Consider the following 71,604-nt stretch of genomic DNA (forward strand, 5'->3'; position numbering starts at 1 on the left):
GTAGTAATACACAGGGAAAACTATAGGAAATATGAATGCAACTTCAAAAAGGCATCCATGTTTTTGTGCCGTACAGTGTATACAAATTTCCAAAAGAAATAGTTTGATATTCTATTGTAATACAAGTGAAGAATTGATGCAAATGGGAGCTCATTAGCTTAAAAAATAACAAAAACAACACACAGTTCTGAGGACACCGGGGGTACTCAAAGGGTACTGATTTAGGGCAATTTTAGATTGCTGACTTGAAAAAACAACAACCCTTGTTTATTCAATTATTTAAAGCCAAACAGATTTTGTTTTTAACTGAACAATTCTTAAGTTTTAGTTCTTACTTTTCTTGAGTTGGTTCAATGGGTTAAAAAATGTTTGACCAAGCTATCATTGAAATGATTTTGTGAGTTTAATATACAGGGTGTCTCAAAAAAATGTACTCACTTGTAGAATAAAATGTGCTCACTAAAGGTATTCTGGTCATTGTAAAAGTGAGTACATTTTATTCTAAAAGTGAGTACATTTTTTTGAGACACTGTAGTATTTAAAAGACATAGGTATCGGTAATGGCCGACCGATATCACAATGTTGTGGTGGAATCTGTATTGGGAGCCAACAAATGGTATAAATGACACCATTTATTAGCTCCTAATACCGATTTTTCCACAAAAAAATCCCCCCAAATAATTGTTTCTGCCTCTCAAATAGTTTTACATGATAATCTGGATTTTTTTGTTTCGTTTTCTGTTTTTAAAGGGAGAACAGGACTAGTTGTAGCTAGATATACGTGTAAATTCACCATCAAATTTCTCAAATAAATGTCTAAAAAAATTCTTACAATATCTTAATTCTTACTGGCTCAGATGAAGTCCCGCTTTTGGTGCATAGTTGAGATCAGTTGAAGGCTTCCACTCCTTTGGACACTGCAATGCATTGATCTTTTGAAGAATGACCATTCAACAAGAAATGCCAAACTATTCCTTTGAGTAAAAAACACCAACCTGAAGCTCCTTGGGGGTAAAGAGTTACAGTATCCACATCATAAACAAACAACAACAAATATGCATAACATTCAATAAAGCAATCCAGTGTTTCGAAAACATAAACGCTTAAATCACCCGCACCGCAATTGTAAATTAACCGTTGTATCTCTTGCTCGTGATTATCGTAAACTATGCAATCCAGCTTTTCCTCTGAAAATATGGAATACTTATCAGCAGCATCAAGCGCTTTTCTCTTTGATTAGGAAAAAAAAATAAGTTCATCAAAAAACAGTGGTACCCAAAACTATTATTCTGTTCTAATATTTTCTCCAGGACAGTAAAACAGCCCCTAAAACTGGCGACTTGGCATAGAAAAGATCTCAAAGACCCAACGGTCCTGTAAACACATGTCAAATGTGATCCTGCATCGGTTGTTAACTGTGATGTTGTTCCACTACGACTTGATTACGGTATCGTGTCCTTATGGTCTCACCGCTACTTGATGACAGCATCACATCTTTACAGCCTACGCGGCAGGCCCGGTGCTCGGACGTTTGGTCGCCGGTCTTTTGGTCCCTTTTGGTCGCCGGTCAAATGGTGACAGAGTTTACTGTTGAAACCAGCTCTCAAAATTATATTCATGAGAGTTCAATATCCAAGTACTGTTTAATATCTAAGTATGTTTAATATCTAAGTACTGTTTAATATTCAAGTACTGTTTAATATCCAAGTACTGTTTAATATCCAAGTACTGTTTAATATCCAAGTACTGTTTAATATCCAAGTACTGTTTAATATCCAAGTACTGTTTAATATCCAAGTACTGTTTAATATCCAAGTACTGTTTAATATCCAAGTACTGTTTAATATCCAAGTACTGTTGAAACCAGCTCTCAAAGTTATATTCATGCGTTTAATATCTAAATAACTACTGTTTCCAACAGTACTTAAATATTAAACTCTCTCTTAGATATTAAACTCTCTCTCTTAGATATTAAAATCTCTCAAGAATTTAATTTTGAGAACTGGTTTCAAGAGTAAACTCTCTGTCACCATTTGACCGGCGACCAAAAGGGACCAAAAGACCGGTGACCAAAAGACCGGTGACCAAAAGACCGGCGACCAAAAGACCGGCGACCAAAAGACCGGCGACCAAACGTCCGGTCACGGGCGGCCCCTACTGGGGACTGTGCTCGTACGAGGGGAACATGGACCTCCGGGTCTTGGGAGGCGGCGGTGGAGGTTTGCTATCAATTTTCATCGGCAGCGGGGGAATGAACTGCAAAGAAAGAGAGACCTGTTGTATTTTTCCCCGTTATTTGACTGTTTATATGCCATTAAATATGCATTGGCGGGTTGGATTATTAAATTTTTTTCTCGCAGGCGACGACGCTACCTCTGAAGGCATTGCGAGCGTGTCAATCTCGTGCGGGTGCTTCTTTGGAGGCATTGGCGGAGGGATCCCTGGGGTCTCGATGGCGTTGGCATCGTTGTCGCTGAGGAGCGATGAAAAGCCTAGCGCACGGGAGAAGAAGAAGAAAAAAAAATGAAAGCTAACCAGGTGGTGTGTGCATCTGCGAAGATACAATACTGTACGCGGGAGAGCGAATTTTGGAACAGAATACTGTTATATTTGTCAGGAATGATGGAAAATAAAACGACGACAGGTTCCGTAGGGAGGTTGGGGTGGGAGGTTGCCTTGCATACTCGAGCTACGTGGTGTGTGAGGCGTGTGAGGAGAGGCAGGTAGAGGACTGAGTGGATTGGACAGGCTGAGCTGAGATGAGACGCCGTGGAACAAGGAGAGCGTCAGACGTCTGTCGTTCAGTTGTAAACTCTTGGGCCGCTGCTGCCTCGACGTAGTACTCTGGAATTAAAGTGTAATAAAACCCAGAGCGTGAGTGAGCTATTCCCAATTCACATCTGGATGGCAAAATAAGATGGGGATGCTTGTGCTTTGTGGGATTTAAAAATAACAGCTCAGAACATTGGGGTCGTTCCGGAATCGGAGGACAGTTTGACTTTAAAAGCCTGGAGAGGAAAAGAAAAAAAAAACTGTCTTCACTTCGAAGATTTTCTGTTACATACTCATGAATAATGCATCATATTGTCTTAAGGGCTTGGTTTAGCTCATTTTACAGTATAATAGTAACATTTTATTACATAATGTATTTGATATTTACAATATTTGACAAAATTGCTGTCAGTGTGGTGGTATTTTTGAGGAATTGTGTTTTCAAAAGCTAGTTAAGACTAGTTTATCATGAATCTGTTTTCTTTTTCTAACGTGAAAAAAAATGGTTAAGAAATGTTGTGGTTCAAACATTTCTTGAATATTGATGCAAGAGAGAAGAATGAAACAAATATTGCCCCCCAAAAATGAAATATTAATTTTAGGGGTTTGTTCAGACTCATTTTGCTTTGGTATTTTACCATAGAACAAGTAAATTTAGTCAAAAAACATCATTTTTTTATGTGTACTATTCAAAACTGGAGAAGAGTGTTTTAAAATGTCCTCCAATTTTACAACGACATTATTAGAACTCGCCTCATCTGCGTCCGATGGTCTTTCCAGCAGAACCTGAGACTTGCTCACACTCCATTCCTTCCTGTTCTTTCTGGCTATCCTATTGTCTTCCTCCGAGCGGGACAACATGGAGGTCCTACGATCGCTGGGGCGGGACAACAAGGAACTAGTCGGGAAAATTACAAAAGAAGAAGATAAGACCAGTCCAAACGAGTAGGTGAAAACAATAGACACTGACTCTTGGGAGGAAATGCCCGAGGGTCCCTCGGAGGACGCCGATCCACTGGAGAGCGCCGAGGAGGCATTGGAGACGGTTGAGACGGTGGACATGCGACGTAACGTGGAGGACAAGATGTAGGGCATCACCACAGAGCCCACGCGGCTCTTTTTTCTCTCTGTCAGCGAACACGGCTGGGATACACAAATAGGATTGATCAACACAGCCAAATACGTAGGAGACGTACTTAAAAAAAAAATAAAAAATACAAAATTAAAAATTTAAAAAAACATGCTCTCCTTTGAATGTTAACAGCATGGATGGAAAGGAAGGCTAGTACAGTGTTCCCTCGCTACTTCGCGGTTTAGCTACCGCGGACTCAGAGTTTTGCGGATTTTTTTGGGAGAAAAAAATAATAATAATAATACAAATATTACATTGAAACAACATATTTTACAGTTTTTTTTTTTGTTATAACGTGAATTCCACTCTCTCTACCCGTATTCTATAGGATGTACTGTATACAGGGGGTAAAAAAAATAAATGCAAAAAATACAAAATATATATATTTTTTTAAATTTAAAAAAAATTAAAACATTAAAAAAAATTTTTTTTTTCAAATTAAGCATTTTTGAGGGGGAATCCCTAACTTATCGCGGGTGGTCCCGGTCCCCATTAACCGCGATAACTGAGGGAACACTGTAAATGACTTCCTTTAAAATGAAGTTTTCTGACAACACACCAAGGTTATGATGCCGTAATGCTTCTCCACTTTCTCCCGAAGGTCCTGAAAGCAAGTGACCAGGCGGTTGTGTAAGGGTTTCAGCTGCTCTGTTGACTTTTCCCCATGGATACGAATACCATCTGCCAAGACCGGAATCTGGGGAGGGGCAGTTAGATTATTATGCAACACGTTAGACCTGTGTCAGTGGTGAGCAATGCCGGTACGTGGATTTATTTACCTGCAGGGCAATGAGGTGTTTAAGGACTTCAATGCGTTGGTGGTCTTCTGGGTGTTCGTGGATGTAGGTGTCAGTAAAGAAGGCCTAAAAAGGATGAAGTATTTTATAACATCTTAAACATGCACATTTTAAAGCTTGCCCTAAAGTTAAACTACATGTTTCATGGCAGTCACAAATGAGCCCCAGTAGTTCCCTTCTGAACGAAGCCGGCTTGAGGCCAGCTAGAATTCATGGCCGTCATTTTCTTTTGGGGGATAGGGATAAAACATACATTAAAAGTGTATTTACTGAGCAATTCTACAGAGAACAGAAAATGTTGCCTTAAAGGGAACGTTTATTTGATCAATTGGCATATTTTATGCACTGCAAATGACTAATAAGTGCTTTAAGAAGAGAAATATATTGGTGGGTTTTTTTTATAATGACCTGATTACATATTTTTGTACCCGAGTTGCCAACTTTTTAGAAGCTGCCAAATACAGAGTCCTGATCCAATAGGCCAGAAATTATTAAAGATGGTGAAAAGCAAAACTAAAATTTAAATTAAACTTTAAATATATAAATATGTAAAAGTTTATATGTATATACGTGTATATCTATATATGTATATATGTGTATATGTATATATGTATATATGTGTATATGTATATATGTATATATGTATATATGTATATATGTATATATGTATATATATATATATATATATATATATATATATATATATATATATATATATATATATATATATATATATGTATATATGTATATATATATATATATATATATGTATATGTATATGTCTATATATATATATATATATATATATATATATATATATATATATATATATATATATATATATATATGCTATTAATATTTATATATTACTAAGCCAATAATAATAATTTATAATAAACTTTTCATTCATTCATCTTCCATTCCGCCTATCCTCACAAGGAATCCGGGGGTGCTGGTGCCTATCTCAGCCAATCACGGGCAGCATACTAATAATAAACACATTTTGAAAAATAACAATACTTGCAGTAACAACAGAACATTCATCAATTTTACACAGTGCTTAACTAAAACAAAAACAATTGAATGATTTCAAATTTTTCACCCTATTCTAATCCAATAATTCATGTGATCAGACCAGATTCCAACAAGGTTAAAAAATGTGTACATTGGCTCCATAAAAAATAAGTCTAATAGACCACTAACACAACTGCCTTGTACAGACACTACATTTATCCGCCAACTAAATTCAGGCCCCATTTCTTCTCTTGTGTGTCATTTGGCACACGGTAGTAAGCGCCCATACGTTATTTTCAGCCCTTGCACACACAGTTAAAACCAGCAAGCATGTGGCGAACAGAGGGACAGTAAACATTATATCCTGAAAGAGGATTGCCTCCCACCTTCTCATAGTTGGAGAAACCACCCATGACAGCGGGATCAACAATACCGCTGAGCATCATGGACAGTGGGTTGATAGACAATGTGCGATCACAGGCTTGCTGCTGTACCAGGTTGCTCAGCTTCTCATTTGCCATCTCCATAGTCTCTATGGCATTCTCCAATGGACTGATCTCCTCCTGCCCACGATCACAGTGTTTGGAAATAGTTTGGAGGAATGTTAAAAATGTAAAAAGTGGAAAGCAAAATGAGAACACTGCTTACCACAGAGGCGGATTTGACTTCAAACCATTTCAGAATCCCGGGGAAACTGTAGGCAGTGATGTAAGTGGTTCTCTCGATCCACATAGTCTGCAAGGCAGAGAAGTTCAAAGAGTGAGTTTGCTGTGTGTGCAAAGCCAAAAGGAGGGTTTTGGATACATCTGAGGGAATGACATGCGACAGAAAAAGGCATTTCCATCTGTCAAGAACATTAAAAACGTACTCACTGCAAACTCATTGTCTGGATCTTTTTCACCTTTTCTGAAGGGCCGAGAATACTGGAATTGCTCCACTTCGTTGGTTCGGTAATAACTGTGAGAACAGAGAGTTGCGGTTTTCAGTGACGGGACCTTAAAATGACTATTCATCATCATCACTCCGTGAAGTTTAAAAGGAACTATTGATCACTTTAATATCTGCTCTGGAACACCCTTGTCCTTAAACTGATGCGGCACAATGAGCACTGGCTTTACAGTAAAGCACTGGATGTCTGGAAGTTCGGCTGAGGATAAAGTCGAGCTGTACTGTGCAAGAAGCAAAGTCAAATTTTACAGGAGATCAATGTTCTCTCTAATTTTTCGTTGGTCTGGGCAGAAAGACAACCTCCCTGAGCGCACTGAGTACCAGTATGAGTGACATCATCATTGCTCGTTATGGGCACACCAGTATCACACCTGCCATAAGCAGGTGCATGTCAATGTTCCCTCTAATTTTTCATGTAAAACATGCTGTAAAACACAAAAAACATAAGAGTGGACAGAGCTACTGCCACTGGCTACCGCGTAAACGGCGCCATCATGGGGAAAGGGGTAAAAAAATAGTTTAGATTTTATTTACTGCGCGCCATATGATTGCTGCTGCGCAAAGAAGACGAGAATAGTGCTTAGAGGGAACATTGCAGGAGATGTCTTCATTCTTCATTTGAAAAACTAAAGTATGTCATAATAAACACAAAGGTGTTTTACTTCATTGTGTTTTAAAAGAAAAACCTATCAAACAAGGCCATTCAATAGATTAAAAAATTCAAACCAACACTAGAAAGGAATATTTGTGAGCAAGATAATGGACAAAGTATTCTGGGTTTTTTTTCAAAACCAGTTCCATTTTCACCAAAAAAAAGGACATGTTGAACACAACACCTTAACAGTTTTCCAAAATTGAAGGATACACTGTCCAGGTGAGTTACTGATATTATCTCCAGGGGGTGCTGTACTGGTCATGCGGACCGCATTTGGGAACTGAGAGAGCAGCTTCTGACTGAAGTCTTCAAGCCACTCATATTCTTTGCCTCTGTAGATAAAAATCTTGTTCTAGAAAAAAAATAGAAACCATATATTACCTCGCCCAAAAAAAAAAGCAAAACCAACAACCTGTACTACTTCATATCTTGGTGATACAGTCATGCCACCCTTTTAGTAAAGACTAATAAATAAAATAAAAACTTGTGACATTGCTCTTACCTTAAGATCACCAATATAATCACACAAAAAAAGATAAGTGCATGTATATTGAATAAGTAAAGTTGTATGTTTTTTCAAATCCTGGAAATAAGCAATCAATTCCTACCCTGAGGAAAGAAGGGAATCCGAGACCATAATACCCAACAGCAAAGTACTCTGGCTGTGGTCGCATGGCGTGCATAATTTTTTCATAGAACTCTGCCTGTTTTTTCTGTAAGAGATAATGAAAATTTAACATATTGTCTGCAGTCTGTTTGCATTTTCTCAATTCAACAGTTCATAAGGCAAGGCGGTTAATACGGCAAACAACAGCTGACACACGAATTGCTTCTGACTGGTGGTCATACGTGCACTATATTTCAATAGGTAATTCATCAAAATACTTTCAGATTTAAACACCGCATCAGTAGGCAGACGTTGGAAAATCAGGTACACGTATTTATACATCCATCCACATACCCTGCTTGAAATTCTTGAGTGTTTTTTAGTAAGTAATTGCACTCTTGCCTCTGGCAGCCTGACACATTTCCACTATTATTCATCAGAAATAAGCTTCAAGTGAAATTAAAAAGGCCACATCTCTATAGTTGCTATTTTCGGTTTGCACTGTTTTCTTTCTTTTTTAATGCACGTGTAGCTACTTACCAGCAGTTGGCTAAGCTCCATGAAGTCAAACATGTGGCTCTCGTGCATCTTGGCTAACTCTTTGCCCAGCTCGATGGCCTTCTCCCACATCTGTGAAAAGACGTACGTACTTTCAAGTTCAAAGATGCCAATGTGGGTGTACAAATTGAATCTGGTAATACATCTCCCAGCTTCTATGAATAACCATTAATAACCAGCTGTAATATTTATTTCATATGGATTATAAGCCCAGAATATTCCAAAAATTCTAAAATAAGGTTTATTTTAGCTTTTTTATCCATTTTAAGATTTTACAAAATAATTTTTGAACTAAAAAAGAAAAAAATGACTTAAAAAATGACAAATATTGATTTAAAAGGGGGTAAATATGGAAATTTAATCTACATCTATACTTTTAATTTGAATTTGATCCTAAAACAGAAAGTCGGCATTCATGATTTACTTCCCCGGGCCACACAAAATGATGCGGCGGGCCAGATTTGGCCCCCGGGCCGCCACTTTGACACATGTGGGCTAAGTGGTACAAATAATGAATGAATACCTTTGCATGGGTAATAAACTGAAATGATTCTAAGCGCTAACATGCTCATAAATACAGTGACCTCAATACAGTGGCTTAGCTGGAAATCCCTACCTTGCCCTTGTCCAAATAACATATGATCTCCTGGAAGAGTCTTTCCTTCAACTCCTGCTGTGTCCACACATGCTTTCCATCTCGTGGGATTAGATGAGCAGCACAGGCTTTATCAGACCACTGAAACAAAATCAAAGTTGAATGCAACAGCAGCAGTCTTTTTAGGCCAAGAGAAATCATCATCTTGATATGACAGACCTCAAGTAATTCCGCATGTAGCAGCAGAGTGTAGGAGGCTTCCGTGTAATTTTCACAGTCCAGGTGTAAATCGCGCAGCTTGTACAAGTACCTATTTAAAAGAACACATCCCCAAGGGGAGCTTAAAAAATGATACTTTTTAAGGTCAATTACATGATTTTCTTCTAAATACATTGAATCTGTTTAGAAGTCTCATCTCATTTTCTGAAACACTTTATCCTATTTAGGGTCACAGGGGGTGCTGGAGCCAATTCCAGCTGACTCCGAGCAGATTGCCGTCAATATGCAAATTTTATGCACATATCAACACAATGACCTTATTTCCACTACCGTATTTTCACGACTATCTGGCGCATGGCATTTAAAGGCACAGTGTCAGTAACAAGTGCTATTTCTGTATTTAACACACCCTATCGACTGATTTATTTGATTTTATCGTGATAACAATTTTAGAATTGGTCCATATATAAAGCGCAGTGGATTATAAGGCGCCCCGTCTATTTTGGAGAAAATTTAAGGCTTTTAAGTGCGCCTAATAGTCAAGAAAATACGGTACAGAGAAATGAAACGATAAAAAAATACTTTGTTAAGAGCCTATCAAATGGAGACCTTTTTTTTTGCCCAATCCGACAATTTATTCATTTTAATTTGACCCTACAGGACCTATAGTAAAAGAAAATGTAGATATCAACAGTGTTGGCTGACTTACCGAATATAAATGTCCTCCCTCTTTTTCTCCTTGTAAAAATTCTGGAGGAGCAAACAAAGTGTCATGTCAAATAAATGCCTTAGGGCAAGCTCAATGTGTCAGCCTTTTTAGGGGGGAATACGGGAAGGGGGGCCGGCCGGGGGGTTTACCAGCACGTTGACAGTGCAGCTCATGCGATGCTCAGGACTTTCATCATGTGTGATGGTGCGATATGCCAGGAGATTCTCCAGGAGGCTACTCAGCAGAAGCGCCAATTCTTCACCTGGTTGCGAAAGATATCTGTGGCGTCGGCAGTGTTCCAGCAACCTGTAATTTCATGTCATCACTTAACTATTATATTTGACAGATGCAGAAATAAACACTCAACAAACCATATCTTGGTTCAATGACCTTCCCGTGAGAGACAGTTTTCTTAATGCATTCAAGTATGCAAAGGGCAAATATTTGAGTTAAAAATAAAATATATCTGTCCATTTGTTGGCTTCTGGGTAATTGTGGAGACAATTTTAAATAAAAGCCACTATTATGAATAGAAAATATTTTGTTCTGGTGTGTTATTAGACATAGGATGACCTTTATAACATGTTTTCAGCTCCTGTATTTTTAATCAAAGCTGATCTATCTGCCAATTTCTTCAGGGGCTTCAAATGTAAAGTTACAAAATAAATCAATAAGAATATTTTGAACTTGTCATCATTTGCACTAAAAATGTGATAAATGTGTGAAGATGAAATATGTCATATTTTTAATAATTAGGACACAAATATTCTGCACTGAAATTGGGGTGAAAGTAACCCCTGAAGAGAAATGAGTTTGACACCGGCGATCTTGAGTTTCAGACCAAATCTGTGTCTATTCAGTGGGGTGAATCTGCAAGCAAGAAAATTGTGTCTATTGGAATGAGTGTCAAAAGTTACGTTTTTTCCAGCAGGACTTTGTATTGCTCATCTCCTCGACCTCCTTCGACTTCTTGGTCCAGTTTTGTGATCAGTTCATTTTCAAACTGAAAGGATATTCATGGGTAAATGACTCTACATAACAGTTTTGTATATTGTATTTGCACTTAATTTTCCACATATACTTGGTGAAGAGCTAAGTAGCGTAGTTCCTCTCTGTTCCGCACGAAAAATGATGATAAATGCAAGCACTAACATGCACCAACATATTTTGCACTAGCACAAGTGATTCATCAAAAAACTATGACAGTATTAGAAAAAAACACAGACACACATACACAGTGCATAAAAGTGGACATTGTACCGTTTCAAATGTGCGCCCAGGGCTGAAATTATGCTCACACTGCATCATATCGAAGAAGATGGGAATCGTGGCCTTTCTCAAATCAGGCTCCGGCACCAGTGTGACCTCTAAAATAGGTCCGACCATAGCTGGGATGAACTTCATTTTATGGGGGCCTGCCGGGCAGCAAAAGATTACCACTCAGATGAGTACAAACATGATTTGAAGAGGCAATAATATGCATCTTCATCTAACAGTAAATGCAGTGCAATCCAATAATAATGCGCCCCAAAAAAAAACAATACAGTGAAACTGAAGATAAAAAATAATGGCTTGTTTTTCTGCCTGTATTACAAGCAGTGCAACTTCATTATTGTTACCGAAATAGATTTTAAATGGAAACAAATCTGTTTTGCCTATTTGAACTATACCTGACATTCATGTTTTTTTCTTAAAAATTAACGATAAAAAACAACATTTTTTTGGGGTGTTTGAATATCAAAAGGAAACTATTCACAATTTCTCTTATTTATTTAAACATGAAACCATAACCCCAATCCAGATTAGATGGCCATAAATACTCACCAAGATTGTACCACATGTCTCTGATCTTAAAGCCAACTGCCATCCTCATATCACCATATCTATAAAAAAAAATTCAGCCAATCTTCACACAATCCACAAATGTTTCCTTTATGTAAAAGCTATAAACTTTCCCTCTAGTCTCCTATATTCTGTATGTCAAACTCAATTGTATGTACCAAACAAATAAAGGAAATGCCACAGTGTTAAAAGAGTGCACATTTCATCAACATGGCCCAAATAAAATGTGACCTGTATTCTATCATTAAAATTTCAACAGTGCAACTTGAGTTTGACACATTAATTTACCGCATGAATCTAAAAAATCTCACTTGTTTAGTATCTTGTTGCGTTTCTCTTGAGAAAAAGATTCCAGTTGCAGTATCTTATGTGTAAGGAATGCTACAGTCAAATGAAAGTAGCTATTCCAAAGCTGTGAAGGGCAAATAGGTTTAAAATAATAAATCATCATATGATTTTGAATGAATAAAAGGGGAAAAAAACTCAATAAAAATCTCTAAAACTCACCTGGAGTTCAAAATGTGCTTGGTCTAAAAAATACATATTGAGTACATCAGAATACTGATTAATGGCCCTCAGGAAAACTTGCATTTGGACCAGATTCATAACCATCCAATCTGAAGGAAAAACCTTCCCCATTAGGTCCTTGAACATGAGGAACGTCTCCATGAGGAAGTCCTGATGGAAAGAGAAGCTCCATAATAACTGTCCTGAAGACATTTTAGCCCCCACCAACAAAAAAACACTTGCTGAACATTACAAGCCATCTGACATGTCATTTCCACCAATTGTCTGCTACTTTTACAAGTAAAAAAATGTCCATCCTAGTAGGTAGTTTGTTTCAAGGCATGCAGCTAACAAGGGCACCACCAGGACACTTACAGTGATATCCTGCTTTGTCTTGAAGGTGCCAATATAGTGGGCGTAATGCATGTCATCCATCTGCTTCAGTATGGCTGTCATGCAGGACAAATAGTGGCCCTGTCACAAAGAAAGTCATTTCTTCCATTAAATTTGTTGACGATTGCACACACACACTTGTGGTTTATGTTGGCTTTACTCAAGCAAATGTTAACAAACATTACTGTCTTGTTTGTTTGCCCTACTATAAAGAAAGCATTTAGTATTATAAATGCTTGCTTGCACTGCCTGAGGTCATAACTGTAGAAACATGACACTTACAATGAGAGGGGAAGCCCTGTCCATGCCAATGACTGTACGATTAACTCTGCGAAGTAGCCGCTCCATTACCAGTTGAACGTGTTCTCGGGTTGGACCCTGCAAAAATGGGTATTTTAGAATATTAGAAAGAGAAGGCCCACAACAACTTTATCATGTCTATCCCAGGAAAAAGCTCCTTCATTGGTCACTCCAATTAAGTGTTATGGGGTAAAAAAAAAAAGTGAAAATACAATTTGGAAAGTACAGAAAAATCAGCTTTTTGGTGTTATTGAGGGCCATTACCATAGTTATACTGGTTTTTATTCGTTTACAGTCTGTGGATGTTGTTTGTATTAATTTGTAAATCACAAAAATACATAAATACAGAATTTCCAAAAAGTGGGGATGGACATCTTGTCAATACCAATACAATTTTACCAAATCAAATGTGAGTAACCTAAATTAAAGGCTCTTCTTAATTAATACCTGTAATCACATACACCTGTTGTTAAGTCTATGACTGTGTATGTGGAATGTGACATTTGTTTGGGACATTATTTTTGTTTGAAAATTATTTTCTCAATGATGAGAGATGTAAGAAATCTGCAATGGACATTCATATACTTTAAGCAAGTCTTTTGAAAGCCATTTGTGTGTTTTTTATTGCAAAAAACACCCTTCAATGGTAAAGCATATAAAACACACATGTAGGACAACAACATAAATGTACTGTCATCAATCACTATATTGTAGTCCCATGAAATCATTACTCTATTATGAGCAAAATCAGTGTAATTAGCACCATTACCAATGCGCCAGTCATGTTGCATTAACAAAATGATTCCTTCATTTGGACTACTTACCACGTCCTTTCGATCTAGAATGTCCAACACTGTACTAAGCACTTGGACACAAGCCTCATAGTCAGGTTTACTGGAGCGATCATCCAACTGCCCACTCAGCTGGTCGTTGACAAGTGGCAGAAGTACATCCCGACAATCTGCGGAAGCAAATTAAAGAAATTAAGTCGCGCGATGTCGTGCTGATTTTCCCATCCCTGCGGGAAATGCGGTAAAGTTTTATGAGGGCGTAAGGCAGAGGTTTTTGTTTTCATTGGATCTCGTGGGAAATTTCCTGATGTGGCTTCTGGCTTGGAAACACCTACCTGGCTGCATGAAAAGGTCACTTTCCACCATTTTGCACATGCAACCAAGCTTCTGCCGCACAAGTTGAGAGTCGGGAATGCTTTCAATAAACTTTGCAACCAGTACACTGTAAAAAAAAAAAGGAAAGTTCCATTTTTTTAGGCTGTCATTGTTCCAAAGAAAAACAGCTATCGTGATGTGTTGTTGACATCACGGTAGAAAAGTCTTTTGAAATTAATCAGGGTGTAAAAAAATAGATATATCATTAGCAGTTGTGCAGAATCCCTTGAGAATTACCTTAACTCCACAGGATCAAATACAGACTGTATGTCATTGATGATGCTGGGGAGGTATTTCAATATCGCCCCCTGAAAACACAAAGTGTGCTTTTGCTTGCTTAATATATTCTACAAAAAAACCTCCTAGCAGCAACATTTCTTTACCAGACAATACCAGCATGTAGCCGACATCTATTTTCCTTATCATTGATTTGCTAAACTATTCACACTTTGACAAGATGTAAAGTCCCGAAACGAACTGCTTGGTTCACAGAGAGCAGGAAATCAATGCGACGAGAACATAAGCACACGGCTCCAACCTTTATTTTGACTCCTTCGTCAAGTGGTCTATCCATAAGAGTATTGAATGAAAGAAACACAGAGCGAATCGAGTTGGAGAAAGCATCTCCATCTTCACTGTTTCCATAGAACCTGGAATGGCAATCAAATAGTAAAGCTAATCTTCCAGGAGACAAGTACATGTGGGAAAATGAATGGCACCTATATATATATATATATATATTGTATATACCTTAAATAGAGGATCCGAGACTGGACAATAAACCTAAACAAATACTTGAGAGCCTTGAGTGCCGCATAGAGCTTCTCAGTCAGGGCCGGCTCTTCCGCGTGACCCACATAGTGATTGAGCACTTTGGTAAGCTTCCTGGAAATGGAATTTTACCTCTAATTACACACTAAAGGTAGGCGGGGAATAACATAAATGAAGCTTGTCCCATTGCGAGCGGTTTTCAGATGTGAGAAGACTCACATGTAAGCCAACGTGGCGCTGAAGTGCTTGTTGATGTAGGTTTCAAGGACTGGATTAAAGTGCTGGAATTTGATGTCACCGATGAGCGAGATTATAAAAACCTAGAAAAAAAATAAGGAAACTACAGTCAGCAAATGGAGAAAATGCTAGCAGAATATGTGATGAAGGGAACGGATAAATAACTAACGGTGCTCGGACGTTTGGTCACCGGTCTTTTGGTCGCCAGTCAAATGGTGACAAAGAGTTTACTGCTTAAGCCAGCTCTCAAAATTATATTCATGGGAGAAAGTTTAATATCCAAGTACTGTTTAATTTCCAAGTACTGTTTAATATCCAAGTACTGTTTCATATCCAAGTACTGTTTAAAATCCAAGTACTGTTTAATATCCAAGTACTGTTTAATATCCAAGTACTGTTTAATATCCAAGTAATGTTTAATATCCAAGTACTGTTTAATATCCAAGTACTGTTTAATATCCAAGTACTGTTTAATATCCAAGTACTGTTTAATATCCAAGTACTGTTTAATATCCAAGTACTGTTTAATATCCAAATACTGTTTAATATCCAAGTACTTTTGACCGGCGACCAAACGTCCGGTCACGCTAACTAACCAAGGCATCGAAAACCGGTGTGTCATAGGTATCCTTTTCTGAAGTCTCCATCATGATATTGAACAGAGCATCCAGTGTGTCCTGGAGAAACTGGGAATAAAAGAAAACCGTGGCAAAAAAAAAATGTCATTAAGATGCTAAAACTTTGTAAATATGTGGCATTAGGAGGCCAAAGCACTTACTTTGACTATCTCCCCTCCTTCCACCTCCATCAGCCTTTGCAAGATCTGATCAAGATCGTCTGGGTTTGACCTCCAGTTCAACAGTCCGAGTAGATCGACTAAAAATGTATAAACGCATCAATTTGAACCATCTCCACAACATCAATTCATTTTGATGAACATGAAATTGCATGTACACCAAACCAAATGCATTTGCATCAATCAACAAGAATGAATAAAGCATTTAACCAACAACAAAACAAGTTTAAATTTAATTAACATGCCAGAGGAGTAAAACTCCCAGCACCACCCTCCTGGTGAACAAGACATTTGATTATCTATAACGAAAAAAAATGACAGTTGATAAATACCATTTTGTGTTAGTTTAGTGGAGCAAGTAAGCGTGGAAATCTGGAAGCTGTCCTTGGTGACGGGTCCTGAATGATGAAACTGCTTTCCCGTTTGTTTCTCTTTCTCCTCCACTTCAGCCCACGTCCCCGGCAAGGTCAGATAAACTTTCGCATCGTCTGGCCTTTTCATATCAACCTAAGAAATTTATCACATAGTTAATGACAATACACATTCAATTGCTTTCCATCTATACCTAAAATTACTGTGATATTCAACTAATCCCTCAAATATCGCAAACAATGGACCCATAGCCACAATAAGACAAAGAACTTAGACTAAAACTTCCATTTACCAGTTTTATTTGTATTAATTTCAAGCGGAAAAAAACTATTTTCACTGTTAGTACAGCATTTAAAATAGTTAATTTTTAAATAGCTACATTATATTTAGATATTAATACATTCTTCAATATTTTGCTATACTTATAGCTATATTTGATAAATATAAACTATATATACACAATAATTGTACTTGTATTTCTGTATATGCACAAATTATTATTTTAGTGATAACATACTACTTTGCATTTTTTTTTTAATTATCCCGGCCATGTCTGGTCGATATTAACCGTGATATTCGAGGGATTACTGTAGTTGTCTTTAGAAAGATAAAAAAGAAACTACCTTATAGACAATAGGTTCATGCCTTCCATCCCTTAGTGTTGTCCCATCTCCTCTCATTAAGCGGACGAAAGCCATGCCGAAGGGTTTTTCCGATTTGTCCCTAGCTGAAGGATAAAGTAGAAGAGATCAGCTCTATTTACCGTCGTGGGGGGGATTGCACGTGGGTGTTTGTCATACAAATAAGTGACAATATGTCAGGGTGACTCACAGTCCTGGGAGGATCTATGTCGAAACGTCACCCTCAGGTGACAGCGGCACACATCTTCAATGGGAATTGTCACCTTGCAAAGTGGAGACAAAAATCAAAGGAATGACATCGGCAAGATAAAAAGATGGTGTATGCAAATGATCATTAGCAGTACATTCTGACCCCTTTAGAATTATTCCGTTACACTAAGCTGTGCTAAGTCAATTTCACTATCAAATTTGAGCCAATAGGATGTTATGCTCACTGGTGCATGTTAGTAAGCTCACCTTCACTGTTTCATTCCAACAAGGTTGCTTCACTTGGTAGTAAATGACAGACTTGTACTCTGTGATGCCATCGTAACCAGCTCCAGGAAATATTGCCTTCTATGAAATGAAATTTAGATGGAATATTGGAACAAGTTAACATTACATGGGGATTTACACATCAACAAATTGGAGTCTACAGTGTACTACATTGTTTGATGGAAAAGTTGGACAGTCCAAGCAATTTGTCAAGGGTGAATATTTTAAACACACTTTTAAAAATTGCATTACCTACACTGACACCATTGAAAAAAGATCTTCAATTTAATGGACAATCAGAAATAGTAGACGACACCTCCTCCCTTTTAGGTGTTAGGATAGGGGTGGGCAAACTTTTGGGCCCAGGGGCCACATTGACTTTAAAAATTTGACAGATGGGCGGGGTCAGCAGAAGATACGATACATATAAAAAAGTGCATCCGTTAACAGTACATATGAAACATAAACAGATAAAAAGGACTAAAGTATTAACATACTCATAAAAGTAAAAAGTATAAAGTACAAAGTAAAAAGGAATGTATTAAGAAATATTAAAAATTCATTAAAAAAAAAAAAACGGGGTGTAAAACACGAAAAACAAATAAGAGTGGGCCGTATGTGGCCCGCGGGCCGTAGTTTGTTCATGTCTGTGCTAGAGCGACGTTTAACTGTAGGTCACTCCGCGACTGCAATTATGCAGCGGTTTGCCGAATAAATATATCAAATGCCTGAATAGAAGTGATTTGGCTTACAATATACTCGGTGCAAAATAGTCATTGGATATTGTGACATGCCATTACAGTATTGTAAACAATCATATCTTAATTATAATACCTCCATGGCATTGCCTTCGTCATCATGCACACTCAATATGACCTCCACATTCTTAGGTGTCTTCTTTTTACCACGGTCAAACTCTCCCTGCAGCAAGGTGACGTAAATATCGTTCCTCACGTTGCCTAAAGAAAATAGAATAGATGACGGGCTAAACGTGGCGGCAATTTGTGCGGCCTACTTGCAGCTCTGCGGGCCATTAGAATGAACATGACCTAATCATATGTAGAGCAAACAAAGAGCAACAAAGCCACCTGGGAGGATGATTTCTGGAAAGCCCATTTTTCTGACGACGGCTGTGCTTCTGTCCACGAAGTGAGGGTAGTCTTTCCTGACCTGTGCAAGATCCCCTGGGAGTAGCTTCAGGGTCACAAACAAGCCTGCCAGTAGACATGAAAAGAAAGCCAATGAGGCGCACGACAAAAACTGTGGTATTGTAGTCCCCCCTGTGATTTATCCCCTCTAAACAAAAAGGTCAATTTGGCACGACCTCCCAAATCATAGGGGAAAGAACGTTTGGGAGCACTTGATTTTTTTTTTTACCCTGGCCTTTATGATTGACCTCCCTCGTGGCAATGACTTTGTTGAAAACAGCAGTGAGTGGCTCATTCTCGCCGATGACTCGAGACGGGATGAGGGGAGACATGATGAGTTGTCTCTGACGAATGTAGGTCTCCATTGCAATCCTGAGAAAGCGCACAAGGGTAAAAATAAGACAAACGGCGTGTAGAGAACACACGTCGGATAGTTGACAGAAATGGACATCAAATTGTATCAAAGGGGAATGATGTCATGTGACCGTAGCTCTCGGGTATGGTTCTGTCAATGCCATATTGAATAGTGGCACAAGAAGTTGATGACCTGAAAACTTCAACTTGACAGAATGTTTTTCTTTTTTTTCTCATGGCCAATGTCTTCAGACAGTTGTGAGTATTATTTATTCACACAAATATGGTATGATACAGTGTGTGATTAATTCATGAAGTGAAAATATTAAGCATTGTTCTTTTTGATGGTGGGAAATGTAGAAGTTTTAAGATCCTAAAGTTTCTTTCGTTATGGTTGCAAAGTCATTCATACGAAATGGGTAAAGTGCTTTGACCTGTTTTGCCGAATGAGCATACATATCGGAGTAAAGGCTTCTGGGAGCTCGGGTTACTTTAGCTTTTTTTTTTTTTTTTTTTAATATTTTTGTAAGGGTGCGAGTAAAAAAAATGTAAAATAGGAGGGAGAAAAAAATCTGGTGTCTGACTTGGACATTTTTGTGCCTGGAAATTTTCAGATTGTCGATGATTTCAAACACAATTTGCAACAATTTAATAATTATACAGTTTCTGAATTATTGGAAAATAACAATAATTTGTGGAAAAACTAACATAATGCCCCACTACTATGTGTATATTAGTTCAAACCACTTAAATTTGGGTGCACAGTCTAGTTTCATAATTATATAAGAAGTAGCATCTCTTATCATTCTCTTATTTATAAAATAGAATAGATAATAGCAATTTAGTTTCAATAAGTTTATTCCAAGTGTTGGATGTACTGAAATTGATTTGTAGAATTAGTATCCAGCCAGACCTTTAGTTAAAAGCGAGTCCAGAACTTTTCCATCATTAATAAACATGTAACTTTTTAATGCCAAGTTGATTAGATCAATGATGTAATAAAAAGTATGCCAACATCACAAGACTCACTGCTGAAAAGGGATGAAATGCTGTTTGTCCTCATCGTCAGTTTTGCCATGAGCGATATCAGTGATGTCCATCACTGCAACGACATCACATAATCAAAGACTGTTCCGAATGTCTCAAAAAAAAAAAAAAAAAAAAAACACTTTGAAAGCTTCCCATCCTAAAATAATTGCTGTCAACATTCTAACACAGCATAAATCTCTATATTTTATGCTGTAACTGGACAAAGTAAACACTAATTATGACACAGTACATTGTAAAAATGACTTTCTGTGCATTTAGCGCTCTGGTATTTTATATAATACATTGTAGAATTAAAGAGACATTCATCCAAAATCAATAAGGAAAAAAAAGTGTTTTTTGAGTGCAAAACGACATAAAATGGAATGTTATATATAATAAAAAACAACAAATTGTTTGGTCCGTCAATGTTTCCAATAATAACATTTCTTCCTTGTACAATAACAGCTTAAATACTCTATGGAATTCCTTTCCCTCAAAGTATTTAAAATTCTTGTGTATGTTGTATTCATCAAAGTAGACTGATGACTTTTTGTGAACTCCCCTCACATGCTGTTTTGTTTTACCCATCAAAAGACATATTTCACCCTTAGCGTATAATTTTTGCCTCAACATCAAAGAATCTGGGGTCGAGTCAACTCGGCTTTATTTTAAGAGCACTTTAACAAGCGCTGTAAATAACAAGAACTGTATGGATATAAAAATGGACAATGTGGACCACCTGGTTTTCCATCCTTTGGGTGGTCTCCAGGTGTTTAAAGTGATGGTCTGAATCATAGCCCTATGCTAACCTAACCTCACAGAGACATACAGAAGGGATATTGTTGGTTTTTTTTACGTTGATTTTCAGTCAACTACAGCCTGACGCGCCAGGTGTCAAAGTGGCGGCCCGGGGGCCAAATCTGGGCCACCGCATCATTTTGTGTGGCCCGGAAAGTAAAGCGGTAGAGTGCAGAATTTCTGTTTTAGGATTAAATTAAAATGAAGAGTATAGATGTATATTACATTTCCTGATTTTCCCCCTTTTTAAATCAATAATTATACATTTTTAATCAATTTTTTCTGTGTTTTTAGTTCAAAAATAATTTTGTAAAATCTAAAAATATATTTAAAAAAAAGATCAAATAAACATTGTTTTAGATCTATAAAAAACTGAATATTCAGGGCTTTTAATCCAGTTCTTTTAATCCATTTATAAAAAAAGAAAAAAAATCTAAATATTATATTTAAAATGGTCCAGCCCACATGAAATCCAGTTGAAGTTAAAGCGGCCTTGTGAGACACCCTTGACATAAAGCAATATGATGATAGGCAAATACAATTCATAGGAAACTGTGAAGCTAAAAATTAGGTCATAATATTGTGTATGACATCACTCAAATTGGTTTCACCTGATGAAAACGAAAAGTTTCTTAGCATGCATTAGTTCATCCATTGGCAAAAAACTTCAGATTCCTTTCATCGTCATGAAAGAAAATGCTTTATATCAACTGTTGTTCAGTTCTTTTACTTTACCTCTTGAATTACTCTCCATTCTTCATTGGGCCAAAAAAAGCAGGAGTTTTAAATCAAATATTTATTGGGAGATAGAAAGTGCAGAATGTTTTTTTCCCCCGACTTGTGTTCCCAGTGAAATGGAAATATTTCAAAGTGAATATCACACCTGAAGCTAAACACCATCGACATTTTCTTTTCTATTCCAATTTAACAAAGCACCCAAACATCGTACTCACCTTTCCTGATTTTCATCCCCCCCCCCCAAAAAACGGGGTCGCTTCAGAAATGTGTATTTTACCCAACTCATTTCTTAATGTGTTCAATTTTCCTGGCAAAGAAGAAAAATGTGACATCTTCTCTGCCAGACTGCGGTTTCGCTCCATTTACTGAGAAGAAGGCATTTCTTAAACAAATAGGCTAATCGTCTGGCCAAATACAAAAGATGGTCGCTCAACTAGTTTCCACGCGTCATTCTGCATTTTCTACCTCAGGAAACAGGTGTTGCTATTGAATTCCACACCTGGAGCTCTCATCAGTAGCATTTCAAAGGTACTGCAGAACAAAGAAATCTAAGTGTATTTTTCTTTCTGATATAAATGAGAATCTCTCACCAGCCACACCAAAAGGTCTTCTTAGTCCACCTGTTTGTTTCTTCCCTTCTTTTAGCTCCATGCTTCCTACTCTGATGATCTGACACACCAGGAAGAGACGCTGCCTCATCAGGTCACTTCTGCTTAGCTCCTGGATATAAAAATTCAACCAATCAAAATGACAGAGGTAAAAAAAAATATATATATATTTTTTTAAAATAGATCCATCCAAATACCGAATTTTCACGACTATAAGGAACACATAAGTCTTAAATTTTCTCCAAAACAGACAGTGCGCCTTATAATCCAGTGCGCCTTATATATGGACCAATACTAAAATTGTTATCACCAATCAAAATGACTGAGGTAAAAAAATATATATATTTTTTAAAATAGATCCATCCAAATACCGAATTTTCACGACTATTAGGCGCACTTAAAAGTCTTAAATTTTCTCAAAAACAGAGAGTGCGCCTTATAATCCAGTGAGCCTTATATATGGACCAATACTAAAATTGTTATCACGATAAAATAAAATAAATCAGTCGATAGGGTACACTGTCCTCTACAGATCTCACAACTACGTTACTGACACTGCGCCTAAAAATACGATGCGCCGTGTCGTCGTGAAGATACGGTACTTGATATTAGGTGTTGAACTTGAAAATAGAATAAAAACTCTCCATATCTTGGGAAAACTTATGTAAGCAAGTTTTCACAAGAGTAAAAATAATGGCTAAAGTAATACTGTCTATGTTTGCATAGCATTAACAAAAACTGTCAAATTAGACTGTCTGCAATTATATTACAAATGGGAATGATTGTTGGAAGATGGGAAAGGGACAATAATGTATATAATCAGTTACACTTTGGGTAAAAGTGTCTTATTTGTCACAGAATTCAGCATTTTCAAAAGCTAAAGAATTTTTGGCAGCTTGTGATTTGAATTACCGTGAAGAGTGCTGGAAGGTTGTTGAGTTTTTCGATTTCTTTGGGCATTCCCATGCTGTCCCACCGCACCAAGAAGTTCTCACTGCATGAATTTAAATGAGGAGCACTTTAGGAAGAGCATACTTGTATCAAACAAGCCTATGCAAATATTCAACAGTCTGCTTTTACTCTGTTGGAATTTAAATGGATTGCAATGCATCAGTGAAATTTCAAATTGCTACCAAATGAATTGCAGGAATGGTCACTTTCATGTGGTAACAAGACATTGTATTAGGAGTTGTTTTCATTTGTGGGGGTGAAATTATCTTGTCTATCTTATCTGGATCCATAATCCGAGATGGAATGACGGCATTACATGGAAAAAAAGCCATTTAAGCTGAACAAAACTCTGGTTCTAGCCCACAAAGTGGAAAGGATTGTGCTATTCAGAGAAGGATCGTCTTATTTTAGAATATAATTTAAGTCACTTTACGAATGTTCAAAAAATATTCAAGGTTATATTATCGGGAATACAGAGGATGAAGAAGTTTAGAATTTTTAATTATTAAGTATGCCTACTTCATTTTCATTTGAAAGAAATTCTATAATGCAGTCAATCTTCCATTCTGATTCACTCTCAAAATGTCAGTTTTTAATTTTAGCCTATTACAAACCATTTTCACCTACCTCTTGTCATGTACCTACATCATGTTAACAATAAATAAATTATGATAATAACCCTGGCGTTACACGATGCAGTTCGGCCAGAGGTGAAGAGCTCACCTGATAAATTCTGACTGATCTGGGTCATACAAAGACATGAGTAGCTCAGCATCTTCTCCAATGTTGCAGACAAAGTTTTTCAAGTTCATCAGCAGACTATATGTGTGAACAGTATTAAACAGAGCCTGACGTCTCATTTCATGATTTTGTAACCGTGTCTGAAAAAAAAACAAGAAAAAACCTTAAATGACAACATTAAAAACAACAACAACAAAAAACAGTCACCAATAAATGTCCCCCCTACCTTCTCCTCTTGTATCCTATCATCAACACAACGGGATGCAGTCTCATGGGCCCGGAAAAGACTGACCGTACTGGTACAATCCGGATCCAGTGTATTTCCCGCTTCATCTCTCACGACCAGATCCAAGCCCAAAATCCTGTGTACCACAAGTGGTTAAACAAATAACCACGGTGCTATGACTCAAGCGTATAAACTTTACAGTGTTGTCAGAGTCCAAATTATCGTGAGGTAGTACGTCAATATGATTCATACCGGTTTCCGTAGTCTACCTTGGCAGTGACTTTCTTTTTTAGTTCTACAAGGTCATCCTTGGGTAGTGTTCCTGACACTATCTGTGATCGATATTCTATAAGGCTGTAGGCCATCTGCTGAACACTCTGGAACAGGGAGACTTTGTTCGCCTGTCAAACACAGATTTATAAACTTGTAACGTAAGACTTTCAAGGCAACGGAGCGTTCCGGTGTGAAAAGTATTGAAGTATTTATTAGAAGAGTCCACAGATATGAGTGGAAAGAGACCAAGTAAGTATGCTGGACCTACCACAAACAGCTTGTGCCATATCTGCGCCCATTCCCTCAGAGTAGCCCCTAGCTCCTGCACCAGTGGTAAATCTGCTGGAATAATTATTTCCTGCTGGCTACAGGCCACAAAAGCAGAATAATAGGATATTGGAAAAGTGGCTCATTGCTCACAGCACGTATAATATCATTTCAACAGAGACACCAGTATTTATATACATGACGAATACTAGACTAATGTTTCTTTTCATAGCCAAGAAATGTATTTCTGAAACTATAGTTCAAATCATTATAAATGCAAAGTGTATTATTACAAAATGATATGTTTACTGGTATGTGACCTTACCCAATTCCCTCAACTGATGCCTCCTTTAAGTGGATGTAAGAAGATGGGAAAATTCCCTAAAGAAAGAATCAAACACTTTAATGAACCAGTCCAAAAATAATTCAAAAACTAGCCAGCATAATGCTATTTCATATAAACAATGCTAATAGTAGGTGATTATCTTTTAAAGGTTTTTTTTCCTGTTGTTTTGTAAATTTCATCCATGTTTACACTTTGTTGCTTACTTAAATTTGGAATAAGAATGTTAAAACATAGGCCAGTTTTGGAAAATTAGCATAATAATCATGATTAGCCTAAATAGCCTAAATAGCCTATATAGCCTAAATAGCCTAAATAGCCTATATAGCCTAAATAGCCTAAATAGCCTATATAACCTATATAGCCTAAATAGCCTATATAGCCTAAATAGCCTATATAGCCTAAATAGCCTAAATAGCCTAAATTTCATAGTTTGGCTAATAAACAATTTTGTTTCTGGAACTTTCAGATTTAAGTGTTATTTTTTACTGATAATTTATGATTTTATTTTATTTTTCTACATGAAACTGCACACTGACAATTATTCTATTGTTAGCATTAAAATGTCAACATCTTGAGACAAATTGAATTTTTTTTTACATGTTTACTTGGCATAACAATGTCAAAATAAATTGTCAGTCTTGTTGATCATGGATATTATGCTAATTGCATTAATTATAAAAGCTTAATCAAAACATTAATTAGCATTTGAGTGTCTATACTCTAAGGACTAACATATTACATTTCTGAAATTAAATGTTGGTGTAATATTTCTGCTTCCACAGTTGAGCCATCGCTACTATATTTACCGCACACATAATTGTAGCATACTTCTCCCCTTGATCAATTATTGAAACTTCCAAGAATTTAGTTTTTTTTTTTTAAATAGCTTATTTTACAGCCTTCATTAATATCAAATAAGAAATGTTCTAATGAATAATACAAATACCTCATGTGACTTTTCTCGCAGTGTGTATCCCCGATACCAGCCTTGGAAAAATACAAAAATAATCATGTTACACTGAAGAGAGAGACAAAAAGACAATGGCTGAGGGAGTAATAACGGTCTCTCTCATCTTGGCTTCATGAGGACAATATGGAAGACTGCACACTCATTTTAATTACTCCCCCACATATTTAATGACAGTCAGCTTTAAAGGTCCCCACATTCCGTCAAATTCCATTGAATAGGAGACGCTTTTAAAAATTCCCCTTCTGTCTTATTTATATCAAGTTCCTTTTTCCTTGTGCTCATCCGTAGTGGCCGGACAGTTGGTAGACAAACTTTTAACTTCATCATTATTTAGCATTAGCTCAGACTATGTATAGGTATTTTGTTACATGAAAAAAAATTGCAATAGGTAATAGATATATTGGTATTAAGAGATTTGATTGGAAATCGGTGACATAATTTTTCAAGTTTTGGAATTGTGTATTTTTTTTTTTTTTTTTAAATGTCAGATTTTTTATTATTATGTATTTATTTTTAAGTATTACATCAATGGCTGCCATATATATAAATCCAATCTATTTGGAATAGTTTGCCTGACACCAATCCAATGAGATCTAATTTATCACAATGCATTATTATTTTATATAAATAATATGTAAAAAAAAAAATATATATATAAATAAATATCCAGCAGTATAATGCAAAAAAAACCCTAAAATTAATACTATATATTTATAAGAAAGCATAAAAAAATCAAGACAATCCCAATCACGAGAGCTCACTTTATCCCAACATTTATTTTTGAGAATCAAATATTTAAACACGATTTCTTCTCAATATTTTCAGTATCGCAATATTCAAGATTTTTCAAATTAGGTGTATATTTTGCCACATATTCAGGCTCACTCACCTTCCAATTTCTCCAGTATATGCACAGTGTCCCCAACCTGTAAACACAGCTCCAGCTCTCCATTAGGATCATAATTGTAGATTGCTACAAGGACAGAAAAAAAAGAAAAAAAAACATAAGTCAAAGTTCACCAACCCAAGCACGTGTCACCATAATATGCGGATGTATTCCCTCCCTTTCCCCCTCTAATAACAAACTTGTACCCATTTCATAATTGGAATTAGATCCTATATACTAGCATCTAGCGTAGGCCACTACACTAAAGACTTTGACTTTATGGCCTCATTATATCTGTTGGTCAATAAAGGTAGTGTTACTGCGGGCCTACACACTTGTGAACCCTAAACTTTCCTGTAATCATTCCTTCCCCATGTGTTATCCTGAAGGTGACCCTGTGCTTTTTAAACCACCATTAATACAAAGTAATGGTCACCCTCAAGAGAGAATGCATCCCCAGGCAAATATGTGCACATTTAAGCAGATGTTAAAGGAGAAAGAAAGCTTAGCTCGATTATTTGCCATGACTTGGGGGATATGCAAGAGCATGCAAGCTGTCAAGCGCATAACTAGGTGCAGGTATCTGTCCTGACTTGCATGTGCTGAAGGCTACATTTCAAGGCACACTCTGAATGCCTTATGTAAACCAATGTTTTCTCACCCGCCCAAAAATGTGAGGTTTAAAACTCTGAAAACACACCTAAAAGTGGTTGTATCTCCTGTTTCTGGGCTCTTAAAACACTAGATTTGTATCTTTTATCTAAACACTATCAGATTTGTGCAGTGGTTAATGCAACAGCGTTGTTAGACTGTACCCCAGAAGCGATAGGGGCATAACTGATTTGATTACTTTACGGTCTAAACAGGCCAATGCTGAAATTTTATCTGAAAGATGAATCACATACTCCAAAAAATGAGTATTTTACAACTTGTTTTTTAGCGGTTAGATCAGCGTGGGCAAACTACGGCCCACGGGCCAAATCCGGCCTGTTAGGCCTTTTAATCCGGCCCGCCGAACTTGTCCAAATAATATATTTTATTTATTTTTCCCTTTTTTTTAGTTTTCCCCAAGATGGCGCCGTTACGTGGAAGCCAGTGGCAGTAGCTCTGTCCACTCTTATTTTTTTCGTGTTTTACAGCCCCTCTATCTTTTTTAAATGACATTTTAATATTTCTTAATGCATTCCTTTTGACTTGAATTTGTACTTTATACTTTTGACTTTAATGATGAGTGATGAGTATGTTAATACTTAAGTCCTTTTTTCTGTTTATGTTTCATGTACTGTTAACGGATGCACTTTTTTACATGTATCGTATCTTAGATTGTCTAGCGTTCCAATTACGTATTTTCTCGCATATTAGCCACCCTTAAAACTGCCTTAAAATCGTTGAATTTTACAATTTCCGCTGTATGTGCAGTCTAAACTGTGCGCATATAAGCCATACCATCGACTCAGTCATTTTTTTTAGACAAATACTGCTTATATGCGAGAAAATATGGTAGGGAGATGTTTAAGTTTCATGATTTCTCATATTACTGTAGATCAGACTCACTGAAATGCATCTTAATTCATCACAGTTACAGATTAGTCAACAATTAAAGGATGTCACTGTTGAAAGACTTGAGCGGCGTCTGACAGCTCATTAAAGTGACAAAATTAATGATCTGTACTATTAAACAGTGTCTAGATGAGAACCATAAAAATACAGCTTATGGCAAAACTGAATAATTGATTTTCTGGCTCTAGAGGACAGAATCCTTTTCTCTTTGAAAACTAATAGCCATAGTGCCCACTATTCATCTCTTCTTTGGCGGTTTTTCATTCGTTCTTGGCAGGGATAGTGACTAGTAAATAAGAGAAAACAGAAGTAGGGAGGTGACTCTCTAGATTGGTGGAAGCACGAGTTTTTGTGCAAGGTTTTATCGTGAGTATAACTCACATCAAATTGGGTTGACTTACGCAGCAAATTAGCTAGGAAACAACAGTCTAGACAGGACTAAAACTTTTGACAAGAATTCTGTGAAAAGTTGGGCAGTATTCGTATTGATTATGTTAAGTCTGGCAAATAACACACTAGTGTGCACTGAAAAAAAGGGTTTATCAGTTTGAACATGAAATATTTTGTCTTTGTAGCAAATCCCATTAAATGTAGCTTGTGAAGTACTTGAAAAAACATGTATTCTGTATTTAATTTCCATTTCACACACGGTCCACAAATGTAGTAGTAGTCGGCCATCTTGGGTTCGAATCCAGGTCACGCCACCTGTATGGAGTGTTCACCCCTAGCTGGGTGTCAACTGGGCTAGGCTCCAGCAACCCCTTGACCCTTGTGAGGATAAAGTGTTTCAGAAAATTGAGATAAGAAAATGAATGAAGAAACTGTAGCTAGTTCTCTTTCCTCAATTAGTTTGAGTTCCATTTGCCATAGTTCCCCTCAACCAACATTAGTAATAATATGATAAAAATCAAAGGCAATACCTTCTTTCCACAAAAAATGTAGAATCCCAAAATAGAGCATGATCTGACTAATCAGACGATAACAAGATAGTAGTAGACGGCGCTCTGATAGCTTTTTAGGATGAAAGCATTTCCTATCCTTATTTTAATTCAAAAGCAGAACAAGCACATTGTCTTGAAGACAAACTTAACTTTTGAAAGTCACGCCAATTGCCACGTAAAAGGATTAAGATGGAAATTCCTCAATGTCAATCACTACACCCAAGGTGAGTGACGTCTCCTCTCACCAAAAAGTGAGCCCTCCAATATTTGACTCATCTTTGCCTGCCTTTGACAATGACAGACGTGCAGTTCATCCAAACGGCCAGTGAAGGCTCTCTTTCAATGCCATTGACAGCGATAAATGTCCAATCTATTTTTTTTTGGCACTGTCACTCCTCCCAGTCAAACTCGTGACCGGACGTTTGGTCGACCGGACGTTTGGTCGCCCGGACGTTTGGTCGCCCGGACGTTTGGTCGCCCGGACGTTTGGTCGCCCGGACGTTTGGTCGCCCGGACGTTTGGTCACCCGGACGTTTGGTCGCCCGGACGTTTGGTCGCCCGGACGTTTGGTCGCCCGGACGTTTGGTCGCCCGGACGTTTGGTCGCCCGGACGTTTGGTCGCCCGGACGTTTGGTCGCCCGGACGTTTGGTCGCCGGTCAAATGTACTTAGATATTTAACTCTCTTATATATTGAACTTTCTCTCTTAGATATTAAACTCTCTCTCTCTTAGATATTAAACTCTCTCTCTCTTAGATATTAAACTCTCTATCTCTCTTAGATATTAAACTCTCTATCTCTCTTAGATTCTTTTAGATATTAAACTCTCTATCTCTCTTAGATATTAAACTCTCATGAATATAATTTTGAGAGCTGGTTCCAACAGTAAACTCTCACCATTTGACCGGCGACCAAAACGTCCGAGCACGTCAAACTAGATTGGACATCTAAAACTCTCCAAGGCAGGCAATGAGTTAAACATGAATTGACAGGAGATTGGGTCGAACTTCAATGGTCAAAAGTACTGTAGTTTTGCAGAACTCATGTAAAATGGAATATATTTTCAGGTAAGCTTGAATATATGCTTTGCAGCAGAGTTGCAATTATGCTAACAGGATTTTTTTTCTTCTTTTTTATGCCTTAAGGGTGCAGTCTGCACACACACGTAGGTATCAATGCCACACCTTTCCGAAGCTTTAAGCAATGTGTGTTAAAGTCCAAATATTGTGAATAAAAATGTTGAACAAACGGAAAGTCTATCCTAAGGTGCCACATGTCTCAAACGACCGTAGTTTCACTTTTTGCCACCTTATGGTCACACTTTTGGAGCTTCAGGAACTATTTTCAAAAAAGCATACAATTCTTACGTGTACTTTAATGTCGTCTCAGTGAGATTGTGTGAAAGAATAGTTAGCATGCTCATTCAAATCCCAAACATTTTCCATTTTCTGTCGTTCCAAAGCCCCTTAGAAAACTTTCCTAAGTCCACTCATGGAATTTGTAACGAGTTATTTTTATGCACCACCTTTAAACAACAACACAGTCACCAGAATAGAAGCTTTTTCTTTATTCTTTTTAAACGTTATTTTACTTTTCTGGAAGCCGTCGACCGACTTCAAGAGTACCGCTTGTTTGGAAAACTTACCCACACCATACTTCTCTTTCTTTGTGGGAACCCAGCGTGTCATGGCGTTGTGGGGAGAGACAACCATTGAGTTCTCAAAATAAATAAATAACTATTTACAAAGGATATAAGTGGGAGGCTAGTGCACTTTTCCTGCTCGTCCCGAAGTCTACGAGAGTATTTCCGCCATCATGAATATCTTCTGCGAGTCTTGCGGGAGGGCAAAAAGGCTCAGAAATGAGGGGTTCAATGAGTTGGGAAAATACTCCAAAAACTTTTATATATAACCCATTCTTACAAAATATGGCATAATGAAATTCAAATAAATAAATAAACGAGTTAATGGAGTTCATCTCTTTTTCCTGCATGTCATGCAGTCCTTTTAAACACCTCGCCCTGCATTCTGCGCACCCTTTTAAGTAAAATAGTATGTTTTCCGTTATGGACTTGGACCTGAACGCAACGCCCTCGAGTGTGTTCGTGATTGCTGCGTTAAAGTCCCGTTGTCATTTTGACACATTAATTAAGTGAATTTTGTCAAAGTGTAATAGGAGTTATGACATAAATTATGAAAAAGAGCTACATTTTGTGTCTCAATATGGGACACTTCCGTTTTTTAAAGGACGGTTGGCCACCCTAATTGTAAATACTGTGAATAAAAAATATTCAATGCAGTAGTTAAGCAGATTTTTTTTCTCTCTTCTTAATTGTACTTAATTTCTCTTGGTTGCACTGCTCGGTACAATATTATTTATTTGTATATTAATTGAAAATTATCATCATTATTGATTCATGATTATTTCATCTCATTTTCTGAACCACTTTATCCTCACTAGGGTGATTATTTCATAAACATTTTGGAATGTTCATCTCATTTTCAGTTTCACGAGCCTTCAAAATCGTTTATGCTGGCCCATATAAATTAAACTACATTGCCAATTGAACTTTAGTATCTGAAAAAAATGGACGTCTGGACATCCCGCGTTGAAACCGTGACCCCCGCGACCCCACATCATGCCGCACAGCAAATCACAACCACTGTTAAGTTAATGAAAATGACATCCCAGCTATTCTATTGCCCTTATGCTTCCTGGGATGTCATTGGTTTATTTTTTCTGTGTCACGCTATTAACCGAAATTTAACGATCAGTCTAGTCATTAAATGATTATTCTTTCCAATTTCAAACACTCATAATGCAAACACATAAAGTTTTGCGGGGTACAATGACCTGATATAACTGTAAAGATAGTTACATCGCAAAAAAAACATGAGCACGGCGAAAATAATTCTATTAAACTTTCTTATTATGAAACCATCTGCTTATTGATGTCTCACATTGATGCCTTTATATTACAAGACATATTCAACAGTCCTTTACATGTTCATTGAAGTAATTTACAGCTGTTGGCAGAGAGCTGGTTGCCCACTTACCCTCTTTGTTTGCTTGTGTGCAGATTTGTGTGAATTTCCGCTGCCAAATGGTTTAGTTATCCAGTGTGTTTTTTGTTCTTCCTGACAGAGTGCTTCTTTTACACGCTTATCGAACGATCTGTCTGTTTTAAAAACAACCAATTACAGCCAATGCAATTAGAAAGGCTTGCCATGTATGGCTCTTTTTGATGGGTGCGTCTGGTTATTGGTTATGGGAATATGGAATGGTTAAGATATTAACGGTACTTAGATATTAAACCGTACTTAGATATTAAACAGTACTTGGATATTAAACAGTACTTAGATATTAAACAGTACTTGGATATTAAACAGTACTTAGATATTAAACAGTACTTGGATATTAAACAGTACTTATATATTAAACAGTACTTAGATATTAAACAGTACTTAGAAATTAAACAGTACTTAGATATTAAACATTACTTGGATATTAAACAGTACTTAGATATTAAATGGTACTTAGATATTCAACAGTACTTAGATATTAAACAGTACTTAGATATTAAACAGTACTCCGATATTAAACAGTACTCAGATATTAAACAGTACTTAGATATTAAACGGTACTTAGATATTAAATGGTACTTAGATATTAAACAGTACTTAAAAATTAAACAGTACTTAGATATTAAACAGTACTTGGATATTAAACAGTATTTAGATATTAAACAGTACTTAGATATTAAACAGTACTTAGAAATTAAACAGTACTTAGATATTAAACAGTACTTGGATATTAAACAGTACTTAAATATTAAAAACTACTTAGATATTAATTATTATTTTTTCATTATACTCCTCTGAATGCAACCTCCCATTGATAGACATTAGCTATAGCGTAATAATGTTGTCAAAATAGCTTTTTGTACATTAAAAGTGGGGAAATTACTAATATAGACACACATTTTCATGTATTTTAATGGTAATGTTGTGAGTTGAAGGAATTACATTTGTTGCTGTCAATGTTCACATTTCAGATAGTAAAAATGTATTGTCAAAGAATATAAAAATGCACTTATCCACTTTTTCTCAACCCTTAAATCTCTAATGTAAAGCTCATTGAAGCTAGAAAGAAATAGTGAAAAAGAATACAATATTGCCATCACCTGCTTCATTTGTGCTATTGCAGAAAATATATGATCAGTGACACAACTTAATTAAACACTAGTGATTAAATTTTAAAAAAGAAATGCCCAGAGAAGCCACTATGGGATGCTCATACTGGTATGGAACAGTTAGTATGAAATGCATGAGTGTTTTTCATAGCTCTATTATCAGTAATGGCCCACACATAAAAAATAACTGTATTTTAATGTAAGTCAATTTTACTACCTCACCATAGTACCTTTTTAAGGCACTGTGTATTCATTCAAAGTGACATTTTCATTTGTTGTTTGATTTCTTTAATCGTTTTTTCTCCCTCATTTGGGCTGCAAATACTACACAATTCATCTTATTTGAATGTAAATCTTCAGTTTAAAGTCTTACTGGTCCTAAATTAAAAAAACAAATGTTAAAACATGTATAGCATGAAAAAAAGGAAATTTAACAGGACTAAAAAATGGCCTGTAAATAAAATGAAACTCATTGCCGAACTAAAAGACTTTCTGTATACAAAAAGCAAATATTCCTGCTGATCATGCCACTCTTAGAACGCCACAATAAAATATCTTTATGTGCTTTTATCACACAGCACAATGCCACCAAAATTTATAGCAGCATTGAATAGGGAGCTGACTACAGGAATGTCCACCAGAGGTATTAATCGTAAATGAAAATTTTAATCACTCTACCATAAACTGTCTCTAAAGGCTTTTTAGACAATTTGGCAGTTACATCCAAGTCGCCAGCTTCCACATCTCACCTACGAGATCATCCGAGACGAGCCACTGGAGAACTGGTGTAACAATCTGTTGGCACAATTGAGTAATCTTTACACAAACTGCCAGAAACCATTTCAAAAAAAGCTCATCTTTGCACTGAGGGGACGTTGCGCAGTGGCCCAAGACAGACCGTGGCCCGAAGGAAACAGTCCAGAGCAGCGATGCATTTATTTATATTTCAAGTAAACCTTGACAGTAGCCAGAATCTTATCGCCTGGCGCCCTAGTCATGGGAAGTCCAATAGATTAGCACTACATTGCACTGTCTGAATGCCAGCAGGTAATGTTCCGCTTCGAAGCGTATAGGTCGATGACAGCTACAATGTGACTGCAATGGCACTTTTTCTTCAGCGGAGAAGGAAAAAAATATTGGAAAACTGCAAAAAAAAGAACGTATTCACAAACTGTAGACCAGGTAATTGTTTTGGAAGACTTTGAAAGGGGACAAAGTGTGGCTGATTACAGACAGAACAAGTATCTGTAGGGTATTTTTTTTCGTATTAGTCATCTATTTTCTGTACTGCAAGGGTTGTCGGGGTGCTGGAGCCTATTCCAGTCTACTATAGGCACTTTGAATTGATTGGTAGCCAGCCAGGAGACAGACGACCATTCACGCTTGATCGATTGAGCTCGGAATTGTGAGGTCGACATGCTAACCTCTGTTCCACTGGTCCACTTACTCATGTTATTATTATTTTTCAAATAAATTTGATTAATGATGTATCGTTTCTGGTCTCCTACATATAAAGCATATGTGTCAAAGTGGCGGCCCGGGGACCAAATCTGGCCCGCCACATCATTTTGTGTGGCCCGAGAAAGTAAATAATGAGTGCCGATATTCTGTTTTAGGATGAAATTAAAATGAAGAGTATAGATGCATATTCAATTTCCTAATTTAAAAAAGATAAAATAACCATTTTTTAAAATCGATTAAAAAAACTGAATTTTAGTACTTTTAATCCAGTTCTTTTAATCAATTTATAAAACAAAATCGTGAAATCATACTTGTTAAAGCCATACCAACGTTGATTACAGTTAATGTTGCGGTATATTATGTCCTAAAGCCACTTTATTTATATAATTGAATTAGCAGATTCTCTGAGCTGGACAGGGTTAGCCAATCCACTTATCAACCAGTTCCTTTTCTCTATGGAAACAAAGCAGGGTTGTCAAACGATTACGAACGGTCGCCAGAACACTTTTGTCTGTATCAGTATGTCATTATTAGGGATGTACACAGCATAATTGCTCAAAGTGCATTTTCCTCCAATGAAATCTACATTTTTGATCAACATTTTTGGTGTTATTGTTGTTGTTGTTGTTGTTGTTGTTGTTGTTGTCTGAAGCAGAATAACAACATGCTACCATTTTTAGCCCTGTCATTGTTGTTTGATAGCATTTCCAGGATATGAAAGTCATGCAATTTCAGCACACTATAACCTTAATTAATAATTCAAATGTTACTGGGCGCATCAGACTGAAAGGCAACACTACATTTAGATTTGCTCAGGCCTACAGATTGTATTTCCAACTGTGGTTTTGCTGAAGTTCTACTACAGCTATCCACATCATTGAGCATATCAGATTTGCCATTATGGGAAATGCTAGTTTGAGGCTATTGCTTCCAAACGAGGGGTGAAAAAATATTAAATGCAACGTTTCACTTTATCATCTCTCAACTGGGAATGTTCAAATATGACATTGCGTAAATCCAAGCTGGATGAAAATCCTATAAAACAATTGCTCTGGTGCGCATAGAATGTATTATAGGACACATTACATGATAATAAACCATGATTAAATATATGGAGCCATTCATATACGCCATGTCACACAATCATGTCCAATTTGAAATCAATTCAAAATGAATTGACCATAAATATTGTGACATAATAGTCTATTTTCTTCCTCACCATGCGTATATCCAATAAAAAAAATCTTAAAAGCTTAACTAATGATGCTTTTTATTCACAGCGCTAGCCTGTTAGCGTTAGCATGTTTTTCTATTGTGTATGTGACTGCAGTCAAAAGTGTTTCATTAGTTAAGTGTTTTAATCAATAAGAATGCATTTATCAAATTGCCATTGCCTTCCCTGAGTAGCGAAAAAAGTGTGTATGCAGCCAAAGCCGCTAAATGTAGTATTTGTAGTGATTACATTGAGTGCACTTTTGGACTGGCTCATGCTGCATTCTATCGCTAAAATAAGATGCTGCTACTTTCACTCAGGGTGAAGTATGACAAGGGCAAGGAGGATGGAGATAATGGCAGCAATTTTTCAGGCCATTACCTGGTTATTAAAGGCATTCTTCAATATTTATTATACGAGCATGCTGTGAAGCATGTTGTTAGCATGCTGTGATGCATGTTATTAGCATGCGCTAAACCTAGTAATCAAATGTACCAATTCCTCAGGCAGTGTCTGGGTGTAATAAGTGAGGATATTAAATAGATGTCGGTGTGTTCAATTCATTTAAGTCACGTGTGTCAAAGTGGCGCCCCGGGGGCCAAATCTGGCCCGCTGTGTCATTTTGTGCGGCCCGGGAAAGTAAATCATGAGTGAAGACTTTCTGTTTTAGGATCAAATTAAAATGAAAAGTATAGATGTATATTAAATTTCCTGATTTTCCCCCTTTTAAATCAATAATTGTCATTTTTAATCATTTTTTTCTGTGATTTTAGTTCAAAAATCATTTTGTAAAATCTAAAAATATATTTGAAAAAATCTAAAATAAATATTGTTGTAGATCTATCAAAAACTGAATATAGATTTATATTAAATTTCCTGAATTCCCCACTTTTAAATCAATAATTATCATTTTTTAATCATTTTTTCTGTTTTTAGTTCAAAAATAATTTTGTAAAATTAAAAAATATATATAAAAAAAGCTAAAATAAACATTGTTTTAGATCTATAAAAAAACTGAATATTCAGGGACTTTAATCCAGTTAATTTAATCCATTTATAAAAAAAAATATCTAAATATATCTAAAATGGTCGGGCCCACATGAAATTGAGTTGACGTTAAAGTCCGAGTCAGAGACCCTTGATTTATGTGATATACTAACGTGGACTGAGACTACGGTAGCTTAAAGGAAGACCTGACTTTGGTGTCTTTTTACTGGGTATAAAACAGTCTGTCCTCTGTCAAGGTTTAATGCAATGAGATATGGTAGTGCAAATCCTCCCTGAGTCATTCCTCCTCTATTCCGCCCTCTTTATGTCTGTACCCCACCCTAATGAAATAATGAAATTCCTCTTCCCCGGCCGGCTGTCTTGCAAGAGTTGACACTTTGCCAGATTCATTGACGCAGCACTCTTGCTGAATCATCAAGGTTTCAACATGCTTCGCTTCACAGACGGGGGGAACGTGGTTGAAGGGCCGAGACGGCCTGGAAATACATTGGCATCCACTCAAGTGATCACAAGTTGAAACGGATTGCATTAGAAGAATGTCCTTCTCGCTCAAAAATGATCTTAATTACAACTAGCAATTGAGGGGATGCAAACATGAGATGATCCAATACGGTACTATACAACATTGACTTCAATTAGCGCAAGGGTGTCAGATTCGGGTTGGTTGGCGGGCCGTTTTAACGTCAACTTGATTTCAGGTAGGCTGGACCATTTTAGATTGAATATTTAGATTTTTTTTTAATAAATGGATTAAAAGAACTGGATTAAAAGCCCTGAATATTCGGTTTTTCTATTGATCTAATACAACATTTATTTTAGATATTTTTTAACATATTTTTAGATTTTACTAAATGATTTTTGAACTAAAAACACAGAAAAAATGATTAAAAATGACAATTATTGATTTAAAAGGAGAAAAATCAGGAAATTAATATGCATCTATACTCTTCATTTTAATTTGATCCTAAAACAGAAAGTCGGCACTCATGATTTACTTTCCCGGGCCACACAAAATGATGCGGCGGGCCAGATTTGGCCCCCGGGCCGCCACTTTGACACCTGTGAATAAGCATCTCAGTAATGTAGAAAAAATGGCATCTACTCACACACGCACACTTGAGACAAATAACGGTCGTATGTAAAAACTGGTAAATGTGTAATATACGTTTTAAAGTACACTATAAAAGTTCACCTAAAAAAAATTCAATTTGATGTGAGATGCGTGTTAAACTATAAATGAAAGCCACAACATTGATTTTATGTTTATAAGGCTTCAGGGCTTTATTATTGCAGAGAATTGTAGCTAGCAATCACCATAAGTTGTTAGCCTACACAAAATAGGCTTTTTTATTAGTACATTCTAGTGAGATATATGCACTAAAATGCAAATGTACACAGTCTGGAGTACTAGTTGGATGTTTTTGACATTCTACTTGGATAATAGTTCACGTTTAGCAAGCATCCATGCGACAAATGAAAGGACTTTCTTTCATTTCATGCAAATAAATCATTAGGAATGTTTTTGTTTTGCTTCCTTGTCGTCCTCACTTGCATCTTCTTCTTTCATATTGTCATCTTCATCTTCTTCTTCATCTTCTTCATCTTCCTTCACTGTTTTTTCTGCCTCAGCATCTAAAAAAATCGAGATATTGATCGTTAGCTTTCATAGAAAGTATAAAAATACTGCAATATACCTCCTTCATCTGCTTCATCCGGACCATCTTCGTCTTCTTCTGCGTTTTCCTTGTTTTCCTGTTGTTCCTCTTCCTCCTTCGCCTCTTCTTCATCTTCCTCCTCTTCCCGAAGAGGGCTGGCTTCGGATTGTTGGACTTTCCGAGCAGATATCGTTTCCTGAGCGGAGAAGGTTGACGTGTACAAGCGAGGGGTCAATAGGTATGACGCAGGTGAGTGTAGTTGAGATTGTGTGGAGACACGATGTCTTCCATGAGGGGGTCCAGAGAACTGAACATGGGAGTGGACAACTGAGGTCATCTGGCCACAGCGGTCCAAGCGGTTCTCCTCTCCTTCAAGTAATTTTCTAAGATAGACAGAAAGGAGAAATATTGGTGGACGTGTGTCAAAGTGGCGGCCTGGGGGCCAAATCTGGCCCGGTGCATCATTTTGTGTGGCCCGGGAAAGTAAACCATGAGTGTTGATTTTCTGTTTTAGGATCAAATTAAAATGAAGAGTATAGATGTATATTAAATTTCCTGCTTTTCCCCCTTTTAAATCAATAAATGGCATTTTTTTATCATTTTTTTCTGTTTTTAGTTCAAAAATCTAAACAAAAATATATAAAAAAGCTAAAGTGAACATTGTTTTAGATCTATAAAAAACAGAATATTCAGGAATCCAGTTATTCCAATCAATAATTGTACATTTTTAATAATATTTTTCTGTGTTTTTAGTTCAAAAATCATTTTTTTAATCTAAAAATATATATTAAAAAAACCTAAAATAAACACTGTTTTAGATCTATAAAAACCTGAATATCCAGGGCTTTTAATCCAGTTCTTTTAATCCATTTATTTAAAAAAAATCTAAATATTATATCTAAAATGGTCCAGCCCACATGAAATCAAGTTGACGTTAATGTGCCCCGTGAACGAACCCCCGTGAGTCTGAAAGCCTTGTTACAACCTGTATGCTGCAATTTCAATATCCAAAGCCATCTTCACATTGAGCAGATCTTGATAATCCTTCAGGTAACGAGCCATTTCATTCTTACTGGCCCTCAATTCTTCCTCCAATTGATTGATGGCATCCTGTCACAAAAAAAAACCACACACAAAACTTAGAAAATCACCTTACAGAATCACTTGAAAATCATTTTCCATTTTTCTTCCTCACCTGCAATGCAGAAATCTCCGCACTCTGTTTCCCCTCCACTTCCTGCAATTGGTTTTCCAACGCTTGATTGACATCCCTACAAGCATCAATCTCCATACTTCTACTTTTAAGCTGCCTACGGTATTCAGAAGCTTCATCTTTGACATTCCGTACGTTTTCGGCATTGGGCGCGCTTCCAACTGACATCACATTCATCTTATTGGAGAACCAGTCTTCGGCGGTTTGTCGATTTCGGTTCGCCATTGTTTCATACTGAGCTCGTATATCTCTTAAAGCTACAGATAGGTCAGGTTTGACTACATTCATTTCCACCGATACCTCTGCGCCATATTGAATTTGAGCTTGGAGTTCGACGATTTCACTCTCGCAAAGACGCTTTAGAAACGCCAGTTCATCCAGAAGAATTTCCACTCTTTTCTCAAGCTCAATTCCCTCCATTGTGACTTCATCTGCGTCCTTTCTAGCGTCCATCAACCTTCCCTCGGATCTTTCTCTGGCAAGAACTTCATCTTCATAGCGTTTTTGCAGGTTTTTTAAGACGATTTCGACCTCGTCTCTATGCCGTTGGGCTTCTTGTCTCTCGTAACGGGCCTCTTCTACCGCGAGATTCAATTGGCGGATTTCATGTTCATATTGAGCTCGTAGGTTAGACGGCTCCGTTTGGCGTTGCCTTAGCAACAGCCGTTCGGTTTCTAGCGACTTGTTTTGTTGCTCCAGTTCGTGAACTCGATCTATGAAACTAGCAAAACGATCATTCAGGTCTTGGAGTTCGGCCTTCTCTTGGGTTCTCAATTGTTTAAATTCAGAGGTCACCTGTGCCGCTTGGTCCAGACGTAGTTCGCTGGGGGCGCCGTAGACCATCGAGCTGGAAGACAATCGAGTCTGAGGAAAACTTCGAGATGACGAGACATAAGAGTGGCTGGAATATGGAGGGGCAGATCTGGATTCGAAAGATCCACTTGATCCGTAACCTGGACTACGTATGACTGTTCTTCTCTTGTAAGTGGACGGGAAATAAAAGTCAAAGCCGGCGGAAGTCATGATTCAAGGTTTTGCGTCTCGGGGATGCAGCCGTGTCAACTGCACTGTGATTCTGCATTACGCCGGCTTTTATAGAGCCGGTAATGACCGTGACGTAAGCGGCTTTTTGCCGGCGTGCTGACAAAACGAATTGATAATGGAGCTGGCTGGCAAGCCGTCTCGGCCAGGGGAGAGAAATAGAGAGAGAGAGAGGTGCGGTGAGGACGTTCAATAAGTTGAGTGGCGGTGGCACTGCGACGAGAAAGGTCACTGAGTGCAATGGCGTCCTAGCCCGCAACCTGCAACTCTGTTCTAGCATTAGTATTACATTTTCTGCAATGTCATAAGGAACAAGAGTGATAAGGCAAATTACTAAGTAGGTCTACAATAATTTATGTTGTAGCTAACGATTGCAGTTTAAGCTTTATGAGATTACAGTGAAAGCACATTGGACATTTTATACCAAAGGTGGCAAAGTGGCGGCCTGGGGGCCAAATCTGGCCCGCCGCATCATTTAGTGTGGCCCGGGAAAGTAAATCATGAGTGCTGACTTTCTGTTTTAGGATCAAATTAAAATGAGAGTATGGATGTATATTAAATTTCCTGATTTTTCCCCTGTTTAAATCAATAATTTTAATTTTTTAAATCATTTTTTTCTGTTTTTAGTTAAAAAATAATTATGGAAAATCTAAAAAAAATATATAAAAAAAGCTAAAATAAACATTGTTTTAGATCTATAAAAAACTGAATATTCAGGGCTTTTAATCCAGTTCTTTTAATCCATTTATATAAAAAAAATATTAAATATTATATCTAAAATGGTCCGGCCCTTTTGAAATCAAGTTGACGTTAATGCGGCATGCAAACCAACCCAAGTCTGACACCCTTACTTTAGAGGTTGAAACCAAACTCACTGTAGCTCTTATTTTGCCCAGCCTTATTAAATATTATGGGATGCTCCATTTTCCTTCATGTTGAATCAACGGGGGTTGGGTCAGTGTCGATGGGGGCAGCTTTTGGCTCAAGCCGTCCAGCAAACTGACCGAGCTGGCAAATTTGAACCAGCGGGTGTTGGTCATCAGAAGCACCTGACGGCAATCCACTGATTGCACTTGCAAGACACTTGTATTGTGGAAAGCTTTACTCTTTAGAGTTTGAAACCAAAGCACTCACTGTGGCCCTTATTTTTGCAAAGCCATCCTGCACATATAAATGTTTGCCCTCTAGTGGAATTTTGAGGAATGTGCAGGTCGGATTCTTATATTTTTGACACTGCTCAAAAATTTAGTGATGAGCAAAAAGCAGAAGCTGGAAATGCAGATAGCCCTTCGGCTTATAAACATTAAAAGTTTTCAATGACTAATTGCTTTTTTTCCAACGGAAAAATACAATGACTGTTTGTCTGTTGATAATTCAGGAAAATGCCGTGAGTGGTTTAATATAAGACAATATGATTGGCCAGTTAAATCCCACATTGGCCAATGAGCTACGAGCTTCCTGTTGAGTGACAACGTCCCACTCAGATGCTTCTTCCATGCACAACAACAAAGGCTGATGGATTGTATGAAGTTCCGAACTTAAATAGTACTTCTAATACACTCATTTTCAGGATTTCCTAAACATACTAATTTATTTTACAACATGAGTCTTATAGTTCCTGCTGAGATGAAAATGAATGGTAAGTCTCACTCGCTTTGCATCAATGGTATCCCCTCCACGTATGCCCCACATTGAGCTGAGCTACCTAACGGATATTTTCTTATTGTTTTATTTTCTTTAATGACGTTAAAAACGGAATAACAGCTCATTTATTCATTATGATAACTTGCTTTTATTTAATTAGACATTGTGTTGTGGCAAAGCTATCCTCACTGTGCTGTATATACTTTCATTGACACACCGGGTTAGGTTATGCTAATCATTTCGGCAATGTTCTCACTGGTTTAAACTAACCAAACCCCAGAATTTTAAATAGTTACCCCCTTATAAGTTTAATATTTCAACGCTACTATGTTTTAAACTTGTAAACAGATCCCCTCGGGAGTTGCTGAAGCCAAAGGTGGATGGATGGTTTGCTATGAAATAGCATATCATCTTTAACATCAAAATGGTGAGGTGGTATAAATAAACCGCTGTCCCACATTTGCATGATTTTTTGGAACGACTCCTCTATTTGTGAGCATTTTTTTGTATGAGTCATTTTATTTCTGCATACAGATTCGAATTGCAGCCCTAAATGCTGCCTCTTCAGCTACAGATGAGTCTCAAGACCCCCTGAGAAGTAAAAAAAGCAGAACAAAAGAAGCTCAGGTATGATTTAAGCCTATGCAATCTGGAATATTTCAGTTAATATTCCCTTATTTTTTTCATCTTTGCAGGAAGCAGAAGCTTTTGCACTTTATCATAAAGCATTAGATCTACAGAAACATGACAAGTTTGAGGAATCTGCCCAGGCATATCATGAGCTGCTTAAAACGCCACTCCTCAAAGAGGTAAGCTAGCATGCAACATTGAACTTATCTTCACTTATTGCATTTTAAAGTATAATTTGACAGTTATCTTTTAATTTTAGTCTACTGACAACTAAACAACTTTTTTTACATTGCCATAACATTTAATTTAAATGGAAAATACTACATATAGCAATATGAGGGAAAGCAAAAGTTGTGTTTAACAAAATTTTACAGAAATTGCACTTAAATTTGTAATAATAAATGCATTAATTATTAAATATTAAGAAGAATTTACCTGAATCCTATTTGTAATTTTAGGCTATGCCCTCGGAGGACCAGAACATGGGCCTCAAGCATCCTGGACTGATGTTGAAGTATTCCACTTTTAAAAACTTGGCTAGTATGTCTGCTTCACGGGATGACCTGGAAACAGCCATGGACTTCTATTTAGAGGTAAAAAGACATTATAATTTTAGTTCAAATCATGTCTCACATTACGGCAAATTGTCGCCTAATCATTTTTTCTAATAGGCTGTTCTGTTGGATTCCACCGACGTTAACATGTGGTATAAAATTGGACAAGTGGCTACACGACTACTGCGTATTCCTTTAGCTCGACATGCATTTGAAGAAGGTTTGCAGTGTAATCCAGATCACTGGCCCTGCCTGGATAATCTGATCACTATTCTATACACACTTTGTGATTATACATGTAAGTTAAACCTCCTCATATATCTATTAACTGTCTAATATTTCGCCATAACTTGATAATCATTTGTATACATATTTCCAGGGTGTTTGTACTTCATCAGCAAAGCCCTTGAAAAGGATCATTGTTACGCAAAAGGCCTGGTTTTGAAAGAAAAAATCTTTGTGGAACAACCTAGTCTTAAAAGGGACACAATGCAGATGTTTAAAAAATGGTGACTACACTTATTTTTCTCTTCATTTAATTTCAATCTTGTGCAAAGAGCTTTTAATTATTTTTTGTATTTATTTCAGTGACATGTCTATCCACTATGTGGAAGTGGAAGAAGAAGAACATAAATCTATTTTGGAGGAGGCTTTGGATTTGCGAAAACGTCGACAGGCATTGTCTTACACTGAACCGACCCCTGATCTTATTTTGAGTCAGCCTATTCGATGTCTTTCGTGAGTCTTCCCAGCCAAATTTGTTCAATATTTCATATATACTAACCCAGACATGGGTAAACTACGGCCCGCGGGCCACATACGGCCCATTAGGCTTTTTAATCCGGCCCGCCGACGTCGTCCAAATAATGTTTATTATTATTATTATTATTTTTTTAACCCAAGATGGCGGCGTCATGCGGAAGCCAGTGACAGTAGCTCTGTCCACTCTTATTTATTTTTCGTGTTTTACAGCCCCTCTATCTTTTTTTAAATGCCATTTTAAAATTTCGTAATACATTCTTTTTTACTTGACTTTGTACTTTATACTTTTTACGTTAATGATGAGTGATGAGTATGTTAATACTTTAGTCCTTTTTTCCTGTTTATGTTTCATATGTACTGTTAACGGATGCACTTTTTTATATGTATCGTATCTTGTGCTGACCCGGCCCATCTGTCAAATTTTTAAAGTCAATGTGGCCCCCAAAAAGGTTTACAACATCAGCATTAACATTGTACTATTTCCTGAATACAGATGGAGGCATGTGGGCGAATGCTTTGTGGCAATGTATCGATACCAAACAACCTGCGAAGCACCACGGCCAAGCCTCGGTCGCCGGATTGACTTATCGGCATACCGTGACCGAAGCTTTCTCCAAAACCTGCCTGAACCCAGCAGTCCAACCAGCACTGGCCAGACGACAGTCCTGAGCAGCAGTCCCAGTTCATCTCTGCCGCCGACTGCCCCTCCTGAGCCGTCAGCGTTCTCCCAACCGCCCATCCTTACCCAAATGGCCATTGTAGAAATCCCTGCAGCTTCTCCTTCTGTCGGTCAGTTCTACACTTTGATTAAAACAAGTCAAATTCATGGTTTCAACACTTGTTTTCTCCCCATTAACAGTTTCGGCAATAGACATTTCTTTGGTGGATAAGGCAAAAAAAGCACCTAAAAGGAAGCGAGTTGTAGAAGATAACGTTGAGACTGCCAAGCGACGGTCAGCACGGGTTCGGAACACTAAATGCAAAAAGGAGGAAAAAATAGATTTTCAAGAGTTGCTGTTCAAGTATCTTCCTTCTAGGTGAGCACCTTTTGCTTTATATGTACCGTATTTTCTGGCATATAAGCTGTATTTGTCACTAAAAAAATGATGACTGAATCGGGGGTAAGGCTTATATGCGCACAAATCGATATATGTATCTCAGAAATACCAAGTGCGATGATTTTTTCTCAAGATTTTTCCTTCAAAGTAACACATTTGCACTCAGTAATAAAATCATGAATATAGAGGTGAAAATTGTGAATCAGGGGGCGGCTTATACGAGAGAGATTGTAAAATTCAATGATTTTTAAGGCAATTTTAAGGGTACGGCTTATACGGTAGTTCATTATGTGGTTTGTGATCTAGGTACATGAAATCAATCCTCTTTTTGTAGGTTAAGAAAGTTTGATCCCGATAATGAAGATGAAAGTCTGAGCAATCTTGAAACACATTGTGTTGGGAAGGACGACATACAGCCTCTTCTTGGGAGCTCCATTCCAGTCGATACAGTTGATTACATGAAATCTGGTATGTAAATTATTCATATGTCTTTATGCTTAAATCACTCCTGCAAAAATATGGTGCTTTTATTGTCTGCTTTTACAGAGCAACAAGATGTTCATAACTTCCTCCTCAAAAATATGAGCAATGGAGGAATACTGGACTTGATGTTGTGCTATCTGAAAGCAGTGGGTCAGAAATTCCTGGAGGAATGGCCTCCAGGTATGACTGCCGTGGTCCTGGAAGTCTACCAACTTTGGAGAAAGCATAGCTCCGGGCTTCCAAACCCTTTGTTTCGTGATTGCAGTAAACAGCAGCACCTCCTGGTAAATGATAAGATAAGAATAATTCAGAATTATTATGGACATTGATTAATACATATGCAGTGAGAATTATATTTCTTTCTGCACAGGAAATGTTGGAGATGAGCTTGGCATGCATGGAATTGCAGCTCGAACAATGGTTGCACAATAAAGGTAAGACTACCAAGAATATCATTAATGAGTCATTACAACAGCATTTCTTTTGTACCCTGTCATAAATGACATTTCTTGTTTCGGCTTGGCAAAATTGTTCAACGTCATTTATTACCTGGGATCACTGATTTCCCTTTTACAAAGTTGTAAGGAACTCCACATATTTTTTCTCTTTCCAGTGACTCCAAGAAGAAGCTCAGGTTCCAATATTGACACGGCTGAAAATGAATTTCCTGGGCAATTTTTCCAAAATGATGTTTTAATCCTGGCTTTGGGCTCATCCCAAAAAGACCTATTTGAGGACAAATGTTTACAAGCTACGGTGCGTGTCTATTGGCTGAAGGCCAGATTCCTCGCTCTTCTTGTAAGTACAACCCTGCCCTTTAACTGTAATATTTGAACATATCCTAATCCCCATATGACAAGTAATGTTGTCTTTCTTAGGGTGATATGGAATTGGCTCAAGAAAGCTATGATGTCTGCACTGGGCTTCTGCAAAGCAAACCTAAGCAGCCTGATGGAAAATATTATACTATTAAACTCCCCAACTTAAGAGTAGATGCAGCAATCTCTGTTGAAGAGGTCAGCATATTCATTACTTAGGCTTTTTCAGTCATATTTCTGACATTCCTAATGATTTTTTTGTGTGTTGGTGATCAGATTGACAAAAGACTGAAGTCCCTGGAACGTTGTCAGTCATTGGAAGAAATCCAACGTCTCTTTGAGTCCGCAGACTTTGAGTCTGTCGTGCGCTTGTTGCAGCCTACTCTTAATCACGGCAGCAGGAATAAACATTTGGAGTTTGTCAGTTCCGCGCCAGAGCGTCCTGCTCAGATTCTGTTGTTGCAGGTCAGGATTAACAAGTACTTTTCTTCTAATTCATGCCGTTTTCTGGTTCTATTAACTGTCATTTTTGCCACAGAATTCCCTCTTGAGTCTCCAAGATTACCAGCAATGTCTAAGGACAAGCGAAGTGGCTCTGAATGAAGCTGTGCAGCACCTCAACTCATCTACTACCAGCTCTTCGCCTGTTAAAGAAGAATGGGTCAGCACCATTATGAAGCTCTTGGATGGCATCGACACCTGTTTTAACAAGGACTCGCAGCTCCTGAGCCACATTACTCACTTTTCCAGCATGGCTCGACTGGCAAACAATCTTATTCAGGTGATTAGAGTGCTCACTTTTCATAATTTCCCATCAATTCTGATCCCATTTATCTCACACAGCGTTAATATATTTTGCGTTTGTCTTTTCAGCTGATCGACCTCAGCATGACAACTTCGGACGATCCCAAAGAGCCGTATTTTTTCTCCGTATTGCCTTGGATTATTTTATACCACATCATCAAACACGAGGAAGCTGCTTTCAACGCTCTCCTTCAACAACATTTGTCTGTAGGAGATGATGAAGGTTTGTGTTTTCCTTGAATTGTTGCTTTAGCACATCAATAATGTGTTTACCCTGAAAAACTGCATGACCGCTAGATGACTCAGACGCGCCAATGCTGCCATCTTCCCTGATGCTTCTAAACACCGCTCACGAGTATCTCGGACGTCGATCCATGTGCTGTTGTTCAGACGGTTCACTACTCAAGTTTTTTGTAAGTTTGTCCAATATTTACAAACTACTGGGCTACAAGGGGCATATATATGTATGATTGAATTCAGCTTATGTATAAGATAAATAGGTTTAACCCTATTTTGTTGTTGTGATTAATAAAGGTCCGAGTTTTGGAAAAAGAGTTTTCCGCCAGTGCCAGCAATATCTGTCATCCCTACAAGGAGGAGTTGGAAATGGCTTTAGAACAGTGCTTTTTTTGCCTCTATGCCTACCCTAGCAAAAAGAGCAAAGCCCGATTTCTTGAGGACCACTCCTCCCCACAGGTCTGATTCTCATTATAATGTTAGCTTTTCACTGGAAATCTTTTTATGTCAAATGTACTAGGTGTAAGCGAAAAAAAATAACATTCAATACACTAATCTGCTGCTTGAAACTAATCATTCTATTACAGGTGGAACTGTTGTGGAATGAGGCCTTGTTCATGTTCCAGTATTTTAAACCAAAATCCCTGCCTGAGTTTGACAGCTACAAGACGAGCACCGTCTCTGCAGATTTAGCTAATCTGTTGAGAAGATTTGCAGGAATCGCCCCTCCGAGTGAAAGTCCTATACTTACCATGGATGAAGTAGCAGCCTACATCGATGGTGGTGCAAAAAAGGTCGCTTTATGTTACTCTGAATACAAATAAACAAATTTAACATGGAACTTTAATTTACTATTATTTTTTGTTATTATTTTATATAAATATATTTTAATTCTACTTTTTTATTTGTATTTAATTTTAAAATTATTTTAATTTTAATTCATAATATTTTATATATAAAATTATATAAATATTACAATATTATAACCCCAATTTACTTTGAACATTGAGATATAATTGTTCCGAAATCAATATCTAATGCTGAGGTCAGATTGACTTAGTTGCACCAAGGCACAAAAAATATTAAAACCATATGTATTTTTTTTTTACATAGAAATCTGCCTAATTGAGTTTTGAATTTTGTTTCTTAAGACCCCGAGCCTTCCCGAGGGTACTCCTCCAGCCCCTCCAATCATCAACGAGGTTTACTACTTGCTGGCTGATTATCACTTCAAGAACAAGGAGCAGTCTAAAGCCATTAAATTTTATTTGCATGACATCTGTGTGTGCCCCAACAGGTGGGTAATGTCAAAAATTGACTAGTTCGACAGCCAAAGTTTGATATCCAAGTATCTAGGCATCAAGTTTTATGATGCTAACTCCTTGTGTGTGTCTTTTGTGTATAGGTTTGATTCCTGGGCGGGTATGGCCTTAGCTAGGGGCAGCCGGATTCAGGAGAAACTCAATTCAAATGAACTTAAGAGCGATGTGCCTATATGGAAACACTCGCAGGCGGTGCTCAACTGCTTTCAACGGGCCTTGGAGATTGACAGCTCCAACCTATCGCTCTGGATTGAATACGGAACAATATCATACTCTTTGCACTCTTTTGCTTCCCGACAGTTAAAACAGTGGCGGGATGAGCTTCCTTCAGAGGTGGTAAAACAGGTGAGGTTAATGCAGTTTCTCCAGGAATTATGTGATCTAGACTATTTTGCTTATCATAGGTTTGACCTGTATTTATTTTCAGATGGAAGAAAGGAGGGAGTCCATGTTGGAGACTGCATGTCAGTGTTTTCAGGGAGCTTCTCGTTGTGAAGGAGACAGTGATGAAGAAGAGTGGCTCATACATTATATGCTGGGGAAGATAGCAGAAAAACGTAAACAGACACCAGTGGAATATCTGAGCCTTTACAAAAAGGTAAACACAAAGAAAAGTTCATGTCCAAGTATTTGTCAATGCACCCATTTGTAATGATAGCTAGTGGGTAGACAAGGCCACATAAAAGTACATTTTTATTGTTGAAGCTAGGCAATCTTGAGAAAAATCCATCTATACAAACACTAAGAATTCTGTTTCTTCTCTATCACAAGATGTTTTTTTCTTGTTATTCCCACCTATGCTGGAGAGAAAATGCACTTTTCTTATAACACTATTGTTATGATGAAATCGTTGTAGGCAGGTGAACTTTTGCAATTTCAAACATAATGTCACGGCAGCCAGCTGCTATTCCAGCATAGTGAATTTCTATTACAGTGTTGCCAACATAGAAGCCCCATTCTTCTCATCTCATATGTTCATATCGTCATATGCCTCTTTCCTGGTTTTCTGAGTGACCATTTGTTGTGAATTTGTAGGCAGCAAACTTTCTGCATGAGGAGGCTGCCAGGTACCCTCGTAAAATCCATTATCACAATCCACCTGACCTGGCGATGGAAGCCCTAGAGGTAAGTCCCTTCTATATAGTGATAAACCGATAGGGTTTTTTTCTGGACCAATACCAATTATTAGTAGCGAGACTTTATTGGTATGGTGACAAGGCAAAAGAAGGTTAAGGGGTTAAATTTGCATTGCTGCTTTACGTGACCGGACATTTGGTCGCCGGACGTTTGGTCGCACGGGTGAATATAATTTTGAGAGCTGGTTTCAACAGTAGATATTTAGATATTAAAATGTCTCTCTCAAGAATGTAATTTTGAGAGCTGATTTCAACAGTAAACTCTGTCATGTTGTCAAACGTCTGGGTGACCAAACGACCGCGCGACCAAACGTCTGGGCGACCAAACGTCCGAGTACCATTTTTTTTTAAATGTCAAAATAAGTGCTTTTAAGAGGGCTTATTAACTTTATTTCTTCCAGTTGCACTTCCGTCTCAGTGCCACCATCTTAAAGTTGTTGGAAGCTAATGACCCTAAAGTGGACCATGAAGTTTTATTCAATTTGTTGGTCGAGGCTGCTTCAGGCCCCTTTGCCATAGGTGAAGAAAAGAGTATGCCCAGCATTCCTAGGTCGAATGAAAAGTAAGTATGCAATCGTGCAATGGTTAAAAAAAGTGCTTTGATTCTACCACAAAAAACAATGTCTGGAATTTATTTCAGGGAGAAATCGGTCTCTGTGGTTGATGAAGACTTTAATAGTTCTTCAGTCGCTATGGGCAACATCCTTAGCACTTCCCTCCCATCAGCTGCCACTCCAGGTGTGACATCACCTCTCTACGTGGCCACGCCGTTTGACCACGATTACGCCAAACGCAAAACGCTCCGGCGGCAGCAGTGGCAGCAGCAGCGGCATGAGGAACAGCAGGCTGATGGTATAGTCCCAGTCCTAGACACGGTCTCTGGGGCTTGGGCCCTTTGCCATTTTTTTTTTGCACTGAGGAGTGCTCAGATTGATAATCACCATTTTGTGCTTCCTAGATTTGTGTTACATTAGTGGCCCTACACAGGCTGATTGGGATGTGGTGAAATGGGCAATATGGCTACAATCTAGTCGATAACTTTTTAATAACAGGGCGCACACTGGCCAGAATGCACTGCGCATGATCACGTATGCCTTTTCACTGCTTTTTTTTTGTAATTTTTGCTGTCCTTACCTGCTTATCAGTTTGCCTATCCGCATGAGGTCAGTGTAACTGCCCCAAGTTTTAAGTTAAACAACCGTATTGGGTCTAGATTCAAGTAGCTTGTTGATTAAAAATGAACAATTGCATCTCAGTTTCCCTCCTGTTTTAGGGACATGTTAAAATGAGCATTACATGCTTTTACTTTGACATCTACACGGTTTGTCGATTGATTGGATTAGCCTTTCAAAGTTAAACATCTTGCAAACAAGGGAGTTTGAATAGAGTGCTGAAATGTTGTCAAATTGTTACATTGTTTCTTAGTAATTGCCTATTTGTTGTTGTGACATGTACCAGAAAAACTGGCTCACAGACTATCATAGACTGCGAAAAATCCTCCTTTACATAACAAAAAGGACCAGAATACAGTATCTTATTGGCCGTTTCTCTTCTCAATGGCTATTCAAATTACATTTAAAATAGATACATAGAATTAGCGGAATCCTGCAATGACTATACGAGAATATTTAAATTTACAGTTTTAACATATGACTGAAGATATACTTTAAAAAAAGTGTTTTGTTTTTTAAACTACAAATTGAGCTTGAAATTGCCATGCAGCTATATTGCCCATGTTGCCAGGTTTGTCCCGCTTTTCCAGATTTTTTCCCACCTTCCTCCTTCCCTACCTACCTGCCTGCCACCTCTTTTGCCTGCTTGCTCCTACCACCTGCTTTGCCATTTTTATGCATGTTCTTTCAATGGGGTCAATGTCTTCTGCAATGAGGAAAGTTCACTTTCTTGTTTGATGTTTTTTTAAACTCAATTTTGGTGTGGGTTTATTCAGCTATACTCAAATTCTTCACTCTCTAAAGACGGCTTGCCCTGATGTGATTCATTGTTCACTGCACTAATGGGATAGTCTTTCCAATTAGTGAAAAAAAATGGGTGGTCTGTTATTGGCAAAGAACTGAAACCCAAATTTTGGAAATGTGGCACTTGTTAGCCAATCTAATATGCTTTGAGCTTATTCTGGCAAAACTCTGTAAGGCCTAATTCAGACATCCAGTCATTTAGATATTTTATTTTAGTTGTTACACAATGATAGAAGATATTCTTACTAATCATAATAGGCCAGATCACTGATCAATGCAAAAATATTTACTAGACAAAGAAAATAGGCAAATGGTAAGGTAAGAAGTAAACTAATAGAAATCTGTTGTTTGTCATTGTAAAAATATGTCATTGTCTGAATTGGTCTCTACATAGGGATTGGCTTTTTGTTTTTATTTTCCTGTTGCCAACCTGCATTTGAAATGCAATGTATAAAAATGCAATGAGAGGTACAGTTCTACTTGATATTGTTGTAAAACAAGCTCCCCATATCTTCAACAGCCTCATCAGAGTTTGACCATGATTACTGCTTGCCCAGGTCTTCAATGTGGCTGGCTTCCCTGAATGGTACTGCTCTCCAAACTCTTAGAGGCTATGTCTTAAGTCAGAAAACAAGCTTTTAAACAAAGTGCATTCTCAATGGAGGCACCCAAGTTTTAACTGTACTTTTGGTGCCAATAAGATGTTTGTTGTTACTCATGATTGTGAATCTTTTGACAAATCCCATGTGTTTTATCCTCCTCTCCTCATTTGGTTATCTACAGTTCTCTGCCAATGATCCTCCATATCTCAAATAAGGGGAATTTCTGAAATAGTTTTGGAGTCCTTTCCAAACTATCCAACCCTGCCCACCATACCTAATCCTCTTTTTGTGATTGCTTAAGATCTGTGTGACTTATTTTTTTGGAATTTAGTCATTCTTTAATACTTTGAAACGGAATACACTTAAGCAAAAACATTATATAGTGATATTCTAGGCAAAATGAACTTGAATTGCTTTGCCATGTTTTTCTGGAAGCTTTATTTACTCTTCAATGGAGGAAATGACTTATTTTTATGTCTTTTTTGATAGAACGAAGCCAGGACAGCGAAGTTGTCTTGCTTTCTGACTCCAACTCCACCCAAGATGCTTTCACAGATCCTACCAGTTCACAAGATAGTAGCCACAAACCTCCTTGTGGTGAAGTCAGTTCTTCATCTTCAGAGAGCACAACCCCTGTGAAGGATAGACACCCTGTAACTGATGATCCAGGTATACCAGGACTTTTATACTAACAGTAAAATACATTTACAGATCAGTTTTGTCATGAATCAATAGATTTTCTCAATCTGTAGACTCAAGATAGCCTTCCATTTCACTACAGTATTGATTTTTTCCTAAAACCCTAATTCATGTCTTCAGTCTTTCCTCCTCTAGAGTCACCCAGCGTTCAGACAGTCCCCCAAACCGATGAAAATCTGGTCGAAGAAATCGTGGAAATGGTGGTCATGACACATCCCGAGACTTCCAGTGGCAAAATCTCTTCAGATCTCAGCCTTCCTCCCGTACTTGTACCAGCTACTCCTGTGAAAGCTGCCTCTAACCCTCAGATTGCTTCTCAAAGCCCAGCCAATGAAGGCAGAAAGAAGCCAGAGCCTCCCGCTGAGGTGATAGAGCTACCTAAGACCCTGCCTGCAGAATTTGCTGACCAGAGAAGATTGCTGGTGGAAATGTGCGTCCGTTCGCTTTTTCTCTGCCTCGGACGATTCCCTCAACACTATAAGAGTCTCTACCGCCTGGCATTCTTTTACTCCAAAAGTCAAACCCACCAGGTTAGTCCAATACTAGATGTCATCTTATTTGGTTAGGGTTAAAAATCCTGCACCCACTGTTGCCCTATGTCACCGGTGTCAAAGTGGCGGCCCGGGGGCCAAATCTGGCCCGCCGGATCATTTTGTGTGGCCCGGGAACGTAAATCATGAGTGCCGATTTTCTGTTTTAGGATCAAATTAAAATGAAGAGTATAGATGTATATTAAATTTCTTGATTTTTACCCTTTTAAATCAATAATTGGATTTTTTTAATCATTTTTTTTCCTGTTTTTAGTTCAAAAATCATTTTGTAAAATCTAAAATAATCATTGGTTTAGATCTATAAAAAACTGAATATTCAATGATTTTAATCCAGTTCTTATAATCCATTTATTTAAAAAAAAATGAAATATTATATCTTAAATGGTCCGTGAACCAACCCAAGTCGGACACCCTTGCCCTATGTAGTACGTTTTTCTTTAAGACTCCTGATTTAAAAAGTTAATTTTATTTATACAGCCCTTACAACCGTCTCCAATAAGCATCACGTCAACATTTGATGACCCATAACAACTTATCTAACACCCTCAAAGAAACAAGTATACTTTGTAACATTTGATATGCCAAGTAGCGCCCACTCTGAATTAGTAAACAATATCATCTACAATAACTGCTTCACTTCTCCCCTCAATTTCTCTGACTCGGCACACTGGTTGATGAAATAGGCCATGTGAGCACTAACGCTTTGTGGGTAGAGAAATGTGTGGGTTGAGAACCATGCTTTCCTCAGCCAACTTGGCATATTGCTTAACTACTGTAGGAGCATCCTTCTGTTACCACTAAAACCAAGTCTATTGTGTAATTACATTTTCAAATGTGCCTTTTTTACCTTTTTTTTGCATCACAGATTCCCTTTCCTACTGTTTATACATTAGGTTAAAAAATAACATGATGATATAAGGCGTGCCAAAGGATGATCATTTGTTTTTGTCCAAAAATGTTGCATTTATATATTTTTTTACATTTTTTTTTTATGACCACAGAACCTACAGTGGGCCCGAGATGTGTTGCTAGGAAGCAGTGTCCCATGGCAACAACAGAAGCACATGCCTGCACAAGGACTATTCTGTGAAAGAAACAAGACAAACCTATTCAATGTAAGTTTACTTCACTTCTTTTGTACTCTGCACTTTTTTTTTATAGTTCCTACAGACCCTAGGCATTGCCAGTTATTAATACAACTACATGCATAAGTAGATACTTCATTAAAAAACACATTTTTTTAATCCAAACTTTAAAAATGTCTGGGAATTGTTGCTTTCTGACTCCCAATTCCACCCAAGATTCGCTCACAAATCCCACCAGTTCACACAAACCCAATTGTGGTAAAGTTGTATCCATTCCTGCAGATGGTAGCAATGGTTCTTGACAGGCTTGTCTTAGACTGACAGAAATAACAGAGGAGTATAGAAAGAGAAAATGGCTGAAAATGTTTGTAGGGGTAGGTCACTATCAAGCATTCCACAAATGAGAGCTCAATTACAGAAATCGTATTTATCTGTAAACATTTATTTTGAAGCTCCAAAGGGGTTTTCTGGATGGTTCGGATCAAAATCCCAGAATTGATTTGGATGTTTCATTATACAACCCGCTTTGCTTTTGAGCCAAGTGGGGGAAGTGACCCATCAGATTGAACAGATGGTGCTGTGGAGAATAGCATACCATTTTTGGTCAATCAAACGGGGTAGGAAGACATAGCAGTATTCCAGTTGGCTTTACATTAAAAGGAGATTTTCATAGAGTTGTTCTTGTTCAGGTTCAGCAACGGTATATGCAACGTATTGCAAATCTTGAAGCTATGACGCTCATTTATGTCTTCATAATGTGTTGCTAACAATGTCTGCTGTTTTTAAGTTTAAGTTCACCATTTTCTTTGTACACGATAGTCAACATTAGGTCAAATTTAATTGTTTTGTCTTTCAAAAGTCTGGTTGGCTTCAGAGTTGGGAGTTTTCATCCTTTATTTGCTCTTTATTTCTCCATTAAATCAAACGAGAAACTACCTACTCGAAAATTCAAGCTCGTAGCTGCGTGTCTAATACGCATCAGTTGTTGCTACCGATTTCAGCAGTTTTTCCCCTCACAATTCCTTGACAGCTTTACTGAGGAGCAATGTACCCTCTAATTTTCCGTTGGTCTGGGCAGAAAGACAACCTCCCTGAGCGCACTGAGTACCAGTGTGAGTCACATCATCATTGCTCGTTATGGGCATACCAGTATCACACCTGCCATAAACAGGTGCATGTCAATGTTCCCTCTAATTTTTTATGTAAAACATGCTGTAAAACACAAAAAAACATAAGAGCGGACAGAGCTACTAACACTGGATGCCACGTTAACGGCGCCATCATGGGGAAAGGGGTATAAAAACAAATTGGATTTTATTTACTGCGCGCCATATGATTGCTACTGCGCAGAGAAGACGAGAGTAGTGCGCAATTTGAGTCCTTTTGTAGCAGAACATTTCTTATCATACCTACTTACATCTATTAACTGATTTGTTCATATCTTTATTACGGTTCTCTTTACACAATAGTATTGGAGTGTTGATATTGAACCTCTCGTTTACTTCAATTATGACAAGTGTCTACCCAATACACAACTTTCATGTGCAGTCCACCCACATGTTTTTTTATTGTGATTGTTACCCTAAAAGGTTGCTATTAGAAGTAACTTACTATCAAAATATCATGACCGTGTTCCACATAGCTCGAATGACTCCGTCTGATGTATGATGCAAGCATTTGTGTGTTCAGCTGCGCAGTGTGCTGGTTGTGGGAGGAGCTCCACTCAGGAAAACCGTGTTGTTGTTTTTTTTTCCTTTTTTTTTCTTAGGCAAACTGTATTGGAGAGTAAAAAAATATTGCTGTAATCTTTTGATTTGCATGTTGGAGGCTGTAAGATGGGATTTCTCTACTTCGCCTTAGGTTTTTTTGTTCAGCTTGGTCTTTTTTAGAACTTTTTCTGGAACGGTGGACATACACAGGAAAGAGTTGTGCATGTTTAGTATGTTTATCAACTTGAGGGACGCAGATAGCGTTGAAAAAAAGCAGGTGAGGAGGGCTTTTGGTTGAAAAAAAAATATGGCAGTGATTTTTTGACTGTTTTGTTACGTTTTTTGGTTGATTGTGAGCTTGTATACAAGCCTGTTTTTTATTTTTTATTTATTTATTTATTATTATATATTTTTTTACCTTTTTAATGGTCTGCCAGCCTGGAAAAGTGCATTTATCGCCCTCAAATTCATTTTATTTTCACCTAGTTTATGTTTTCATGTTCTTTTCCTGTTGCTCTGGCTTGAGCATGATCATGCTTTACCCCTCCCCCTGGTTGTTATTCACTCCACTCATCTCGTCTCTCTCTGTTCCTCTTATTCGGCTTCCTCATCACTCTCTCGCTCCTCTGTTTGTGTGGGTGTGCATTAATAGGCGGGACGTTTTTTTTCTTCTTCTTCTTCCACGCTATACCATTGGTTGGCATCGACCTACCAGGGTTTGGCTTGTGCCCTGTGTAGAGTGCAAGAGAAAACTCAGGAGGAAGGGAGGAAGGGGGGGAGCCTGGGGTTCTCCGCCAGGCTGGGGGTCAGGGGAGAGTGGAGATGAAGTGCGTGGGTGTTTTTGTTTTGAGACGGAAGGAGAGGGAAAGAGAGGAAAGACTCTCCCGCTCTAGCTAGTGATGACCTGAGCTTGACGGTTTTCCTCTGAACCAAGGCGGCTATCCTTCTTTCTTCCGATTGCTTTCTACCACCGTTTGGAACTGAGCTTCCCGTTTTTTTTTTCCTCCTCTGCGGCTTTGCCCTGCCACCCAAATGCATCCCACCCGTTGCTCTTTAAGCGAAAGCTTCTATTAGGGTGGAGGTAGAGCCAAGGATGTGCCACCGATACCACTCACGAGCCTACCTTCAAAAAATACTAGCGTAGGAAACGAGGAATTAGCCTTCTTTGGTGATGGTGAGTTGCTTGCAGTCAGATGTCTTAGTTGGGGGATTTTAAGGGGAGTTTGGAGTTGCTACTTTGCGACTTTAAATATGCTTGGGTATCTTCTTTTTTTTTTGTAAGGCTCCATATGATAACTAGGATCGTGTTTGTAGTATTGGCAAGTTGCCGCCATCTTTGTCGTAAACCATATTTTCATAAGTTCTGCTTACTGTTGTCATGATTGATTAAATGCATTAATTCCTATTGGTTGCTTCTAGTCACATGACTACCCAACTTTTCTCCAGTTGTACCTGGTAATCTTCCATGCTATTATGTTTTTCACGTCCAGGCATGAACAGACACACCCACGCATCATGTTTTTGTGAAAGTATACATAGCTTGTGGAGTAATTACATTTTATAATTCTTCTTCTACGCAATGCATTTTCTTCTTAAAATCTCATGGGTTTTTTTCTCCATTGGCTTTGGTTTCATTTTCTCGCAAAATAAATGGTCAAAATCGTTATCAGTCTTACCCAATCTGCTTTAGCTCTTGTGCTAGAGAATAATCTGCGTAAAGCCATGGCTTTGCGTTCTCCGAAAGAGATTTGTGTGATGATAGTTTGATGGTTCTCTGGACAACTCTTGTCCATTAGCGACGCTGTATAAAGCGTACTTATCTTACTTCCTTCTCTTTGAGTGTACTTGTGTAATTTGAGCATGGGAAAATCATCATCAATGCAAAACTTGGCCGTCATCAATTCAAACTAATGTGAAGAATAAAGCATACACACCTATTGGCACCTTCTACAAAGGCTCTCCAAAAATACATTGGAAATTTTTTTGGTGGCAGTTTTCTCACTTTGGCTGGCAAGTAGGAGCTTTTTCTTTCAGATATGTTTTTACCTAGATAATAGTTTTCCCTTGTCATGCTTTCACGCTTGATTTTTCCTCCAGAGTTTTTGCAAAAAGCCATCGAAGACCATCTGGAACTGTCTTTTCCAAAGGACCACTAGAGCCATCTCATTCGTTGTCATCCATCCTGATAGGATCATCTTTGTTTTGTCTCGTGCACATTTTCCTTTGCCAGAATCTGTACTCCACTCAGCGTGATCCCTGACTGTAGCTTAGGCCACCATCTGTACCAACATCGATTAAAAAAAATGGTGGGGTAAATACAAGTTGGCCCATTTCACCTACCCGGCAAACACTTGGCCAAAAGGTGCATTTTATCCATAAAAGGAAACATCAATTCCATGTTTTCTTGGCTTCCGTTCTGTGGCTGTTTTGCAAGGCTTGGCCACAACTGAGAACTAATGAGGCTTCCTATCATGGGTGCCCAGAGAGAACATTTTCTCCGCCTAGCCTCCCCAACCTTCCAACGTGTGTCCAGGCAGTCTACAAGATCTCCCCTGTAGCCTTTCTATCCCTCATTACCGTCTCTTTGAATGCCATGTTTTTCCTCTCACTTAATTGTTACTTTGCGCTCTATTGCATCTTTCCTTTCAAATATTCGTCTTGCTAATTGATTGCTCCGATGCCACATCCCCGCCAAGGCTGTTGCTGTTTTTTTTTTTTTACGTCTAGGAAAGACACTAGTTGCATAGAGGAATTTTTTTTTTTTTTTTTTAAGTATTGGAGAACTGTCACAAAGGTTATTTTCACCTTCTTGTGTTCAATTTCCGTTTCAGGGCATCTGGCGTATTCCAGTAGATGAGATTGATCGCCCGGGAAGTTTTGCATCTCATATGAACCGATCCATTGTCCTCTTGCTGGAGGTGTTATCACAGCTTCAAGATCACGACACCTTGCTGAAAGTTTCTTTCATGCTGCAGAGAACCCCTGACCAGGGAAAGTAAGGAACAATTTTTGTCTTATTCCTGAACTGGTTGACATTTTGTGTTGATTCTTCATTCACATAACTCAAAAATTCACATTCAAAAATACGAAAAGATGACTTTGGGAATATAAAACCTTCTCAATATAGTTAATTTCCTATTATTGATGAATAAATACCATATTTTCTCGCATATAAGTCGCACTCACGTATAAGCCGCACCCTTAAAATTGCCTTAAAATCGTTGACTTTGACAATTTCTCTCGTATAAGCCGCCCCTTGATTCGCAATTTTCACTTCCTTATTCATAAAAGTACAAATGTGCTACTTTGAAGGGAAAATCATAAGAAAAATAATAGTTTCTGAGATACTGTGTAAAGTAATTGCTGGATTTCACATTCCTAAAGGGTGTGGCCTACACATAGACAAATTCCAATAGGAATTCACATGAGCAGTACAACCAGGAAGTGTGTCCGTAGCATTGTAGTTTATCATCCCTAGATAAGATGCCCAAGTACGACAAATACGGCTTATATGCGAGAAAATACGGCAACAGAAAAGCAGACAAGTGAAGGTTTAGTTTTCCAAAATGTCTATGTTCACCATTCTGAAATTCTGGAAGGATCCTCTTATGTCCTGCATTATTTCTAACTACTTGTCTCTTTCAGGAAATATTTACGGGATGTCGATCGCCAGGTTTTGGCCAAGAGAGCATTTTTCCTTAATGTAAAAGTCCTGGAGGACAATCTGAACAGTCTCACCAGGGTAAGAAAGCACACATTAGAAATCTCAGATCCTCTTTGCTCGTTTATGACTTGCTTCCATTGTCATTTAGGTGCAGCTTCCCAAAGCAGCAACAACACCCTTCATGGGGGAAATGACTACATCAGTTGCATCCAGCAGGCCACGTTCAGAGGAGAACAAACATGTGCTTCCCAAGAAGCCGCTACTCACAGAAGGAATGGCCGACACTGGACAAAAAGAAGGCTCCAACACACCAATCCGGCCATTTGCGACATCTTCCGATAAAAGTGGAAAGCTTGACAATCAACCTGGAAAGATAGAACCCACTGGGAGTGATCCCCACAGAACAAAACCAGATGAACCAATGGATTTGGATTCCAGTCATTGGAGGAGACCAACGTCAATAACCGTCGACGTTCAAAACAGGGAAACGGAGGCCAAGATCTCAATGGCCGCCATAGAAGCACAGCAGAGAGTGACCGACAACAACCGGACTTCAGAACTGTCCCTAGAGGAGCTAAGTATTAGTTCACGCCAACAGCAGCTCCAATCTTCGGTGAACAAGCTGACTTTGGCAGCAGGTGGCGCTGATCAAGGTTTACTAAGAAGGCCCAACAGAAAAAGGAAACTTTTAGAAGACGTGGAGTCGGGGAAAACATTACTGCTTGACGCCTACAGGGTTTGGCAACAAGGCCAGAAGGTCATGACCTATGATTTAGGCCGCATTGAGAAGATTATGTCTGAGACATATATGCTCATAAAACAGGTAACAGTGCCAAACTGTGCAAATGTTCAGATTGTGTTGCTTCTGCTATAATTCTTTTTAGTTCTGCGGTCATAAAAATTTTATTGTCTCCTTGATTAAATTGCGCCTCTCAAACACGAGTAAACTTATATTTTTGGACTCTTTGGAAATAGTGCTTCACAGTACTACTACTCTTAAGATTTGTTTGTGTTATTTAGAACCCATAGCAAATTTGGATTTGGTTCATTGACCAAGAAAATAGTTTGAAAAAGAGAACTGATTGTCTCTTTCTCATTTGGCTATTGTCCTTCTTCCTTTTTCAGGTTGATGAAGATGTGGCTCTGGACCAGGCCGTCAAGTTTTGCCAGATCCAGTTGGCTACTTCCGCTCAACGACAGGTACACCAACCTCAACTCTTTCACTCACTGCATCTTTACACTCGGACTGGGTCAACATGGAATTGAATTCACACCCAAAAGTACCGTATTTTCACGACTATAAGGCGCACTTAAAAGTCTTAAATTTTCTCCAAAATAAACAGTGCGCCTTATAATACAGTGCGCCTTATAATACAGTGCGCCTTATAATACAGTGCGCCTTATAATACAGTGCGCCTTATAATACAGTGCGCCTTATAATACAGTGCGCCTTATAATACAGTGCGCCTTATATATGGAAAAAATGTCATTCCTTGAGGGTGCGCCTTATAATGCAGTGTGCCTTATAGTCATGAAAATACGGTAATAATACCTGGTGATGTCGGACTTATAAAGCAATGGTTTTCATTTTCCCAACAAAAAATGACTATCACCTACAGGGCTAAAATTGACTCACTGGCTTCCATTGATGGCAATAGATGTTTTTTGCCTGGTAATGACTGGGAATTAATGGTCGCTATCTGGCACAGTGATAGGAGAACTTCACTTTCTTCCTAAATATTTTCCAGAATTAACCTTGACCATTGGTCTTGAGTTAACTTGTGCCAGACTAATAAATAATTGGTAATCCCCAGACATATTTGAGTAGATGCCAACGCTAAATATAAACCAGTTCTCACCGGTACTTCCCCCTGTACTCACCAGTTCTCAATTTGGCATTGATTTCAACGCATTAGTGGTTGTCCTGCAGCGCAAGTGCGTCACTTAACAGACGATTTGGTTATTAAAAAGGAAACAACTCGACATGGTTGTCATGTTGTAAAATGGTAACCAATTGTTTTGTATTGGTTTCAGATAAGGGGAAAAAAAACAATGATATCCGCCGCTTATTAGTTCTGCACTTTGACTGTGATTCCTCTTTTAACACGTAAAAAAACAAGAGTGGAGTACATCAGGCTTTGGGTAACCTATTCTAACAACTGGCGGTGTGGAGTCCTTGTAGCGCCTGCTCACATTGTGCAATGGCAAATGTGAGGAGACACCTCTGCGCATGAAAATTGTGTGCCTGCTTCTTTTCCACATCCACAAATTCTTTCAAGCCCACACAAGCGCCAACGTGACGGTGTAGAACTGAGAAGGAGCTTTGGATATAGGCGCTCTTTTTATTTCCTTTTGTTTGAACAGCAACTACAGCTAATGCTAATTTCAGTACCTGCGAACAGTGGTAATATTTTTCAGTTTTAACCATGGATAAATGCAATTGGTCTATTGTTTGGGAAATTAGGTTATACAGTAATACCTTGATTATCGCAAATTTGATACTTTTCTGTTATTCATTATTAAAAATGAATAGATTGATATATTTTTTTAAAGGTCATAAAAATGTGTAATTCCAGGCTGAAACTTGTAAACAGAAGCCACTCTTGCGAATAGGTCTCAGCACTGAAGGAAAATAAATAAATAAATTAAAAATGTTTTTAGTTATTATAGGGGTGACATTAATTTGGGATTTTTTTAAAAATTATTATCGCGTCCATGTCTGGTCTACATTAACTGCGATATTCGAGGGATTACTGTGGTAGTGTTTGTTTTTTGTTTTCTGTAGCATAGTTCTCAATATTTGTTAGTTTAAATTCACTTTCATTTTTCTTGTGGTTTTAACATTAGCTTTAGTTAATTTGATCATTTTTTGTTTTGTTTTTTTGTTTAAAAATAGATCGGAAAACTCAACAAATCGGAGCATTTTATGTGTAGTCACAACATTTTATCATTTTGGAATGTTTAAATACACGATATGGCTTTAGTTAGTTGCCGTGGACAACAAGATTTGAAGAAAATGAGACACCTGGGCTTCGTGAAAAAAGACAAACGAATTATCCTTGAAATTCTCATAAAGACAATGAGAGGAGGAAGTATCCATTGCTACTAACTCTGCTCCTCTGTTGCCATAGCAGCAACGGTAGGAGCAAGCCCACTGTTGTCACAGGTTGTTTGCACAGCTCTTGTGTTTTTGATTCTTCTAAAAGACATTGAGGAATGTCCTCTTAAACATTATGCTCATTTTGACTCATGTTTTCAATGGCAATCTTCCTTCTTCTTCAGCCCACGTGTGATGTCCATTCCACCACACCCAAATATACCAAGGAGCACAAAGATCTCTTCTTCCCTGCCTCCATCCTCAGCCATGCCGCCTGCCATCCGTTACCCAACCAAGAGGCTCAAGTCAAAGTCATGTTTGAGCCTTCCAGCAAGCTAGCCAGACCCCAAAGCTCGGGCTTCCACGATCAGCACGCGCAGAGGAAAATGGCGTGCCACCCACCGGCGGCAACAGCTTTGTCCTTCCCCCAACAACATACAGGTATTTTATTATCATCATACAACAAGAGAACTCATTCTCTTCCTCTCTTCCTGTACTAGGAAAGTTAAAACTCTAAGATGGTGTGTGGGTTGGCCAGTAGAGGGCGCCTGTTGACATTGCCAGGGCTGTTACATCATAGCAAATAGGGTGGCCAAGTCTAGTCCTCGAGAGGCCCTATCCCACTGGTGTCAAAGTGGTGGCCCGGGGGCCAAATGTGGCCCACTGCATCATTTTGTGCGGCCCGGGAAAGTAAATCATGAGTGCCGACTTCCTGTTTTTAAAATGAGGAGAATAGATGTATATTAAATTTCCTGATTTTCCCCCTTTTAAATCAATAATTGTCATTTTTTTATCCATTTTTATGTGTTTTTAGTTCAAAAATCATTTTGTAAAATCTAAAAAATATCAAAAAAGCTAAAATAAACATTGTTTTGGATCTATTAAAAAACTGAATATTCGGGGATTTTAATCCAGTTCTTTTAATCAGTTTATAAAACAAAAGTGGATTCGAAATGAAAATGATAACCAACGAGAAGTTTCTTTTGCAAACCGCACTTGTTTTTTTCTGATTAAGTGATTCTAAAACCAAAGTCTACAGTTTAGTTTTCACATTATGACACATGGGGTGTGGCTCAATTCTTTTATAAGTATATAATTGAACAGGTGTTGTTTTCAAGTCAATTAAATGTAATAGTTCATTCTTAATTGACTCATGGCAGACTGCCATCCTTTCCACTTTCAAATGGGTTCTACAATTACCGCCGTCAATGGAAAGCAATAAATTCCAATTGGGGCAATCTTTAAAAGCTTTCCAGGAATGCAATAGGAACTTTATCGGTTTGTTCTCAATGGGAATTGTCACATTTTATTTATTTGTGTCACTCCCCCCCCCCTAGATGAACGTGAGGAGCCCACAGAGGGACTGTTGTACCGACAGCAGGAATCCCATCTCTGTCACCAGATGAAAATGGCGTCCGTGTCCCAAGCCCGGGAAGCGGCTGGGATGGCGGCCGGCTCCTTCCGGGAGGAAACCGCCACGTGTAGCAGCAGCAGTGGCAGCACGCAGCAGTGTACAGGTCAGTGATGTACCGTAGTGTTGGATTGTTTGTGTTTGAAATTGTTGCTTAGAATATGGAAGTCTATGTATATTGTGTTTATGTTTTCATGATTGTTTTTATGTATAGTGAGGAACATATTTGGCTCATGGGTGTTACTGTTAAGGCATTTGAATTGGAAAAAATGTTGGGATTTTGCAACTTGGGTAGAAATCTAATTGTAAATAAATTATGTTTAAATATTTTGGTTTATAGCAATGAAAGTAGATGAAAATTCAAGTTGGCAATTCATTGTGACCAGATGAGTATTTTTTTTGTTTTTTTACTTTTTTGTTTGTTTTAGAAATCTAATTGTAAATAAATTATGTTTAAATATTTGGGTTTATAACAATAAAAGTAGATGAAAATTCAAGTTGGCGATCCATTGGGATTAGATGAGTCATGTTGATTTTTATTTTTTTTAAACTTTTTTTGGCCTTCCACTGTGATCAAATGAGTCATGTTTATTTTTTTATTTTTTCCTTTATTTTTTTGTTTTTCCTTGATGTTTTTCATAGTCAGATTGGATGAGACGTCTGAAAAGTAAAAAAAAAAAAGATATTTGAAAAACTGGATCTCTTACCCATATCAAATCATGTGATCGAGCTATGACGTGATCGTGACATTTTCGAGTTAGGAGATGGCAAACATGTTAATAATAATGTGAAATGTTTGTCCCTAGACCTGCAGCACTACGCCAGCAGTGATTTATTATCCAAGCTTCCGGACGCCAGTCGAATCCGCTCTCGCGTCCCGCCCAATATGCCAAAGCTCTTCATCCCCTGCACCATCAGCAAGTTCCCCCCGGAAATCACCGTGACTCCCCCCACGCCCACTCTTCTCTCTCCCAAAGGCAGCATCTCGGAGGAAACCAAACAAAGGCTAAAGGTACGATGATCCCCGTCGCGCGTCGCATCCCATTCAAGGGTGACCTTCCCTGTCCGTTCCGCACGCAGAATGTCATCCTGTCGTCGCAGTCGGCCGCCACCGTCAAGAAGGACAATCTCAGCCAACCCTCCCTGGAGGTGCAGGAGACGTCCAGCCAGGAGTCGTCCTTCGAAAGTGAGTCGGAAGAGGAGGAAGACGATTACATGGACATCTGAGCGGCGCTGAAGTATGTCAGCGCGGCTTCGTTTTTTTTTTTTTAATCTGTGCAATCCTTCCGTGTTTATTCTCAATGGGCTCTGGTCGCCCCGCCCACTTTGGGTGGCACGCAGGTCGGTACTCGGACGTTTGGTCGCTCGGACGTTTGGTTGCCCGGACGTTTGGTCGCACGGACATTTGCCAACATGACAGAGTTTACTGTTGAAACCAGCTCTCAAAATTATATTCATGAGAAAGAGCTTAATATCTAAGTATTGTTTATTATTTAAGTACTGTTGAAACCAGCTCTCAAAATTATATTCATGAGAGTTTATTATCTAAATATCTACTGTTTTCAAAACTACTTAGATATTAAACAGTACTTAGATATTAAACTCTCTCTCTTAGAAATTAAATTCTCCCTCTCAAGAATATAATTTTGAGAGCTGATTTCAACAGTAAACTCTTATGTTGTCAAACGTCTGGGCGACCAAGCGTCCGAGCGACCAAACGTCCGGGCGACCAAACGTCTGGGCGACCAAACGTCTGGGCGACCAAACGTCCGGGCGACCAAACGTCCGGGCCACCAAACGTCCGGGCCACCAAACGTCCGGGCCACCAAACGTCCGGGCCACCAAACGTCCGGGCCACCAAACGTCCGGGCCACCAAACGTCCGCGCCACCAAACGTCCGCGCCACCAAACATCCGGGCGGGCAAACGTCCGGCGACCAAACGGCCGTTTATGCATCGTTCGTGAGGTCCGCCGCCGCACATCTTCCGGAGATGAGGACCGAGGCCAGTCGTGATACATTTCATCGGAAGCGCAGGTGACACAAAGACGCTCGCCGTTGCCGCCGCGCTAGGCCGTAACTTGTAGCACATGGGGAATGTTTACACTCAACATTTTGGTCAGTAAAGCACTGTGCAAAGTGTGTTGCTTTTGTACTTTACGTTTTCTTGCGAGAATATGTTCCTTCTTTCTTGGGAGGGCATTCGTAGCCGTCACCAGCACGTTTAAAAAAAATGGACATTTTTTGTACATATCCAAATCCAAATATCGTCAATGAATGTGGCTTTTATTCCAAAGCCTTTTTTTCAAATTCACTACAATTCAACGTGCATGCAGAATTGGTGTCGCTGAATTTTTAGGCTTTTTTTTTTATCAATTTGGCGTTCTCAGTGGAAGACAAAGGAATGTTTTTTTACGGATTGCTTTCTATAAAATGTGATATTTTTGGGGGGGAAAAGGTCCATTGGAATGATAAGAAAAAAAATGTAAATAATAAGTCTTGATAAGAATTGTTTTTGTATTTTTTAATTGAGGTGTGGGATATTTTTCTGCAGAGCTTTTGGATATGTATCACAGTTTCGAGGCCATATATGTCTGGCTTCCGAGTATTATTGATGTCCAACCAAAAAAAAAAATCTATTTGAACATTTTTAGGCAATTGTGCTGCTGTACTTAAATTGCATACAAATGATATGACAAGGTACTATGCTGCAGTAAAGGCCCAAGTGGGAGGAGCAATGCATGCTGTCGTGTTACAATCATCTGTCATCAAGTCAACTAAATGGCATCTCACTGCATGTAAGCACTTCCTTTTTTTTATCTTGTCGTATCAAAATTACTTTTTATGTGATCTTCCATTCTATACAGTATTAAAAAAATCTTGCTACTGTTTATTATTGGGCCAACATTCATCACACATGCTTATAATCAATGACTGACATTATATTAACTAAGTTTTCATTGGTCAAGACTTGTTTAATATATTATAACACATCAATGGTAGACTTTAGTTGTCTGCCATCTTGGATAAATATAATTAGAAAAAGTCATACACAAGTTGGGAGAAATAATAAAGATGAGTCATTCCATGCCCACTTATCACAAATCCCACATAATTTTCCCAGTCTGACTTTATTTTGTTTATATAAATATATATACATATTTGTATAAAATTCATGCCATGTAATGTTAAATGACCAAATCTGATGTTTAAGCCTCCTAGTTAAGATTTAGGTGCCACACCCACTTTGGGAATATGGAAATTGGACACAAAATTTGGGATCATATGTAGAAGCCATTGCACTTTTAAGGTATGTATGGACATTTTATATGAGTTTTAAAATGAAACAAAAACAACAACTATCCTTTAAATCCAAATATGAACGATGCCATTTCTGCCAGCTCCTCTGTTGCCATGGCAGCAGCTGTAGGAGTAAGCCCTCTGTGGTCAAATATTGTTAATGCAGTACTTGTGTTTTTTTATGTGGTATTCTAAATGACATTTAGGAATGAACCAGTTGTCTCTTTCCATCAACATATAGGCATACGACGAGTTCATATCTACTTATCCTTCAAATGATGGAACGCTAAAATGGTGTTTGAGTTGACCAACAGAGGTCGCTTGTTGACTTCTAGCCAGCGCTATTACATAATATACTAACATGACAGAGTACATTACGCCTACTGGTTAGTCTATGAACTGTGACATATGGGTTTGACTTGATTATGTCATTTATGTTTAAAGGGCACATTTGATTAGATTTGATAACTTTATTCATCCTGTATTCAGGACATTGACTTATTACTATTATTATCATTAATATTTTATATTATTATTATCAATGATTTTACAGGGGTTCTTTATAAATCAGTTTAATGTAATAGTTGACTACTTTACAGAATATCAACCTGTCGTCAAGGACAATCTGAGCATGAAGATGTCCAGCCAAGAGTCGTCTTTCGAGAACGAGACGGATGTGGAGTCCCGTCTGGAATACACGTCAGTGCAGTTTTTAATTGACACTTAAAAGTATTTCTTAACTTGGGATTTGGCCAAAAAAATGATTGGAAACTCCTTCTAATTAAAAACCAATTATTTCCATTTAAAAGATCTTCAAATAATACATTTTAAAGATCTATTTAATTAAAAGAATCACGTCACAATGATTTAACTGAGTTGGATTGGCCCTCTTTTTCCATTGGCTATTACCATTTTGTGAATATATACATTAATGTTCATTAAAAAAAGTAAAAGTACTAAGACTACTACTTGATTGAGAATGGTCACATTTTTTAGGACCAAAAATCTACTCACTTAAATTATAAAAGGTAACCAAAAAAAGCCTAATTTTGAAAACATACAAATGTGTTTATGACCACTGTGTTTTTACATTAAGAAAGAAATAATATAAAAATACAGTAATTAACGATTTTTAAAAATGGTAATATTTTTTACTGATCAAAAACATACAGGATAACATTTAAAAAAAAATAGGTGTCCATTATAGTCACCACTGTCATAAAAGGGTTAAGACGCTGATTAGGCTGAGTGAGTTGATGTGTTGCTTCACTATTAAAAAAAAAAACACTCTAAAATGTGCGGGTATTGTCGCCTTCTCCAGACGGCTTAAGACGGTCATATTGCGTCCAAATCTTTATTTTTTTAGGGAGGAGCCCTCTTAATAACGGCTAACATTTTGAAGTCAATGGTCTACCTCTCATTTTTAACATCTTTGGGAAAAGAAAATATCCGCAAAACCCAAAATGGCGTTTTCCTGTCCCGAGGACCAAGTCAGTGGCCCACCCTGCGAACCCCACCACGTTGCTCAAAGGCCTTGTACACTCAGGTGTGAAGTCTGCGACACGAGGGAAGTCATTAGTCTTCATTAGCAACTTCCAGCAGTTTCTTATGAAGTGCCGCCAAGTTGTCATTTGGCCCAGTCACATGTGACCTTTGTTTTCTTACGTGGGCGACCAAATGTGAGCGGAACCATCCACTTCTTCAATTACCAACTATACTCCCATTTTTAACCAATCCGATTTGCCGTTCATTGCCACCCGAGAACACCCATAGGGTCTTGATAATGTTATTTTCCAGCCGTGTTTTTCTTGGAAAGAAACATGGTCTCGTCCGAATTATCTGAACAAACCCCTGAAAGCGGCCACTTAGCCATCAAAAGGGCATACTGCATGGCTAATGTGAGCAAAAGGTGCGAGATTTCTCGTCAGTCCACTCCGGGGGCTCTTTATTGGGCCGCTAGAAGAGCCGTCTGATCCTCGGCGAGGGCTGTATATTGGCAGCTGTTAACGGCGGAAAACGGGAGGGGTCTGTGCAGTTAAAACAAATGGCAACAAGAATCACGCCAGATAAATGCTATGGCAGTGGGTAAGGAGATAAGTCGGGAGATTGATTCTCTTCAACTTGGGGCCTATCTCTCCATTGGGTCTGGTTCAGGGCAATGTCACGGTGAGGCCCTCTGTGAACTAGAGTATGAGATTGCAATAATAAGGTCGCTGTTAAAATTAAAGAATGTCGGTAAAAGTCTGATTAAACTTCAAATTTACAGACAATTGAGACTCATTAGCCAAATATAAGGGAATTCACTGGGTAGACATTTTCTTTCTTGAATTTTTTTAACTAATTCTAGGGTGCAGAATCCAAAACTGATCAGTTTTTGTCTCATTTTTTTCGTCCATTTATTTGGTTGTATGTATTCCCCCCCAAAAATGTTACATTAACAATATACTCGTTGTTTGCTATATGTTTCATTGTACATTATTTTCTAGAGCATAAAGTGCACTATTAATGAATGAGTTAAGGTTAGGTTAAAATTGTAGTTGTGTTTTTATGAAATATTTTGGATTAATTGTTTGATTAATGCATTCCAAGCACTTTCCAGGACTTGTACGATACAGTTAGGCAGCAACAAAATAGGTTTGAGATCATTACACACAACCAGAAAACTGGCACACTTGAAAATATAGGATAGATTTTGGCAGAAAATAAAGGTTTTGAAGTGTGTATTATAGTCCCAAAAATTAATGTGTGCCCATACCTTAAAACTTATCAAAAAAGGCACGTTTCCGAATTGACTGGCATTAACAACAGGGTACGTCAGATTCCTTTAGACTGGAAGGCTCATGTTTCAGCTAGCAGGTGGCTAATTGGTTCATTTAAAAAATATATATTATCATTATTATTATTATTTGTTTTGGATCTTATTGTTCAATAATTTGACCCG

General features: G+C 38.0%; 3 protein-coding genes across 5 annotated transcripts; 1 reads left to right on the plus strand and 2 right to left on the minus strand.

Moving 5' to 3' along the window:
* Positions 1–2,093: 2,093 nt before the first annotated feature.
* Positions 2,094–31,284, minus strand: dock5 (dedicator of cytokinesis 5). Its single transcript, XM_077715509.1, has 51 exons — positions 30,986–31,284; positions 26,844–26,927; positions 25,931–25,971; positions 24,964–25,019; positions 24,640–24,736; positions 24,351–24,499; positions 24,099–24,234; positions 23,855–24,012; positions 23,093–23,174; positions 22,163–22,292; positions 20,037–20,109; positions 18,883–19,025; positions 18,594–18,719; positions 18,340–18,464; positions 17,488–17,586; positions 17,222–17,294; positions 17,014–17,117; positions 16,351–16,525; positions 16,001–16,098; positions 15,819–15,908; positions 15,205–15,305; positions 14,965–15,099; positions 14,753–14,864; positions 14,452–14,522; positions 14,175–14,281; positions 13,873–14,009; positions 13,031–13,126; positions 12,731–12,829; positions 12,356–12,526; positions 12,160–12,260; positions 11,831–11,889; positions 11,267–11,421; positions 10,924–11,009; positions 10,156–10,312; positions 10,007–10,047; positions 9,298–9,388; positions 9,100–9,219; positions 8,466–8,555; positions 7,927–8,031; positions 7,529–7,670; positions 6,769–6,850; positions 6,588–6,672; positions 6,364–6,450; positions 6,102–6,278; positions 4,684–4,767; positions 4,464–4,601; positions 3,743–3,915; positions 3,526–3,670; positions 2,685–2,844; positions 2,374–2,492; positions 2,094–2,256 (listed from the first exon to the last, which is right to left on the minus strand). The coding sequence occupies exons 1-51, from the start codon at positions 31,050–31,052 to the stop codon at positions 2,155–2,157; spliced, it is 5,634 nt and encodes a 1,877-aa protein (XP_077571635.1). The 5' UTR covers positions 31,053–31,284; the 3' UTR covers positions 2,094–2,154.
* Positions 31,285–38,478: 7,194 nt separating this feature from the next.
* neflb (neurofilament light chain b) lies at positions 38,479–41,287 on the minus strand. Its single transcript, XM_077715104.1, has 3 exons — positions 40,065–41,287; positions 39,855–39,979; positions 38,479–39,252 (listed from the first exon to the last, which is right to left on the minus strand). Exons 1-3 carry the CDS (start codon positions 41,103–41,105, stop codon positions 38,871–38,873), a joined length of 1,548 nt encoding a protein of 515 aa, XP_077571230.1. The 5' UTR covers positions 41,106–41,287; the 3' UTR covers positions 38,479–38,870.
* Positions 41,288–42,598: 1,311 nt separating this feature from the next.
* Positions 42,599–68,256, plus strand: cabin1 (calcineurin binding protein 1). 3 transcript variants are annotated; one of them, XM_077715227.1, is made up of 39 exons: positions 42,599–42,762; positions 43,116–43,194; positions 43,302–43,394; positions 43,463–43,576; positions 43,856–43,990; positions 44,069–44,249; positions 44,331–44,460; positions 44,540–44,689; positions 45,207–45,502; positions 45,573–45,750; positions 46,106–46,239; positions 46,318–46,538; positions 46,625–46,688; positions 46,868–47,052; positions 47,133–47,270; positions 47,349–47,537; positions 47,611–47,853; positions 47,946–48,099; positions 48,174–48,289; positions 48,411–48,572; positions 48,701–48,907; positions 49,265–49,410; positions 49,519–49,780; positions 49,863–50,033; positions 50,471–50,560; positions 50,973–51,133; positions 51,212–51,423; positions 53,068–53,133; positions 53,639–53,818; positions 53,969–54,378; positions 55,401–55,514; positions 60,025–60,188; positions 60,839–60,935; positions 61,006–61,680; positions 61,983–62,057; positions 64,140–64,395; positions 65,292–65,471; positions 66,172–66,377; positions 66,446–68,256. In XM_077715227.1, exons 2-39 carry the CDS (start codon positions 43,192–43,194, stop codon positions 66,590–66,592), a joined length of 6,705 nt encoding a protein of 2,234 aa, XP_077571353.1. In that variant the 5' UTR covers positions 42,599–42,762; positions 43,116–43,191; the 3' UTR covers positions 66,593–68,256. The 3 variants fall into 3 exon arrangements, with proteins under 3 accessions (XP_077571353.1, XP_077571354.1, XP_077571355.1); XM_077715228.1 differs by having other exon boundaries at positions 53,984–54,378; XM_077715229.1 differs by lacking the exon at positions 53,068–53,133.
* Positions 68,257–71,604: the final 3,348 nt, after the last annotated feature.

The sequence above is a fragment of the Stigmatopora nigra genome, chromosome 4, assembly GCF_051989575.1.
Source record: "Stigmatopora nigra isolate UIUO_SnigA chromosome 4, RoL_Snig_1.1, whole genome shotgun sequence".
NCBI classification, from domain to species: Eukaryota; Metazoa; Chordata; class Actinopteri; order Syngnathiformes; family Syngnathidae; genus Stigmatopora; species Stigmatopora nigra.

What these genes read in the sequence shown, in the direction of transcription:
- cabin1 (XM_077715227.1), top strand. An exon ending in CATATATGCTCATAAAACAG is followed by an intron (nt 61,681 to 61,982) that starts GTAACAGTGCCA and finishes TTCCTTTTTCAG; the next exon opens with GTTGATGAAGATGTGGCTCT. An exon ending in CTTCCCCCAACAACATACAG is followed by an intron (nt 64,396 to 65,291) that starts GTATTTTATTAT and finishes CCCCCCCCCTAG; the next exon opens with ATGAACGTGAGGAGCCCACA.
- neflb (XM_077715104.1), bottom strand. Translation starts at nt 41,105, where the DNA reads ATGACTTCCGCCGGCTTTGACTTTTATTTCCCGTCCACTTACAAGAGA. An exon ending in CGGAGATTTCTGCATTGCAG is followed by an intron (nt 39,980 to 40,064) that starts GTGAGGAAGAAA and finishes TTTTTGTGACAG; the next exon opens with GATGCCATCAATCAATTGGA. An exon ending in ATTGAAATTGCAGCATACAG is followed by an intron (nt 39,253 to 39,854) that starts GTTGTAACAAGG and finishes TGTCTATCTTAG; the next exon opens with AAAATTACTTGAAGGAGAGG.
- dock5 (XM_077715509.1), bottom strand. Translation starts at nt 31,052, where the DNA reads ATGGTTGTCTCTCCCCACAACGCCATGACACGCTGGGTTCCCACAAAG. An exon ending in GGTCAATCATAAAGGCCAGG is followed by an intron (nt 18,720 to 18,882) that starts GTAAAAAAAAAA and finishes GTCTACTGGCAG; the next exon opens with GCTTGTTTGTGACCCTGAAG. An exon ending in TCTCGGATCCTCTATTTAAG is followed by an intron (nt 14,865 to 14,964) that starts GTATATACAATA and finishes TTGCCATTCCAG; the next exon opens with GTTCTATGGAAACAGTGAAG.